At 40.7% G+C, this 72,089-nt stretch overlaps 1 protein-coding gene across 1 annotated transcript; it reads left to right on the top strand.

Annotated features, from left to right (window-relative positions):
- Nucleotides 1–45,345: 45,345 nt before the first annotated feature.
- LOC114553768 (uncharacterized) lies at nucleotides 45,346–47,748 on the top strand. Its single transcript, XM_028575106.1, has 4 exons — nucleotides 45,346–45,460; nucleotides 45,612–45,886; nucleotides 46,226–46,416; nucleotides 47,687–47,748. The coding sequence occupies exons 1-4, from the start codon at nucleotides 45,371–45,373 to the stop codon at nucleotides 47,746–47,748; spliced, it is 618 nt and encodes a 205-aa protein (XP_028430907.1). The 5' UTR covers nucleotides 45,346–45,370.
- The last annotated feature ends 24,341 nt before the right edge of the window (nucleotides 47,749–72,089 follow it).

Below are 72,089 nucleotides of genomic sequence, written 5' to 3'. Positions count from 1 at the left end.
GAAATGAGTCGGGGGGGAAATACAACGATACCACTCCACGGCTGAGCGGCGTGCGTCGCTGCGATGTGTAGTTATTGTATTTTTCGAGAGGTGAGGTCAGGCGTAGACGCAGAGGGGTCTGCAGGGGTACGCTGTCGATTCTACGTAGAAGAATTAAAAGGCCTTAATTCCTCCTCTGTTGTTGTAAGGGCTTTTACACAGAAAACTGGTGCAGGTGTTTAAATTCAGTCATACACAGATTTATGTCAAAAGTCAAGACATTTATATTTTTTCACACGTGCAAATATTAACTGCCACTCGCAAGATATAAGACTTCGCGCCCCAAAATAAGCAGACGCTATTATCTGAAGGAGCTTACAATAAATGCATTCAACCATGTGGATACAACCCAAAAATCATGCAAGTACTGTACATCAACTTCATCAAATATGCTGTTCAAGTGCTGCATTTTGAAACAACAAGATATGGAGAAAGAGTTTATCATTTTATGGCCCAAAGTCTAGTCCAAACAGATGTCAATGGGGAGGTTGTTGCTGTGAAGCCAGCAGAGCAGACACACACAAACAGCTGCTCAGCAGTAAGTTTGCATGCAAAGGTGTGTGTGTTTTTGTGAGTGTGTGTAAATGCTAGGGTCACAGCTGGAGCATGCCTCTTAGGGCTGCGAGTGAACATGAACAGGTGCCATTTCATATCGGAGTAGTTTCTTTCACAATTGCAGGAAATGTGACAGTGTACTCCGTCCTGAGACGTGACAATTCATATTGTCCTCTGTGAGAGATAAAACACTGAGGTCTTTATTTCAAACATCAAGCTGTCTATATAGTCCTAATGCCTAATGTGTGAAAAGCAGTCTAGTGAAGTTTAATATGCATACCTCTTCCCGATGAATAAAAGCATCACAACTGAACCACAACAGCCCTAAATCTCACAGTCCATGGACGTGCATTAAGGGCAGTAGCTACAGAAAGCTATTACCAACGCAGTACTGTCCGACTTGGTTATTTATTGCAACTTGCCCCCGTCTATTGTGGAAAACAATTCAATTCAATTCAATTCAATTTTATTTATAGTATCAAATCATAACAGAGTTATCTCGAGACACTTTACAGATAGAGTAGGTCTAGACCACACTCTATAATTTACAAAGCCCCAACAATTACAGTAAACAAGCATCCGGCACTTTCTGACACTAGTTGAGGGTAAGCCCAGCCAAGTGTGTCGCAGAACATTGGGCCTCATTCGCCAATATCTTCCCAAGTTTTTTATTAAATTTGTTCTTAATAAAATTCCTAAAAAAAGTCTACGTCTGATTCATGACTCGTTCTTAAACAGCAGAGTTGTTCACAGATGTGTTCTTAGAATGATGAATCCCAATATCTTCATAAATTGAGTGCCCATTGCTCCTATTTAGCGTAGGTAAACGCCTCCTGTAAAAGGGCGTGAGATGGCAGGGCCGTGTGCACACTTAGAAGAATGTCAAAAAGACGTGGTAAAGACGGTGGAACGGGATTATAGAGGAAGATTGACAGCTCAAAACTGCTTTAGGCTTCCCTGGCACAATTTATCCTCACCCGCGGCTCAGCTTACCCCTCACTGGGGGCAAATTGAGCCAAGAGACTTCATTTTCGAGATCCAAAGTAATGATTCCCAGGGAGGCACCACATGTAGATATTTTAGTTGTACAGATTACTGTCATGCCCTCAATTTTAAAGACGCCTTGAGTAAAAAAAAACAAAACACAACACCCCTCTCCCCTACTGTGCATACATATACATTTCTGGTCAAATTTGGCACTAGAAAAATATTCTATTGCTGAGAAACAGCAATATTTTACATATTATGATCATGTTTGTTAGTTTGCCATATTCTAATGTTGTGCAACACGCTTTCTTAAAACTTCAATTATTCATTAGTAGGCTTCATTAAAAGGTGCAGCCAGTGATTATTATCCAATACACCTTTGTCAAATTCAGTAAATATCTCCTCACGGTCCGCTAGCTGTCCTTTCTGTGGGTACTGACAAAAGAAATCTGGCGTCCATGCTCAGCCCTGGCTCTGTGCTCGTGCAGGGAAAGGCCATGGCTGTATTGAGAGGCAGTGGGAGCGAGAGGGATGGTAATGGATCACATGCTAACGTGTTGGACTCCACAGCGCATTGTCAAGAGGAGAGATGGCCGAGAAACAGCCAAAGAGAAGGTAAGGAAAAACAAAAATGGCTGTGATCAGGCAAGGGCGAAGACACATGTTACCATTGGTGAGGTGTTATTCTCTCTGTTCCACCTTTCCTTTTCTTCAGATGTAAGTGCAACTTGTCTTTAATCTTTTCGGTAGAGAAGCACGAAGACTGTTGCTATGGGCGTCGCTGTCAAGTCAACCAATCACGTCTCACAGATGGAGAAGTGTGGCTTGCAGCTATGGCCGGAGTGCATCAGCAGCACGCCTGATGAATGGATTCTGAGAGGTAGGTCAACTCATTCCTACTTGCTATATTATCGCTGGTCAAGTTGCCTGTTCACAGACAGTCAAAATTGCCCTCAGGCTACCAGGAAATGTCCCGTTGCTCCACAGTCTTTTAACAATGTAAAATGATAGCTGAATGCTTTAAAATTGGAAAAGCTTTTTTTTTTTTCTTGTAAAAAGCTTTTTTACTGGTCTGAAGCTATAAAGTGTTCAAGGCTTAAGTGCATTTGAGGTGTGGGGTGATCACAAATGACTCAAATGAATCCATTTAGTCCAAACAACAGTGGAAAATCTGTTAGACGTGCTCAGATTACATCATTAAATTTGCCAGAGAAAGTCTGTAACGCACATGGCTCGGCTGTAGGAGACCCAAAAACATAGAAGCCCGCGAAAGTCTAAAGCATATGTGTCCACTGAGCAACCTACATAGCAATGAATGGGGTTCCATCTTTTCCAGTTTGTCTTTTAACTAGTGCAGTGCACGTTCAAAACGTGCTTGTTTGGAACGGGCCGATTGCTTTCTTGGTATTGCTGCTTGTACCTTTCTCCAGAACCATTGTACCCCTAACTTACAGAAGGATCCCAAAGCACTGACTTTCAGATGGTTTGGTTCTGCTGCAGATTCAGGTTTTATTCACAAACTATTACAATTAAAATGTGCAGTAATCACAAACATTTGCCATCTGGCCCATTATGATAGCCAATCAGCAAAAATATGCTTGAATCAACCACCAGAACTGGACCAAGTCCAGGGACGGACTCATAGAGAAGGACTCGCATTGGACTCTAAAGCCCGAGACACACCAGAACCGAGGGCACGGATTCTGAATCTGTGCGCACAGTGTCTGCTAAAACCAGGGGGCTCTGTGTTAAGGACCTAAAAAACCTAGAGGCCTCTGGTGGGATGCACAACAACCACATAGAGAGACACTGCTCAATCAACGCATGGACAAAGAAGACAAAAGGATGAAAGCTGCAATTCTAGACACTCAAACTAAATAGAACCATGTGTGTATGTCACGTCTTAGTTATTTTGAACAACCCAGAGGTGTAGCTTTGTCCTGGTTCCAGCCCTTTGAATCAACACCATCAGTTATCTGTCTTGAGTTAAAGAACATGTCATTTTAGTGTCAACAGGGTAAAACACACCAGATGATACGTCAGGGAGTAATTGTAAATCCTACAATGTCACAGAATTATACTCTGTAACAGTAATACAGCATTTTCCTGACACGCAGCTTCATTTTTTCCTTAATTATATGCAATTTTGCAACACAGTAATCCAGTAGAGACCTAATCCAACGTGACATCATGACTTTGCATAAACATACATGCCACTTTCCTAAAGCCACGTGGCGTGTTATCTGGATGCATTTTGAGCTATCTGCATGTATGTGTATGTCTACGCTGTATACAGTGGACGGACGTCTGCAACGTCACAGCGTAAACATACACGCCACTTTCTAAAGCCACGTGGCGTGTTAACGCGAGGCTACAGTTGGGTTTAGGAAACGTGACACGCAGGACACGAAGGAAACGTGACACGCGGGACCAGACCCCCGGTCTCCTGGGTGAGAGTCCTGTGTTTGACCCATCCTCCCCCCCCGACCAACCTCCCTATGTGGATTTTCTCCCTTTCATACTACTCGCTACAGCGTCATTTCACACACAATCGCTAGGTAATGTAAGTCAATGGAGGCCAAACAGCGTTGATAAACACGCTAAAAAGCGAGTATGTGTCTTGATAACACGCCAATGACACACAAATAGGCGTAACCCTAACCCACATCACAGCATTATCTCTTAATTAGCCTTCTAAACTTCTTCTAAACTAGTCTTCTGATATGAGACATATTCAGAAAGATTAATATAGTATAGTTTTAGTAGTAGTGCGGTGCATTTGCACGGGATAAGCAAGGTCTATATTTAACTTGAATTTAATGACATCATCCCCCACATATGATGTCCAGGCTTTCATTTATAATTGCCAACACAGCCGATACGACCCCGAATAACAGAGATGCTGATTTGCACTGAACTAATATTATAACACAACCTGTGTTTGGCAAAGTATGTTTGGTAATTGAATTTTTACTTGACAAATTACAGACATGGCAGAATCGCACGGGATTAAAGGACAATTCTGGCGCAAAATGAACCTAGGGGTTAATAACACGTGTACCGAGTCGACCGTTCTCTGGGATAGGTTTTCATGCTAATCGGATGTGTCAGTCATGAGCAGTCGAACCACGAAAGCCGTGCAACCAGTAACCAGTTACATAGCTCAAGCACGGCGTTCGTGGTTCGACTGGTCATGACTGTTTTCCAAGATGGTGTCTGCCTGTATACCCGAAGGTAATGTCTTTATAATCTTTTTAATAAACTGTCTGTACACTTACAATACTTCGGTTTACATGTAGGGACCCTCATTATGCTGCCGTTGAAGTGTGGTGATATTTTGAGCCTTGTTAGTGGTGTAGAAATAGAGATTCACCTTCTGCCCCAAAAGCTAATATTAAGCTAATCAGCGGTTTGTGGTAGCTTGTTTCAAGCTAGAGACACATTTGATTAGTATGAAAACATATCCCAGAGAGCGGTCGACTTGCTACACATATGTTATTAACCCCTAGGGTCATTTTGCACCGGAATTGTCATTTAATGAATTTAATTCCCTCTGGTAAACTGTTATGCAGCCTATATGTTTAGGGCTTTTATTGTAAAAGGTAAGAACGGAAAGAGTGTGTCTGGTAATTGGTAATAATTGCGCAGGTTGTCTGTGATCTTAATCCCATGCGAATGTGCCATGTCTGTAATTTGTCAAGTAAAAATTGAATACAGCCTCCTGTTGTTGTCTTTATGATCCTTATAAGTAAACAACACAATGTGATTGGTTCACCTCTGCAACAGTTTGTGTGTTTGTGTAAAAGCTCAGAACCTTCCAGTACCTTCTTTTTCTTGCACATTGTGGAGTCTCCAGATTGACACAAAGTCAAATGATTTTTTACACACACGTCTCAGTGACAATTTTGCATTGCATAATGAACTCTAAGATGGCAGTTCAGTCTGCGTATAAGTCAAAATATTTCACAGCATGGTGTGACCATCAAGTTAAAAAGCCTTTTTAATAGGAATATATTTTCAGAAGAGATTTAAAAAGAAGATCAATAGATCACTTTGTAAGTCTGAGTTTGTCAAGCAGGTCGTTCCAGAGTTGTGGTGCTGTAGAAAACTTGGTTCCCTTTAGACTTACACCTTGATATGGTATTCACTTATAGGGCCCTTTCTTGCACAGCGCAAAGCCCGACACAAGTGTCTTTGCTACTTTAAGACCGACGCAGTTGTCCAGCGCCCGTGTCGTTTAAATAGCAAATGCAAGTGCATTCTGGGCGTACTGGTCTTACAGGGAGGTGTGTTCAGGTGCATTCTGGGCGTGCTGGTCTTACAGGGAGGTGTGTTCAGGTGAATTCTGGGCGTGCTGGTCTTACAGGGAGGTGTGTTCAGGTGCATTCTGGGCGTGCTGGTCTTACAGGGAGGTGTGTTCAGGTGCATTCTGGGCGTACTGGTCTTACAAGGAGGTGTGTTCAGGTGCATTCTGGGTGTGCTGGTCTTACAGGGAGATGTGTTCAGGTGCATTCCGGGCGTACTGGTCTTGCAGGGAGGTGTGTTCAGGTGCGTACTGGTCTTACAGGGAGGTGTGTTCAGGTGCGTACTGGTCTTACAGGGAGGTGTGTTCAGGTGCATTCTGGGCGTGCTGGTCTTACAGGGAGGTGTGTAAAGATATAAAATCCTGGATTAAAGATATAAAATCCTGGATGACCTATAATTTTCTGATGTTAATCCCTAACAAAACTGAAGTTATTGTGCTGGGACCTAAACACCTCAGAACCTCATTATCTAAAGATATAGCTACTCTGGATGGTGTTGTCCTGGCCTCCAGCACTACTGTCAGAAATTTAGGAGTTATTTTTGATCAGGATATATCCTTTAATGCCAATCTAAAACAAACCTCAAGAACAGCCTTTTTTCATCTTCGTAACATTGCTAAAATTAGGAATATCCTGTCTCAAAACGACGCTGAAAAACTAGTCCATGCATTTGTTACTTCTAGGCTGGACTATTGTAATTCCCTACTGTCAGGTTGCTCAAATAAGTCCCTTAAGACTCTCCAGCTGATCCAGAATGCTGCAGCGCATGTTCTCACAAGAACTAAGAAAAGAGATCATATTTCTCCTGTATTAGCTTCTCTGCACTGGCTTCCTGTTGAATCCAGGATTGAGTTTAAAATCCTTCTATTGACCTACAAAGCTCTAAATGGTCTAGCACCATCATATCTAGAAGAGCTCCTAATACCCTATTGTCCCACTAGAGCACTACGCTCCCAGAATGCAGAGTTACTGGTGGTACCTAGAGTCTCTAAAAGTAGAATGGGAGCAAGAGCCTTCAGCTACCAGGCTCCTCTCCTATGGAACCAGCTCCCGATCTGGGTTCGGGGGGCAGAAACTGTAATCGCTTTCAAGAATGAACTTAAAACTCTTCTATTTGATAAAGCTTATAGTTAGGGAGAGAGGAGTTGCAGTGTTCACCTAACTGGCCCACCTGCTTCTCTTCATAATTGTTAGATTAATAATACATAACAAAGTAGAGGGAGGCAGGCCAGCCAAGCCCGATCCGGCAGGGGGAGAGTTCCAAGCCCGAAAAAGCTACCTCTCCTTATGACCTGTCTCTCTTAGTTACGCTGTTATAGTTCTAGACTGCCGGGGGACTTCCTTCCTCTGACACACTGAGCTGCTCTCTCCTCTCCTTTTCTATTTTCTATTTACTTTTACTATCACTATTTGTGTGTATCCCGTCCCAGAAATGCTTGTTACTAATCCTAGCTTCTGGGGAGTTTACTCCCCGGAGTCCTTATGTTTTTTTCCCCCAGCGTATTTCCTTGGAGAACGTTGGCACCAAGATCCTGGTTCCAGCTGTCGCTGTGGTCCTGCTGCACTCCCTGCCGAGCTCAGCGGTGCCCTGCAATGTCATGCTGCTTCCTGCTGAACCCTGCTGCTTCCTGCTGAACCCTGCTGCTTCCTGCTGAACCCTGCAGCTCCCCGCTACATCCAGTCACTGTTCCACTATTAATGTGACTATTATCGCCACTGTTCATCACACCCCCAACCGGCCCGTCAGACACCGCCTACCAAGAGCCTGGGTCTGTCCGAGGTTTCTTCCCAAGAGGGAGTTTTTCCTCGCCACTGTCGCACTGCTTGCTCTTGAGGGAATTACTGTAATTGTTGGAATTGTTGGGGCTTTGTAAATTATAGAGTGTGGCCTAGACCTACTCTATCTGTAAAGTGTCTCGAGATAACTCTTGTTATGATTTGATACTATAAATAAAATTGAATTGAATTGAATTGAATTGGATTGTTCAGGTGCATTCTGGGCGTACTGGTCTTGCAGGGAGGTGTGTTCAGGTGCATTCTGGGCGTACTGGTCTTGCAGGGAGGTGTGTTCAGGTGCATTCTGGGCGTGCTGGTCTTACAGGGAGGTGTGTTCAGGTGCATTCTGGGCGTGCTGGTCTTACAAGGAGGTGTGTTCAGGTGCATTCTGGGCGTACTGGTCTTGCAGGGAGGTGTGTTCAGGTGCATTCTGGGCGTACTGGTCTTACAGGGAGGTGTGTTCAGGTGCATTCTGGGCGTGCTGGTCTTACAGGGAGGTGTGTTCAGGTGCATTCTGGGAGTACTGGTCTTACAAGGAGGTGTGTTCAGGTGCATTCTGGGTGTGCTGGTCTTACAGGGAGATGTGTTCAGGTGCATTCCGGGCATACTGGTCTTGCAGGGAGGTGTGTTCAGGTGCGTACTGGTCTTACAGGGAGGTGTGTTCAGGTGCGTACTGGTCTTACAGGGAGGTGTGTTCAGGTGCATTCTGGGCGTGCTGGTCTTACAGGGAGGTGTGTTCAGGTGCATTCTGGGCGTGCTGGTCTTACATTTCTGATCTGCTACTACACTATGACCCACCCAGACCTCTCAGGTGGTCTGGGACAGGTCTACTTGTTGTCCCCAGAGTCTAAACAGGGGGAAGCAGCGTTCAGTTTTTATGCTCAACATCTTTGGAACAAACTCCCAGAAACCTGTAGGTCTGCTGCAACTCTCAGTTCTTTTAAATCTAAGCTAAAGACCTATCTTTTTGATGTTGCTTTTCTTTAAATAATCTATTTTATTAACTTTAATTTCTTATACTGCACTGTAACTTTTATTCTTATACTGCACTATCAATTTTATTGTTGTCTTTTAATGTTTTTAATTTGTTTATTAATGTTTTTAAATAGTTTTTAATTGTCTTCTAACTGCTGTGTTCAGGTGCATTCTGGGAGTATTGCTATCTTGAGGCTGTGGGAAGTGATCACACCATTGACCAACAAAAACCTGGTCTAAAGTCAATAACGCAGCATTTCATTGTTATTTTAACAGAGCATTAGTAAAATGCTCCTGGGCTCGTGCACAGCGCACACACACTATTCTTGTTACACACACAGGGACACACAGCAAAACACACCTCTGATTAATGAAGACCACTAAGGACAACCCTTTAGAACCATGCGCTTCACGCCGTTCGCTTAGATCGTTCAAGTGGGGCCCATAGTATGTACACTTACAGTAAAATATGTACCTTATTCTCCGTTGACCTTAAACCAGAATTAAAACTTTCATCTTAACAATGACTCATTAGAATGCAAGTTTATGGCTCTGCAATGCTACCAGAGGGCATTATTAAAAGGAAACCTAAAAATAAAGAGAAATAATGGTGTGAGTGCATGCTTGAATGCAATTCTAAATCCATAATAACTTGGCACTCACATTCTTCCACACAATTCCAGAGGAAGTCTGCAACCCATGCTTGTAAAAAAATTCCGGTTTAAGCCCTTTTCCAGTAGATGTTTTTTGGGAGGATGGTGGTGAAGGGATCTTTTGTATGCAAACAGTGTTGACATGAATAAACCTGATAATTGCATCCTTGATGAGTCCCAGAGGTGTTACAGAACTTGGGAAGCAACAAACAATGTCTTATTTCTTCGAGAGAAAACAGATGAATCCATTAATCATTCCTGCAAAAATATTCATTCACAAAGGAAAAAAGTTCTTTTGAGTCCACCCTGTTCTTATACCTTTAACCTGACCCAGCTGAGACGGTACTGTTGCCAATTACCTCAATAAACCGTTTCACAAACTGTCCTTAGTTTCCACTGGTTTAAGGGATGAAGTTTGAGATGATTCAGAATCCAGATGTAAGAGTTGCAATAATGTAATAATGACGGATCAAAGTCAAACAGCCTGTAAACAAAGTTTTCTAGTGCTAAAAACATGAAAACACAGCAACAGCATCATATATTACTTTCCTCAGGGGTTGTGTTTTCTGCATTTAAAAATGCTGCAATAAAAACCAAAAATAAATATAGATGAATCCATCCTTAATAACATCGGAACAATTCCTCTACTGCCTTTCCAAAAGCCTTGACAACACTGGATGTTTAGTTAGGTTTAGGAAATCATCGTGGTTTGGGTTAAAATGACTTGGCGAAGGAGCATTGACATCATGGCAATAATACAAACTATGTGGTTATGGTTAGAGAATGATCATGGAAGTCCAATGCCGTCGATAATGTCATAATATTTCTTTGTCACTTGAACGTGAACATGTCGTTTTGGTGAAACAACTGACGCTGTCGTTTTAACAACAGTCTTAGCCCTATACAGTACATAGGGTACATTAAAACAAATAGTGAAAATGCTGAACAAAGAAATGGACAAATTATTTACTGTTGCAAAGTGAAAAAGTAAAAAGAAAAAGCTCTCTGCCTAAAAACATTAAAAGGGCCAACCCACAGTTGACAGGCAATGGTTTGTGTTGCTTTGTTGAACAGACCCGACCTCGGCTGCATCCCATAAAAATTATGAACATGCCCACAGCCTCAAATTTATTTAACCTTTATTTATACTTGAAGGGCATTGAGGTTTCCCTCATTTTCAATGACGACGAGTTTACGTCAAGAGTCATACACAAAAAACAGCTGCAATGACAAATAAACATAAGCAAAACTAAAAAACAGTTGCAATTTAAGGAGCGGAGATTAAACACCAAATGTTTAAAAACAGTAGCAGATGGGAGGACCTGTAACCTCAGAGTTTGTTGGAGAGCGTTCCATGTGCTAGAGGCATCGAAGAAAAAGGCCGTTTTACCAAGATCTGAGCGCTCAAGTAACCCTAAGAGTGAGCCAATTGCTGGATCTGGTTTGATAGAAGCCAATATTCCAATGTAATAGAGAGGAGATATAGAGAGGAAGTTTACCACTAATGGCCTTAACTCTTGTGTTGTCTTCCCAATCGACCATGATGCAACTTTTTGTTTTTCTGGTTCAAATGTAAAAAGAAATCCAATGTTTTTTTCACTTTTTTTCAAAGTTTCTGTCAATATTTTTCTGCACTTTTCTTTCTTTTTGTCACTTTTTTTTCAGTTTTTTTTCCTGCATTTTTCAATGTTCTATTATCGATTATTTTCTTTACATGCTATAAAATGAAACACCCAAATTCAATGATTAGTGAACTGATCATTTATTTAAAGGTCCCATGACATGGTGCTCTTTGGATGCTTTTATATATAAAAACAGAATGCAAGGTATCGTGAAGGTGTGCAGCACACTGTTAGATGGTCTACATGACCTATATAAGGTCAGATCCTTGAAGAAGGCGAGAGCCATCCTGGCTGATTTGAGTCATCCCTTGTGGGGTGAATTTATGCTGCTACCCTCCGGGCCTAGATATAGTCTGCCGCGATGCAGAACAAATAGATTTAAAAGGTCATTTATCCCGGCTGTTATCCCCATTCTTAATACTATCCTGTGAATTCAAATTTAAATTATGTTGTACTGTGGTTGTGTTTATTTGTTGCTGTTTGGTACATATATTTGTTACTGCTGGCTGTAATCCAAATTGCCCCTCGGGGATAATAAAGTCACCTTGAACCTTGAACCTCATAAGGAGAAGATTCCAGATCGGCCCATCTGAGCTTTCATTTTCTCAAAGGCAGAGCAGGATACCCAGGGCTCGGTTTACACCTATCACCATTTCTAGCCACTGGGGGGCCATAGGCAGGCTGGGGGAACTCAAATTAATGTTAAAAAACCTCATAAAGTGAAATCTTCATGCCATGGGACCTTTAACTTGTGAAGAGCGCTGTAGGGAACCATCCACATTATTTTGTTTTAAAATGTGGTTGAAAGAAACCCAAATTTCTGATATAACAACTTTTAGAAAATGGGTCAAATTTGACCCGAGGACAACAGGAGGTGCCAGTGGTAACTGCGCCTCAAGGAAAGAGAGGACCAGCCAACCTTACTATTGAGAATGCAGTGGTGTGTATTATCACCGGTCATAAATCTAAGGGTGGAGTGATAAACAGAGTCTAATTGTTCCAATGTAGATGTAGCTGCATGCCTATAGATTACATCACCATAGTATAATACTGATAAAAATACTGCTTCTACAACTCTTCCTACTAAGCAAAGGAAAGCTAGACCGGTTTCTGTATAGAAAGCCCACCTTCTGTCAGAGCTTGGAGGGGAGTCAGTCAATATGAGTCTTAAATAAGAGTTTCTCATCAAGCCACAGTCTAAGATATTTGTAATCAGTAACTCTCTCAATAGGAGAGCCATCAACAGTTAAAATATGAAGTTTCGTAAAATCAACATTTCTAGCTGTTGAAAATAACATAAATTTGGTTTTGGAGTTAAGGACTAGTTTAAGGTCAGAGAGTGTCCTGTAATAAGTTAAAGGAAAGCTGCAAGTTGTCAGTAGCAGCTTGTGGTTTTAGATAGAGAGAGAGAGAGAGAGAGAGAGAGAGAGAGAGAGAGAGAGAGAGAGAGAGAGATTTTTTAATGATCCCAAAAAAATAGGAAATTCCAGTTTATTTGCAGTACAGTAAAGAATAGTATCATCTGCATCATACAAGAGACTAGCTCATTAATATAGATGGTAAAGAGTACAGGACCCAATACAGAGCCTTTGTTATGGATAAAAAAATCAGAATTGCCAAGTGGTGACTTCACGCATTGACACCTGCAAGATAGGTAATTATGAAACCATGCACAGGCACCCATATCCATGCTGATATCAGACAACTTTTTTTAAATTAGATTGTGATCGTGTCAAAAGCGTTTGAGAGGTCGACAAAGAGGGCCGCACAGTGCTTCCTCATGTCCAAGGCCGAGACTATGTTATTGGTAACTAGAGTGATAGCAGTGATGGTACTATGGTTGGGTCTGAAACCGGATTGGTGTGGACTAAGAATAGAGTGGCTTGACAAGAAACTTTAATTGAGAGTTGACTAAGGTCTCAAGTACTTTAGCCAGGCAAGGAAGTGTCGAGATCGGATGATAGTTATCCAGATTGTTCCTATCACCCCCTTTGTACAGTGGATTGACAGCCCCCCAGAGTTGCAGCTGTGTAGCAGCCCCCCCAGATCCCCGGCTGGCTGGTAGCCTCCCTGAACCTTGGCTGGCTAGCAGCCTCCCTGAACCCCGGCTGGCTAACAGCCTCCCTGAACCCCGGCTGGCTAGCAGCCTCCCTGAACCCCGGCTGGCTAGCAGCCTCCCTGAACCTTGGCTGGCTAGCAACCTCCCTGAACCCCGGCTGGCTAGCAGCCTCCCTGAACCCCGGCTGGCTAGCAGCCTCTCTGAACCCCGGCTGGCTAGCAGCCTCTCTGAACCCCGGCTGGCTAGCAGCCTCCCTGGACCCCTGCTGGATAGCAGCCTCTCTGAACCCCGGCTGGCTAGCAGCCTCCCTGGACCCTGGCTGACGTCCGGCCGCCCTGAACTGGCTATGACCCTTCCCCCAGAGACTTTGCCCTTTCCATTCACCCCTGAGACCACCCCTTTGACTTTGCCGGTCTCCGGTGCCCCTGAGAACACCCCTGAGAACGCCTGCTCGGCCACCAGAAGGATCTTGCCGTCACCGCCGGTCGCCGGAGCGTTTTGCCCTCTACGTCCAGTTCAGCCGGTATCGCCTTCGTTGCTGGCTGCCTGAAGGATTCCGTCTCCGCTGCTGTCCCCAATTCCCTGATCCCCGAGTCCAGTTCCCTGATCCACGAGTCCAGTTCCCTAGTGTCCACTGTCCCCGGTTGTTTTCCCGCCTTTGTTGATTACTCTGCCACTCCTAATGTGTTTCACCTATTGTATCGCCTGTTCCTTGTTTGCTCATTACCTCTTGTATTTAGCCACTGTGTTCCCTTTGTCTTGTGTCAGATCGTTTTGTTTGTGTCTTGCATGGTCAGTTTGTTTCCTTTTTTTTTCTTTTTGGATCTCCTTCATTTTGCTCCCTGTTTGTGTTAAACCCTTGAGCTCAAACCTTCTCCTACCTGCCTGCCTGCCTGCCTGCCGTATCTCTGCATTTGGGTCCTCTAATTCCCTGCACCTCGTCACAGAATCAATAGATTAAAAATAACGTGACAATTTCACAAACTGCCGTGAGACTGTGTTGAAAGTTCTGAGGACCTCACAAGATGTAAATGGCTGAAAGGAAAAATATGAGACATAGTCCAGGGTGGGACTACAATCAGAGACCTTCGAGGGAGGGGGGCCAGGAAACAGCTTATCGAATAAATGACCAGCTTCAGAGAAGTGCTTATTAAAGGCAAGGCTAATACCGTCATACAGTCGTTTACTTTGATGCTGAAGGGCAGAGCACTGGAGACTGACTTTTAGTGATATTAATTGCACCCCAGAATTTGGTGGGATTAGAATAAGAGGTGGTGACTAGATTTAAAAAGTATTCAGATTTTGCATTTCTTACAGGTGAAGTACATTTATTTCTGAGTTGACTAAAGGACAGCCAGTGTTGGGGGTCACCAATGCGTCGGGCACGGGTCCAAGCACTATTCCTATTATTGAAGAGGGTAGATAACTCATGAGTAACCCATGGCACTACCCTATCTTTAATACTGGTCCTTTTATATGGGGTGAGTTTGTTTACAAAGTAATTAAATGCAGTTACAAAAGAGTCAAGCACGACCTCAACATCATCAAACTGGCCCATATAACTCCAGTCTAAATCTGTTGAATCCCCCAAAAAAACGCTCTGCATCAAACTTTCTAAGGTTCCTCTTGGAGACCACCTGAGACTTTGTCTTTTTTACCTACACATCCCTTACACAGACAATGGGGCAGTGATTGCTGACTCCTAGGTCAAAGAAAAGGCTAGTAGAATATTTGCTAGCCTTGTTGGTGAAAATTAGGTCTAAGAGTGTAGACTTGAAGTTATCTTTAGAATTTTAAAGCAATTAGGAAGAGAAACAGCATTTAAAATTGACACAGAGACAAGATTTGACATATATTCCAATCATAATTATAGAGAGCCACATCTGAATTATCTATATTCTTCCCAAGCCAGGTTTCACCCAACACAAGAATATCAGGAGTAGTCTGTTCAACTAGAATAGTGAGATGGTCAAAGTTCTTAAGTAAGCTTCTGATGTTCAGATGGATTATACCAAGACCCTTGCGCTTTTTAAAACTCAGTGGAGTAAAGAAAGGGATAGAGGTATTAGAAACACTATGCCCATTAGCGGGAGTTGGTTGAAGAAATATTTCAATTAATTAAGTTAAGGAATTACTACCACAAAGTTTATTAACAAAAGACGATCCTAGCCCAGAGGGGAGTCTATACGTGTGAGTGGAACCATTATCACAGGGACTGGGATCAGGAAAAATCTAAGTTTGAGAGACCGATCCGGCCTGGAAGAAGCATGGGCGGGGACTGTTTCAGTTTCAGCTTGGGTTCGTGGTGACACACAAGCAGCCACTTCGGTTTGAGTCTGTTGTGGCACACTGGTGGAACTACAGTGATGACGGATACAGTAGGAGATGTTGGAGGATAGGGCACAGGCACCTGCAGAGTTTAAATGAAGTCCATCTACAGCTAAAAAAATTGATGCGCTGCCAGAAAAGGTTAAAATTGCAGACTAAAGCCAAGCGTTCAGAGTTAGTAATCTTGAAAATGTTGGTCTTCCAAACATAGCAGGAAAACTTTTCCAACAGCTACTCTAAACAGAGCACCAAATGCTTGCTGCATAGGAAAACATTCCAGAGGCAACAATGCAGCAATGCAAATACACCATCATACAGTAGGCTATGCATCAAACTATATCAACACCCTACAAATATACAATTGAAACATCACACAACCAGACAACGTACAATGCATAATGTATGCTGAGTGTGCCCTCATGCATGGTTGGCCACAGCAGGAATAGACACCATTGTTTTAATTAGACATAAAGAAAAAAAATTCTGAAATTGTTATGTATGAATAAACATGTACGTTGACAAATGCTTTAGTATTAGTTATTTATTTCAGGAACCTAAATATTAGGGAAAATATAAATTGATACAGAAAAAAACAGTGGCATCAAAACTTATGATATAATAGCGCGTCCCCTAAATTTCTTAAATGAGGCTTTCTGGGGAGCTCATGTCTCTTTCAGGATTCACATGAACGGCAGTATGCCTGCAGGATAGAGGAGGGAGAATAAGTGAAAAACAGGAGCATCTGATGGACTGGGAACACCAGGCCCAGGTGTAACTAGGAGCCAATTATTAACATCCTGCCCAACAATAACATACAATGCATTAGAATACAAAGACACTGCTGAATAAAAAGAGCATGGGTCATGGCAGTAGACAGGCTGCCAGATGAACAACTGGACAAGATCAGTTTCTCTGCACTACAACTTTAATTGAGACTTGACGCATGACAAGTAAATTACTGGCTCACTAATAACCCAGGAATAGTTTACATGTGCGGAGTAAGTAAAACATGCTTAATCAGTCTGAGTTTAGCCATAATTGTTCACAGGTGTCTAATGCCTGGCCTACGCTAAAATATTTTTCAAATCTTAACAGATGTTGAAAATGGGAGAGTCCCCACACATCATGATACATGCAACAGTTAACAATTTAGCCAAAACAGCACACCGCACATAGATTACACTCACAAACAGAGTCCCGACTCTCAAAACCGGAAATCTCACGTGTTTAAACATGACTTTAGAGCATACAAACATTGCGGACAGCTGGCAGGAAGAACCATGCTGCCCGGGCTGGTCTTCTGGGGAGATCGGTGCTCATATGGAGGTTACCTGCTGATTATGCAGGCATCCAAGACTTCCAAACAGATAGGGGATGTAAAAAACACTCTTAAGGTACCTCACACAACAGAAAAATCTGGCAAAATAATCTTGAGAACCATCAAAAAATTTGGGCTTTGCTAAAGCATTGTCGCGAGGGGGGAATCAAGCACAAAATCAGCTTGAGTCTTGTGTGTTGTGTTAAACATGTTAAATTAAAGGGCCTGCTTTTACCAGTGCCACATTCCTCCCCTGCAAACTAAATGTTGTCCTCAACATTTACATTTATTTGCTGTAGCACATTGATTATGGAATATCAACACAACATTTCTCATCTTTGGATTAAACTTTGATTATCTTCGAAAGTTATAAACAAGTAAACTGTTTTAGGTGCATTTCCCATTACATGCCTTCTCATCACACTCCACTCTTAAGGTCGAGACACACCGACCAGACGGCCGCCCCTCGGCAGAAAGGTAGTCGGACTGATCAGTCTCCCCGAGGTGGTCAAAACAGTATCTCAGAACACACCGAAGAGACGAGACGTAATACGTCTCTATAACAGCAGGCGGCTCTAATCATTGTCCCCCAGAAATGAAAACCGCTGATTGGACGAACGAGTCACGTGGGTCTGGTTTCTCCGGAAATTCAAAGCCAGACTGTCATGGCGGCTCGTTCAGAATACGATCTCATATTGTACTAAAATAGTTCACCGAAACGTGTTTCTGAAAACATTTTAAGAGAGAAATAGGCTGTGCAGTTGCTGAAAACAACAAATATCACATGGTCATAAGTATTCAGACCCTTTGGTCAGTATTGAGTAGAAGCACCCTTTTGAGCTAGCACAACCAGGAGTCTTCTTCACACAAGTTTTTCACACCTGGATTTGGTGATCCTCTGCCATTCTTCCTTGCAGATCCTCTCCAGTTCCGTCAGGTTGGATGGTGAACGTTGGTGGACAGCCATTTTCAGGTCTCTCCAGAGATGCTCAATTGGGTTTAGGTCAGGGCTTAAGAATGGTCACAGAGTTGTTCCGAAGCCACTCCTTTGTTATTTTAGCTGGGTGCTTAGGGGTCATTGTCTTGTTGGAAGGTGAAACTTCGGCCCAGTCTGAGGTCCTGAGCACTCTGGATGAGGTTTTCTTCCAGGATATCTCTGTACTTGGCCGCATTCATCTTTCCTTCAATTGCAACCAGTCGTTCTGTCCCTGCAGCTGAAAAACACCCCCATAGCATGATGCTGCCACCACCATGTTTCACTGTTGGGATTGGATTGGGCAGGTGATGAGCAGTGCCTGGTTTTCTCCACACATACTGCTTAGAATTAAAGCCGAAAAGTTCAATCTTGGTCTCATCAGACGACCAGAGAATCTTATTTCTCATAGTCTGGGAGTCCTTCATGTTTTTTTTGGCAAACTCTATGCAGGCTTTCATATGTCTTGCACTGAAGAAAGGCTTCCGTCGGGCCATAAAGCCCCGACTGGTGGAGGGCTGCAGTGATAGTTAACTTTGTGGAACTTTCTCCCATCTCCCTACTGCATCTCTGGAGCTCAGCCACACTGATCTTTGGGTTCTTCTTTACCTCTCTCACCAAGGCTCTTCTCCCACAATTGCTCAGTTTGGCTGGATGTTTGGTCAGTTTGGTTGTCCCAAACTTCTTCCATTTAAGGATTATGGAGGCCACTGTGCTCTTAGGAACCTTGAGTGCTGCAGAAATTCTTTTGTAACCTTGTAACCAGATCTGTGCCTTGCCACAGTTCTGTCTCTGAGCTCCTTGGGCAGTTCCTTTGACCTCATAATTCTCATTTGCTCTGACATGCACTGTGAGCTGTAAGGTCTTATATAGACAGGTGTGTGCCTTTCCTAATCAAGTCCAATCAGTTTAATTAAATACAGCAGGACTCCAATGAAGGAGTAGAACCATCTCAAGGAGGATCAGAAGAAATGGACTGCCTGTGAGTTAAATATGAGTGTTACAGCAAAGGGTCTAAATACTTATGACCATGTGATATTTCAGTTTTTCTTTTTTAATAGATTTGCAAAAATGTCTACATTTCTGTTTTTTCTGTCAAGATGGGGTGCTGAGTGTACATTAATGAAAAAATAAAATGAACTTTTTTGATTTTAGCAAATGGCTGCAATGAAACAAAGAATGAAAAATGTAAAGGGGTCTGAATACTTTCCGTAAAAAAATGCAAAAATGGTTTTGTGTGGCAGGGCACCTTTTAAAGTAGGCTGATAAATCTCTATCAAGGGTTGCCATGAAAAGATACAGGCAACGCAATTTTCACGTGAACGGCACATGTTAAAATCCGTTGGCACCGGTGCACGGTATTTACCGGACAGAATAGCAACGCAGATTTCGGCGCCTCATTTCGGTGCTGTCTGATGCTCTGAAACCGACGTTAGAGGCAACAGAAGCATTGCTGCATGTCACACTAGTTAACAGTAACGTTACACTTGGCAGCAGGTTGTAACAAAATCTCAATTTCAATTCAACTTTATTTTATTTATTTTATTTATATTTATATTTATATTGTATAATCATAATCTCATAGCACTTTACAGATCAGCCTGGTCTGACAGAACTCCGTGAAATGATCACAAACTGTTAACAGCTCATTACGTGGTGGTGGCACGGAATGCGTAAAATTTCTGTGTGGCCACCATGGAAAACAATGCCAATGTAAAGTCACTGAGAAGATGAGGTAGCATTAAGAGTGACGAAGGTAGAGAGTAGTATGAAAGCCCGAAAATCTGCATAGTGGGTTGGTTGGGGGGGAGGTTGGGTCAAACAACAAAGGACTTTCACCCAGGAGACCGGGGATCATGTCCCATGTGTCACGTTTCCTAAACCCAACTGTCCCGTTCTTATTTACCTAAACCCAACAGTCCAACAGTTACCTAAACCCAACTGTCTCGTTCTGATTTACATAAACCCAACTGTCCCGTTCTTCTTTACCTAAACACAACTGTCCCGTTCTTCTTTACCTAAACCCAACTGTCTCGTTCTGATTTTTCCTAAACCCAACAGTCCCGTTCTTCTTTACCTAAACACAACTGTCCCGTTCTTCTTTACCTAAACCCAACTGTCTCGTTCTTCTTTACCTAAACCCAACTGTCCCGTTCTTCTTTACCTAAACACAACTGTCCCGTTCTTCTTTACCTAAACCCAACTGTCCTGTTCTTCTTTACCTAAACCCAACTGTCCCGTTCTTCTTTATCTAAACCCAACTGTCTCGTTCTGATTTTTCCTAAACCCAACAGTCCCGTTCTTCTTTACCTAAACCCAACTGTCTCGTTCTGATTTACCTAAACACAACTGTCCCGTTCTTCTTTACCTAAACCCAACTGTCCCGTTCTTCTTTACCTAAACACAACTGTCCCGTTCTTCTTTACCTAAACCCAACTGTCTCGTTCTGATTTACCTAAACACAACTGTCCCGTTCTTCTTTACCTAAACCCAACTGTCCCGTTCTTCTTTACCTAAACACAACTGTCCCGTTCTTCTTTACCTAAACCCAACTGTCTCGTTCTGATTTTTCCTAAACCCAACAGTCCCGTTCTTCTTTACCTAAACACAACTGTCCCGTTCTTCTTTACCTAAACCCAACTGTCCCGTTCTTCTTTACCTAAACCCAACTGTCCCGTTCTTATTTACCTAAACCCAACAGTCCCGTTCTGATTTACCTAAACCCAACAGTCCCGTTCTGATTTACCTAAACCCAACTGTCCCGTTCTTCTTTACCTAAACCCAACAGTCCCGTTCTGATTTACCTAAACCCAACTGTCTCGTTCTGATTTACCTAAACCCAACTGTCCCGTTCTTCTTTTCCTTAACCCAACTGTCCCGTTGTTGTCCCGCATGTCATGGAAACGTAAGCCCACCCATGAGCTTTTCCTTAACTTAAGGGGCCTTGTTCATTTCACAGAATTCTTCCGTGGGCCCATCATGAAATCTTTTGCGATTCCGTGAAACTGACAGATTTTGAGTTAAGGGGCCGTGGTCATTATGGTGGAAACCATATAGATACAAGGAGTTAATTAACAGATGTAGAGTATTTTATCAACTCCTACATTAGGCCAATACGGTGGGATCAGGGGAGAACTTACTTGGACGCGAGTTCTGCGTGCCAATAATCAATGTCCACAATTTATCTGTATTTCGGTGCTGTGACCCATTTATTTCCCATAACTGCCTGCTTACCGTCACACAAGCATACAGTCCATTTAATTTCATTTCTGGCTTGGTTCCATCCATTTTCCTTGTCAAAAAACATAAACACTGACACGACTGACACGACAAACACAGTGAAAAGCTGTCTGCTTTCCCCGTTTTCCACACACCTGTGTACCTGTGGCTGATTACCTTTATGCCTTCCCAAATGCAGTGCTCCACCCAGTGCTCAAACATAAAACTGCACATTAATATAATATATATATTGACATAACCAACATATACCTATACAAACAAAACAAAGTGGTGTAATGGCTCCAACAACAGATATGTTGGACGTGACCCGTACCTCATGAAGATGAGTGAGTTTTCTTAAAGATTTGCCGACAGTTGAGGCTTAGCAAATGGCTGCAATGAAACAAAGAATGAAAAATGTAAAGGGGTCTGAATACTTTCCGTACCCACTGTATTTAAAAAAATGCAAAAATGGTTTTGTGTGGCAGGGCACCTTTTAAAGTAGGCTGATAAATCTCTATCAAGGGTTGCCATGAAAAGATACAGGCAACGCAATTTTCACGTGAACGGCACATGTTAAAATCCGTTGGCACCGGTGCACGGTATTTACCGGACAGAATAGCAACGCAGATTTCGGCGCCTCATTTCGGTGCTGTCTGATGCTCTGAAACCGACGTTAGAGGCAACAGAAGCATTGCTGCATGTCACACTAGTTAACAGTAACGTTACACTTGGCAGCAGGTTGTAACAAAATCTCAATTTCAATTCAACTTTATTTTATTTATTTTATTTATATTTATATTTATATTGTATAATCATAATCTCATAGCACTTTACAGATCAGCCTGGTCTGACAGAACTCCGTGAAATGATCACAAACTGTTAACAGCTCATTACGTGGTGGTGGCACGGAATGCGTAAAATTTCTGTGTGGCCACCATGGAAAACAATGCCAATGTAAAGTCACTGAGAAGATGAGGTAGCATTAAGAGTGACGAAGGTAGAGAGTAGTATGAAAGCCCAAAAATCTGCATAGTGGGTTGGTTGGGGGGGAGGTTGGGTCAAACAACAAAGGACTTTCACCCAGGAGACCGGGGATCATGTCCCATGTGTCACGTTTCCTAAACCCAACTGTCCCGTTCTTATTTACCTAAACCCAACAGTCCCGTTCTTCTTTACCTAAACCCAACTGTCTCGTTCTGATTTACATAAACCCAACTGTCCCGTTCTTCTTTACCTAAACACAACTGTCCCGTTCTTCTTTACCTAAACCCAACTGTCTCGTTCTGATTTTTCCTAAACCCAACAGTCCCGTTCTTCTTTACCTAAACACAACTGTCCCGTTCTTCTTTACCTAAACACAACTGTCCCGTTCTTCTTTACCTAAACCCAACTGTCTCGTTCTTCTTTACCTAAACCCAACTGTCTCGTTCTTCTTTACCTAAACCCAACTGTCCCGTTCTTCTTTACCTAAACACAACTGTCCCGTTCTTCTTTACCTAAACCCAACTGTCCTGTTCTTCTTTACCTAAACCCAACTGTCCCGTTCTTCTTTATCTAAACCCAACTGTCCCGTTCTTCTTTACCTAAACACAACTGTCCCGTTCTTCTTTACCTAAACCCAACTGTCCCGTTCTTCTTTACCTAAACCCAACTGTCTCGTTCTGATTTTTCCTAAACCCAACAGTCCCGTTCTTCTTTACCTAAACACAACTGTCCCGTTCTTCTTTACCTAAACCCAACTGTCCCGTTCTTATTTACCTAAACCCAACAGTCCCGTTCTGATTTACCTAAACCCAACAGTCCCGTTCTGATTTACCTAAACCCAACTGTCCCGTTCTTCTTTACCTAAACCCAACAGTCCCGTTCTGATTTACCTAAACCCAACTGTCTCGTTCTGATTTACCTAAACCCAACTGTCCCGTTCTTCTTTTCCTTAACCCAACTGTCCCGTTGTTGTCCCGCATGTCATGGAAACGTAAGCCCACCCATGAGCTTTTCCTTAACTTAAGGGGCCTTGTTCATTTCACAGAATTCTTCCGTGGGCCCATCATGAAATCTTTTGCGATTCCGTGAAACTGACAGATTTTGAGTTAAGGGGCCGTGGTCATTATGGTGGAAACCATATAGATACAAGGAGTTAATTAACAGATGTAGAGTATTTTATCAACTCCTACATTAGGCCAATACGGTGGGATCAGGGGAGAACTTACTTGGACGCGAGTTCTGCGTGCCAATAATCAATGTCCACAATTTATCTGTATTTCGGTGCTGTGACCCATTTATTTCCCATAACTGCCTGCTTACCGTCACACAAGCATACAGTCCATTTAATTTCATTTCTGGCTTGGTTCCATCCATTTTCCTTGTCAAAAAACATAAACACTGACACGACTGACACGACAAACACAGTGAAAAGCTGTCTGCTTTCCCCGTTTTCCACACACCTGTGTACCTGTGGCTGATTACCTTTATGCCTTCCCAAATGCAGTGCTCCACCCAGTGCTCAAACATAAAACTGCACATTAATATAATATATATATATTGACATAACCAACATATACCTATACAAACAAAACAAAGTGGTGTAATGGCTCCAACAACAGATATGTTGGACGTGACCCGTACCTCATGAAGATGAGTGAGTTTTCTTAAAGATTTGCCGACAGTTGAGGCTGTTGACATCACCAACGATCTGGTCCTTCAGACATCGTACTACACCAGACAGCAAATGAAGGCCTATAAAAGTCTGGAGGCATACAACTTTTGTGGTTGGGCCCACAACGTCGGTACCAAACGGCTCCAAGATGATCATCGTTTGGTCTTCCCCAGGGTGAGTGTTTGTTCTTATATTGTTTTATGTGTTAAGATGCTAGCAGTAGCGGCTATAATGTCAACAAACATGCAACACAACGTAACAACAACGTTAGACGTTAGCCGTTAGACTGACAGTTGTTTATGTTTCAAGGAAAACCACTCTCAGAGATCAAGTGAAACACCTCTGAAGACCTGGATTATTGCGGAGGATGGAGAAGTCATTGCAACTCATTGCAATTACATGGCACGGTAAGTAAGGCATTAAAAAAATGTTTGGTTCCGGTTGGTTGTCAGTTGAGGTCATGGGTTGGTAGGGAATTTTTTTTATTTTTTTTTTTTTTTCCCAGTGGCAGCAAGGGATAGGTAGGATTTAAAATAAATAAATAAATAAATAAATAAATATATATATATATATATATATATATATATATATATATATATATATATATATATATATATATATATTAGGCCTTCGCCGCTGTCGGCGCTTGGGCCCTAATGAATGCAATTTGAGCTAGATTGTATGTTGCCATTAGCCTGACAAGCCAGACGGGATAAATGGTTGGCTTTCAAATTCTCTCTGCACGCAATAGGATAGCGCTACAACCAATCAGAACAATGCTAGCTGATAGATTAAACTTTAAACTCCCAACACATCTTCCTTTTTTAAGAAGGACTTCAGAGCTGTTCTTTGTTCTTTTCTCAAAGAAAAGCTGAACTCCAAGTCTTCCAGAAGACCTCTGTTCACCAGCAGCAGCCATAAGCCCCGCCCACCCACTCTATACACCATGTGATTGGCCCGACTAGAGTTTGGTTTTTCCAGCTCGCAAGCCAACGGAGAGTTGCTATGACGACCCTGGCTGCAAATTACATTTGCTGTCGCTAGGGGGCGTCTAGATTTCTAGGGTATGTTGCCAATGCTTTGTGCAATTTTGACAAACCCCGCAATCATACTGTAGCTCCTGCTCCTATTGTGTAACAAGGGCTCCTTTGAAACATTGAGAAACTGTGATACTCTCCTCTTCATCACCTTACCAGTAGCGCTTTTGGTGTCTCATCTGTCTGTCAATCAGACTCTACCAATTATTTGAACACACAAACCACTATCAAATTATAAAAAATCAAACTATTGATGCACTTTTTCATCCTCACTGCTCATTATTACATATCTTTTTTCATTCATTCAACCTTTATTTAATCTTGAGGAATCATTGAGGTCATGCCCTCATTTTAAATGATGTCGAGGGTACAAATAAAACAATAAATACACATAAAAAAATAATCACAGAGAAAACAAACAACAGGACATCAAAAGAGCAGTTAAAAGCAGTTACATTCAACAGTGGAGTAGTTTGCAATTGTGGTGGCAAATTTTATTTTAACCATTTGTTTAATGATATTAACCATTTGTTTAAAGATTGTTTTATAACGCCACAATATTTAGCTTCTTCATGTGTAGATTCAAAAGACTCCAAGTTAAATAGTTGGCAACCGTGAACTATAACCTAGAGAGTTATTTAGTTTTACTAGCTCCTCACATTGTTGACTTTTTGCTTAGATAGAAGTGGAGAAGGCCGATGACTGGCATTGACTGGCATGACTGTTTACAACAGTGAGAACTACGTAGCTTTCTGTCTCCTGAGATAAAAGTGTTGTTTAGGCTAATGTTAAGAACAGAGAGCAGAGGGGAAGGTGAGACAATGGTGGGACTGTTAATGATGTCCTCTCTTCAACTATGGCCATGCTAAAAGACACATTTAGAGGGGTGGCTTAACAGAGGTCTTCACTATATGATGTTTGGATGTTTAGACTTTAGGTTAGGAAGACATTGTCAGTTGTGCTGCATGTACCTTTGAAACTGTTTTCTCCATTTGCAAATGTAAATAAATACTCAAAGACCAAACTTTGGTTTAATTCTCAAACAGTCGTTATTTGTTTTGATTTTATCATGAATATCACTAACGCTGCTGCTTCAAGGAAAACTTCCACCACACAATCATGTGTGAACCACAGCAGTAAAGAAAAGTAAAAGCAGTTACCCCAAATTTAATTTTCGAGTCAAATAATGACTATGAGACCAATTTAATAAGGATGTGATATATGATGGCAAGTTGCTATTAATGGCTTTATAAATAAACAGAAACCAATGCCTATCACGTCTTATGGTTACCGTAGTGAAATGCCCACCCAACCTTTTCATACAACACAACAATGATGAGTAGAATAATATCACCGGTGATAAAACTAAATCTAGGGGTTTAAGAGTGAAGGCAGAGGCCCGTCTGTAGATAATATTAAATAATCCGAGACAGACAGACAAATTGACACCATTAAAATGGGTTTGCGTGTTTAACTGACAGCACTAAGAAAAACTATATAGCCGGGCTAGGATAAAGTTAAAGACAGCATTAAATATGGGCATTATAAGGGAATAAAGTGGACAACACATATCTATCTCAAGGCTGGTAACCACTGATAATGGAATGGGCATTATCAGTGTTATCAGTGATAACATTCCAAAAGTGTGGACTCTCCACTATTCACAAACACCTGACATTATTCAGTTTTCTGTTGAAGTTTTGAGATTAAAAAGTGTACTCACCCAGTATGTAAAGTACATGCTGGGTGAGTACACTTTTTAAATCAGCTCTAAAACGGATTCTTGAAGTGTTTTTCGCTGCATGGGACCGTTTTTTTCAGCAGGAGAGCCCATGACGTGGATTTATTATTTATGAGTCAGTTTTCTTTTTTTTTTCTTAATACAGATGTGTGTCGAAGCATTATGTGCATGCGCGTTATTCAAATACTTAATTCAGACAACTGTATTATACATGCGAACAAAGACATTTTCACATCGTGTTTGAAACCCCAAACATGATTGATAAAAAATCTTATTTACAACCATCACATATGTTTGGCTTGATGTTTATTTCCACATCAAACTGAAAACTTCAAACGCTGAAGAGCGAACTGGCAGCAGTAGATGCTGACTGAGAGTCAGAAGAGACAAAAACCCAGTTGGACAGACTCAGCAGGCAGCAGCCAAACACTCTTTCCCAAAAGCTTTGCGGAATAACTGACATCTTAATAGTTGTTTATGACTTCATTTTGAAGAGTTGCAGCACACCATAGAAATTAAACAACAGATGGTTTCCCCCCAAGCTGTGTGATCGATCAGACAGGATGTTTTTTGCTGCGATTTGTGGAAAAAAATGTTTTTTATCATGCACAGCAAAACAAAACATGCAAGAATTAAATCCAATACCATTTTAGTAATACTAGTTCTAAGCGGCTTAGCATTGCCCATTACAACCATTCCCTAGGAAACACATGTTCATTCCACCGGGGTGTTTTAATCCAAACCACGATCTTTTTCCTAAACTTAACGAGTCGTTTTGTTGCCTACATTTAACTGTCATCGCCGCATGACGCTCACTTTGGCTAAACTACACACCACGGCCCCTGAAAGCACCGTCCTCTGGCGATGCGTGTAGCCGGCTCACAGTCACCTATTGGCAGCTAAACACAGCTACCAACTGCCGCTTATGCGTCAGAGCTCTGTAGCGGCTTAACACAACTAGCACCTGCCGTTCGGATTTTATCGTTTTAACTCACTATAGACTGTTCACGTTACTTAGTTTGAAATACTTCTATTTTAGGTATATAATATATGGTTTATTGGTGAAGTAGCATTGATCACTTTGAGGGGGGGATACATTTTGTCCCCAATTCAGCAGAGTCAGGGACATGTAGACCAGAAAGGGGGAAATCCCACACTTCCCCCCCCAACTTGGAAAATCGCACACTGGTTCCTTGCTCCCCAGAAAACATATCGTATTGGTTTATTGGTTGTAATTAACATCGTAACTTTTCTTTTATGGAGTTGTCTGCATAATCTTTACCAGTAGGATAGTTTGACTAAAGGCAATAATTATATAAATGTGTTCAGTATCACATGAATATAAAAAGTATTCAAAATAAAATGCTATTAGAACACAAAACTTTATATAATTTGTTAATCATGATAGAACCAGATGCTGACCTTTCATACATACCACATGTGGAGATCATAAACATAATTGTGTTAGTTTTCAGAATTAGACCAAGGCCTTAAAAGCCTAAAGTCTAAGTGATCATGGTCAATTTGACAAAAATATGAAGGAAAACAAATCCATAGCCATGCTGACAGCTTTGTTAGGCTGTAATTAGTCACCGCTGTGCTTTGAGCTAAATGCTAACATCCGCACGCTCACATTGACAACACTTACAATACATGCTGAGCATAATATATAATATCTTAGTTTAAAATGTTATCACAGCCAAGATACATTGCATTTAGTATTCGGTAATACATGTTGACAAGATATTTAACTAAAAAGCAGAACTAATAATACATAATTGCTTCACTATAACTATTATCTACAAATGGAAACATATGAAGTCTGATGGGCCCCCAAACAAACACAAACACACGAGAACAAGAAACTAATTCCATGGACCGGGAACTATTTGGACAACTGCTGGAATATTGAGTTGGTTCTGCTGAATGATTATTTCTGTCAGTCAAGTCTAATTCATGAACAAATCACCAACAAACATACTATGCAAAAATGACCAAATGCTTAACTATCTTGGTCGGTTTACTCAGGGAATCAGAGGGTGTCCTGCTGTGTTTGTTCCCAACTTAACTAAATCATTTGGTGTCTTTATGTTCTGATCGATTAAACAAAACAATGTATTTCTAATTGTTTATTCAGCTCCTTTACTCACTCCTTAAGATATTTTGTGATATATACTAGGGGTGTGACGAGACGCTTACTCCACGAGACGAGACACATCACGAGACTGGGTTCACGAGAACGAGATTTCTCGTCGAGGTGAAAAGTTGTCTCGTGAGGCGATGTGATGTCAGCGTGATGGAACTATTGAAGATCCCCCTGCCACTTTTAAATCATTTGTGTGGCAACATTTTGGTTTTCCTGCGGAAATAATAAACGGCGAAAGAGTGACAGACCAGACGAAGACAATATGTAAACATTGTAAGAAAAAAATGCCGTATACCGCGGCTAACACGAGCACTATGCAAAAACACTTACAGCACCACCACAGCTCTCTACTAACTACTGCACCCGTGACTCGCGGGTGCAGTAGTTAGTAGTAGTTAGTTAGTTAGTTAGTTAGTTAGTTAGTAGTAGTTAGTAGTACGGCATTTTTTTCTTACAATGTTTACATATTGCGTTCGTCTTGTCTGTCACTCTTTTGCCGTTTATTATTTCCGCAGGAAAACCAAAATGTTGCCACACAAATGATTTAAAAGTGGCAGGGGGATCTTCAGTAATTTCACGCTCCATCACGCTGACATCACATCGCCTCACGAGACAACTTTTTACCTCGACGAGAAATCTCGTCACGTTTTAATCTCGCAACGATCGTCACACCCCTAATATATACAGTATATTTGCATTACATTACATGTTATTTAGCTGAGGCTTTTATCCAAAGCAACTTAGAATTAAGTGCTTGCAACCCTGAAGGTGCAAACTCCAGACAACAAGTAGTAAGTACACGTACATTAGCTTTAAATAAGCAAAACTACAAAGATGCATAAGAAAGGGCAGCTTCAAGAAATATATACTGTACACAACCGGTCAAAAGTTTTAGAACACCCCAATTTTTCCAGGTTTTTGCAACATGTCAGCTGTTTGGACATTCTTCAGCGTGTGTGCAGAAGATAACAAGTTTGCAATATGCAACACCTGCAAGGAGAAAGTAGGGCGTGGAGGGACGACACCAAAAACCCAAAACACATTTATTTAGTTGGATATTGGATGTGAAATTCTTTTTTTTTTTGAACATTTTTATTTAAGTAAATGCACATCTTAATTGACTTTTGTTTTTTACAAACATAGAAGAACAATGGCATACTCGGCAGTATCTTACACTAAAATAAAAAAAAAGAAATATATATATATATAGCATACATAATAAGTAAGTAATCGTGAAGTGTCAATCGGTATCTAAAGTAATAATTACATTTTTTCAGCAGTATTCTTTATCTACATATTGTTGCATTAAAAAAAAAAAAAAAAAAAAAAAGGGCAAGAGAATCCCTCTTCACTCACACCTTATTATGTCCAGCCAAAATAATGAATAGCCGGGTCCCAAAGATCCTTAAACTGATTGTAATTGTTTGAAGGATTTTAGGATTTCCCCATCAAACATCTGGTGTACAGTTATCAGTCCCCTCCCTGCCCAAATCAAGAAACCAGGATCTGTTTTACTTGGGGGAAAGTCATTCAATTTGGCTATTTGAAGTGCACGTGAAGTTGTTAGAGGGATACCCAATCTCTTCCTCAACATTGACCATATACGATGAGTACAGGTAATCCATTCATTTTGTATTTTAAGTTCTCTCCATTTCTTTTGTTCAAAAAATAATGCCGTCTCCAAGGGAACCGATGGGCTCGAGAAGTTCTCCAACCACAACCAATTTGTATCCACATCTTGAATCACCCACTCTACTATTGCTCGTAACTGTGCTGCCCCATAATACAGTTTAAAATTAGCTAGACTCAAGCCACCAACTCCCTTAGGGCTGCACAGTAATCTCTTCCGGATCCTGGGTTTTTTCCCCTGCCACACAAATGTAGAAATCATCTTATCCAGATTTTTAAAGACAGATGTCGGTATCCATATAGGCAAGGCTTGGAAAAGATACAAAAGACGGGGGAGAATGTTCATCTTTACCACTTCTATTCTGCCTATTAAAGACAAGGGGAGAATATCCCAACGCCCCACATCTGCTTTGATTTTGGACATTAGTTTACCATAATTTTCATTATACAATTGGGAAGCATGAGGCGTAATAACCACACCCAAATACTTGAAGCCCCGGGTGGGCCAGTTAAATGGAGCTATTTTGTCCAATTCCTTTGGTTTGTCCCCTACCAACCACAAAGCTTGTGACTTGGTTTCATTGACTTTATAGCCCGAAACTAATCCAAATTCTCTCAGGCACTCTAACAATGCAGGAACAGAAGTCAATGGGTTAGAAATATATAAAATAACGTCATCGGCATACAGTGACAGTTTGAACTCTGTGTCCCCGACAATTACTCCTTGTACTCTTTGATCTTCCCTAATCAACTCTGCCAATAGTTCTATACTAATTGCGAACAACAGGGGGCTGAGGGGACAACCCTGTCTGGTTCCTCTTTTAAGCCCAAATTCATCCGAGATATAGCCATTCACCCTAACTTTGGAGGTAGGGTTCAGATACATCACTCCAATCCAATTGATAAATTTAGAATGAAATCCCAATTTCTTTAAAGTATACTCTAAAAACAACCAGTCCACTCTGTCGAATGCTTTCTCAGCATCAAGGTGGATGTGAAATTCTATTAAAAAAAAGATAGAAAATAAATATTAGTGGGCTAAAATCGGTATCGGCTGGTCTAACTCAATGAAAATCGTAATCGGCCGAGAAAGTTGTAATCGGTGCATCTCTACTGGTTTGCCAGGAGTAGTTTCCTGTAGCTCTCACAGGTGTGTTGTGGGGTTTAGGTCCGGAGGAAGGAGAATTATTTGTGGTGATGAACAGGCAAAATGCTTTTGGAGGTAGACAGAGGAGTGATGTAAGATCCTGGCTGCCTACAATGAAGATGGGAAAATGCATTCAGTAGTTTTTTTTTAAGGATGGAGAAAAAAGGAATTCTGTGAGATGTGAAGACAATACAAATTGAGCAGAGGACTGAACATCAACTATGGGCAGGACTACCTATTACTAGTTCTAGGTCTAGTGAGTTGCAATGCCATAACCATTCAAGTTGATGACCTACAAAAAAAATTAAGATGAAAAAAAAGTTATAGTCATGGGATAAAATCTAAATAATGAGATAGCAATTTTAGTTTCACAAATAGAATGATCCTGTAATGTGAGGGGTTTACAGACATAATCTTAATGATACACCAACATTTTACTTTTCTTGTATAATGTATAAACATAATTGCATTGGCACCTACTGTCCAATGCAATAAAGGTAGCAAGGTAAACTGTCTGTGACACATTACTGCGTGCCATATAGAGTATTGGTTGTTGGGAGTCTGGTCTAGCATGGCACTGTTGGAATTGTGTGGAACTGTGGGAGTGGAAATTATGCTGTGCATGTGTTCCCGGTTCCACAATGAATCAGATTCAAACCAGAATCCGGATTAAGTGGAGGCTTTATAAATCTGAGAAAAATAATGCGTATGCATATTTCTGTCTTTGTGTGCACGCACAGTTTTACTTGTTGCATCTGGCACCTCGTGAATTACTACTTCAAGCTGCATTGATGGATTTTTTTGGCCACTGTGTGCATGTGTGTAGCCAAATATCAATTCAGCATATTTTAACAGTTCCATTTATGTTAAATTTAGAAACGTTTAGAGGAGTGTGGGGGTTCATCACTGTTTGCAGTGAATCTCAAGGAGCCACATGAGAGCAAGGATTAAGGATTTCAAAGTTTGGAAGACAACCTCACTACATCTGGAAGATATTACCTGAGAAGGACAGCACATCTCCTGCAGGTACACACACACACACACACACACACACACACACACACACATACAGAGAGAGAGAGGAGGGGTGCTGGGTCATCCCTTAATACATCTGTTAGTTTGGCTCTGGAGTCTGTCATTATCACAGTGAAACTGAGGCCTGTACTACAAAGCAAGATTTGGCGTTAACAAGGTAACTTCAGGTTCAACCCCGGGTTTTGTGTACCATGACGGTGGATCACTTGTTACCGTGTTCAATCACCGTGGTAACTTCTGCTGCACACCTAACCTGGTCAGGAGCAATATGGTATGTTGGAGATTAGAGATCAATCGGTGTTAAAGCACCACCTACTGACCAATCAGTACGGCGTCACCGTTCTTAGATCAGGTGGAGCACGGTGTGGAGAGAGAGAGAGAGAGAGAGAGAGAGAGAGAGAGAGAGAGGTGCGCTCATAAAAGTTAAAACATTTAGAGAACGAAAACCCCGTTAACATTCCCTGATGGGTATTTTTATGAAATATATATATTTTAATGGGAGGGAATTACATATCTGCTATTTGTCGACTTCTTGAGCCGTGTGTCGCCAATACGTACAGCGGTTTGAATTATGTTTTTATATCTTTTATTTGCTCTCATGATGGCTTACCACTGCCAAGGTTGCAACTGAAATAATAAGCTACAGCAACAACAGTTTATGGAAAGCACAAGTGTAATTATGGTCAGATCTTGGTCCTGACTGATGGGGAAGTGATATTAATAAGCATTGTGATTTACACATCTACGGCGTCGGCTATTTTTTTTGCCAGCTTTCCTTCCTGTTTTAGGAAGCAACGACTGTATTGTGTTTTGCCTGTAAAACCCTGTCGGTGTTCTTCATATTTATGTAGAATTATAGTTTTCTCTTCTTATATAAAATATGCGGCTCTGGTAGACAGAGATGGCAAAAGTACTCACTTCTCGTACTCAAGTAGAAGTACAGATACTTGTGTTAAAAAATACTCTGGTAAAAGTAGAAGTACTGATTTAACTTCTTTACTCAAGTAAAAGTAACAAAGTACAGGCTTGGAAATTTACTTAAAGTATAAAAGTAAAAGTAGCATTGCGAATGACAACCATTTCTTATGCAAAGCAACCTGGACCACACAAATGTTACTAGAGTGCAAGCTGAGAAACTTCAGTAGACATGGAAAAAAATTCTGTTTATATATATATATGCCATTGCCTACATTTTAAATGAAAGTCTGCCAAGGCCTAAAACATCACATATATGATTATTGTGACAGAGACTGGGACTGGGAGTAGCAAGATATGAATTCAATTGAGATTCTGTGAGAATTCACAGATCCATTTTCTCTTTTCTTAATCTTCCCCTTAACATTTAAATGAATCTACATGTATGTGTGTGTGCTCAAATATGGCTTCTGGAAAGAAAATAAAGGATACAATATTAATTACTAAACAGACATTAATTAAGAAGTTCCCCATACTTTATTCGCCAGAAGTCCTTCTTGATGCCTAAACATCTCTCTCAGATAAGGCCAAGGATGATTGGGAATGTCTTGCTGCGTGTCTGCTGAATCTCTGGGATCTCTCATGTCTCCATCCATACTACTAGTGCTAACGGTACCACCATCATGCTGCAAGGATTTGCCGAAAATTAATGCAGAGTCTGTCGAGTCGTCTTGTAGTGGTGCGTCAAGTATATTATCAATTAGATTGAATTCGGTATTGATGACACGAAAAATAACGGTAACTCCAGTGAAATGATTTGAAACTTGTTAGAGAGGACTAGATTAGGACTGGATTTAAAGCTGACCATTCTGGTTTCCAACTTCGCCCCCCCAGGTGTGTGTGTTAAAACACGGACGGAGACAACTTCTCTCTTTTGATGCTTTAATCAGATCAAGCAACGTGCAACCTAGCTAACAGGTGAAGAACACAAACAACTAAATCACTAGCTAACTTACTTTAGGTTTGCAAGAACTATAGACCAATACAACAACAGGCTTAAATTAACTGACAACAGAAGTTATACGACTTACAGATCTCAAGGACACACACACACACCATCTAACTGATTATCCTCCGGACAGAGTGGGTCTTTCTCTTTTCTCTCATTTGTTTCTCCGTGTGGCTCGCGGTGTGAGGCGCGTGTCCGCGCTATTTTCCGACATGCACTCACAATCACTCCTGATAGACGACCCTACAAAACTAAAGTAACGAACCAAGTAGAGTAGAAAGTACCGATATTCGTGTTAAAATGTAAGGAGTAAAAGTAAAAAGTCGCCACTAAAATAAATAGTAAAGTAAAAATATCTGAAAAATCTACTTAAGTACAGTAACAAAGTATTTGTACTTTGTTACTTCCCATCTCTGCTGGTAGTTGTGACTGGTCGTGATGTGCAAACACCGCCTCTTTTATGTGAATGCGCGAGCCGCTGGATTGGGAAACCCTGGGTTGTCTGTCTGCCTTCCTGTCTGTCTGTCTGTCTGTCTGTCTGTCTGTCTGTCTGTAAACTAACCCTAGGTTGTCTGTCTGCCTGTCTGTCTGTCTGTCTGTCTGTAAACTAACCCTGGGTTGACTGAACTATTTGTTAACCACCGTCGTGACACAGCTTATGCAGGACCGCGGTTGTTAGGGTTAGTGAAGCCGGATTACTGAAAGATATCCAGGGCATGTTGATCTGGATTGGTAGTACAGACCTCTGGAGAATGAGAACCACAACACACCTCATCCTAACAGTGAGTGTCAGCTTCTAAAATAGTTGTCTTATCATCATATGAGAGGAACAAATATCTAACATTTAAACAATTGTTTCTGTTTCTGTCTTTTGTTACGGTTGGATCATGAAACTCCATTTGGGAATGAAATGTGGTGTTTTGTCAAACTGCTTTTGTTGTTTAAGTTCATCACAAGTTGGCCATGGGTAACTGTCGTCACTATTTTGGTGAGAGCGCCGTCTTTGGGCCAAGTTGGACTACTACAGTTCTTCCTTCAGTCCATGAGGAGGAACCACAGAGAAGTGGAAATATAATGTGTCAGACTGTTGTGGAGATTTTTCACTGTGTGAGATCCTTACTTGTTTACCAGTGAGGTGCTCTTCCACTTTAGTAAATCTAATCTGTGTGTAGTCATGTGTTTTTTGCTAATATTTACTACTACTTTACAGCACAATCTCAGCATTTCTGGATAATCTAATAAATATTTTTGTTGTATCTCTTTTCGGTGTTGTAATTGTAGACGTCCCTAAGCATTCGTCTTACTGCTGGCAGCAGTAGAGAGCAGAAGCCAGCAGGCAAGTGTTATTTAAATAAACTTCTGGTGTACTTACAAAGTTTCCAATCCATTATTTTATAAGAACATAAACTATTTGTACTAGTGTAGAAGTTTGGTATCATTTCGGGGGTTATTAGTGTGGTAATGTACAAGACACACTCTTGATCCATTTGCGCCTGCACTAAGCTATTCAGCTGTTAACGCTAACTCTCCCAATGTTAGACCCAGGTGAAAAAGCTTCTGGGGGGGTGTTTGGCTCGAGGTCATGGTGCAAAGGACCCTAGGGAGAAATTACTCCGAACCATCACTTTAAGCACCGATACATATTTATCAATCGGTTATACAATTTGCAAAACAAGACAACATTTTGTCTTCAAGCAGTGAGGATGATTTTGTTGTCCTCTGTTTTCTTAAAGAGAAAAAGAATTAGGAGATTCTGGCCCAATCCCAAAGTGAGCCCTGAGGACTAAGGACTAAAGACTCACAGACTGAACTGATCTCAGGTGCTAAGTGAGTGAGTGTGAGGCCACATGGACTCAGATAGGTATAAATGGGATTGAGACAGCACTTCACGAGATCACATGCTACCTTGGCAACGTTTAATAACAAAGATGTTGCTGACACTTGCCGGTTTGGAAATTTTAATTTTAAGTTTGTTGCTTTCCACATGGCCGAGGCCCAGGGGACGGCTGCCTGATTCCAGGTCGGTCTGTTCCGTGGTCGTGTGTCATGCTGTTGTTTACCTTTTGTAATTTCTGGATTTCCCTACGGTCTCCGCAGTAAACGTCACAACGCTTTGAACTGTGGGTAATTCCCTTTGGTGAAGTCTGCATCGATGCAGACTCACGGAAAGGGCTCGGTAAGTGTGTACTCAAACCCTCGTGCCCTTTGAAATTCGACATTGGAACAACCCTAAGCCCTTATAAATTTTAAGAGAACGCGCACCCAAGTCTGTGAGTCTGTGAGTCCGGACTTTGGGATTGGGCCAATGGGTCCATCCAATCCTGAGATTGTTCAGAAAACAAGGAGAGTTCCACCTCCTTATCAAAGAGCTGCAGGATTATCCCGATCAATTACAAAGTTTACTTCAGGATGTCAGTGGCTCAGTTTGACCCTCTGCTAGCGATACTGGAGCCACGTATTAAAAAGATGCCATTCTTGATGTTGATGTTTGCCTGTACAGTGGCTCTGAAGTGTCAAAACACCTGATCCAAATGGATGCAGAAAAACAGAAAATGTAACCTGATCTTTTTTTTTTTAACGTGAGGTCATTTTTATTTCTTAACGTGCAAAGTTTTGGAATCTGTGTGCAAGGACCTTTAAAGGCTCAATTTTCAAACTAGTTAGTAACCCTGAAGTCTACATCTGTAAACACCCTATGGGGGTCGTCAGATACGGATGACTTTACATCTAACATAAATTTACTATAACATAACTTCTTCAAGGTTAAGGTTACTGATAAAATGGCCCAAAATAGAAAGAATTCTGGTTGATATTAGGCTATAAAGATGAAAATTAGCTGTACAATTATCCTACCACTTCAAACACCAGTTAAGACTTTCTGGAATGAATAAACTGTGTAAACACTGATTTTATCAAGATTTGTATTCCTTTTAAAATAAAATTGTAACTACATTTAGATTCTTCGTAAACTTTTCAAGTTCAGTGGACAGATTTTTTAAAAGTCTGCAAAAAGCACTACTTTTCGTGGCCGGGTTGGCTCAGTGGGTAGAGCAGGCACACGTGAACATGTCTTCCCCCTATCTCTCGCCTTTCTCACCTAGCTGTCCTATCAAAATAAATGCAGATAAATAAAGAAAAAGTAATCTGGGTTGTGGTTGTGCCGTGGCAGTATGACGTTGACAAAATATAGTAGAAACTGTAGCAGTGTAGGGTATTGATTGAAAGTGTGACAGCTAAAACAGACAAAGACCTTTCATGTACTTGAACCGTCTGTGGACGAAAGATGGACCAGCGCGTCCAAACAATGTTTGACAAAACTCCTGCTCAAAAAGTGATACTACAACATCTCATTTCAAACATTTTGTCATGGATCTGTCACGGAATTAGCGAGGCTTGGACCCAAATGCAGAGTTGAAGGAATTGAATAACCAAACTCACAACAAAAAGTGTCCAGATGTAGGCAGGCAGGCAAACATGAAAATAATCCAAAATAGGCAAGAAGGCAGAACATAAGGCACTGAACCCGAGACAAAACACACAAACGCGATCCGAATGATCCGACAGGAGACAAAGACAGCACGGAGACTAAATACAAGCAAACAAGGGACAGGTGACACTAGGGCTCAATAACAGGTGAAACACATCAGGGTGAGGCAGACAATCACAAAGGTACATTTTGATCCAGCCTTTCATTTCAATTCAGGTTCACAGCTAATTTTGGCCCGACTAGTTGTGCACCATACCAAAAAAGAATCAGGAAATTTTATTTCATACTGTAATTATGTGACACTACTGTGCAGAATTTGACCGACTTGCGGACTTTGAGACTCAGGATTCCCCGCACAAGCAGAGAGTTTTTTTAATATTCAGGCTGTGAAACAGGTTGCTGTGAGTCGGCTGGGTGGCAGCTGCTATTAAAAATGTAGTTTGTTTTTCATGACTTGCTAAATTCTACTAGCCTCATCCTGATCTCGCTAGCTCCAGTTTTCTACTCTCAGATCAGTCTGGCATCTTGAGATAGAGAACATTTGGGAATAAAAAGAATAAAAAACCCAGCCCAGAGTCACCAAAGTGGTAGGAGTCTAGTCCTCGTTCTGACATCCCCTTTTCTTGCCAACGGCTGCTGCGTTAAACGGGACGTATAAAATCACAGCACGGGTAAAACCAAAACATTCAATTAATTGAGGCAGAGTCAAGTTAGACAAGATAAGATAACATAAGATAGACTTTATTAATCCCACACTGGGGAAACTCCTGTGCTACAGCAACTCAAAAGGAAAAAATGTCAGAACATCAGAATAACACAAATACACATTAAGTAGACATAGGAGGAAATATATACATAACGTATAGAAAAAGGAAAAATAGAATAGAATTCATTATAATAATAATAATAATTAATAATAACAAACCGTATTTACACAAGAAACACTCTTATATAAACAGACATATATAAACACAGATATACAGACATATTGCACAGTTGTAGCAAAGAGTGATAAATAGATAAATGTGCATAGTGCAGAATATTGTCCAGTGATGGCTCATATTGCAGAAACAGCTGCAGTGCTACATTCTGATGTTGTATTAAAGAGTCTGCTGCTGGGATGAAGGACCTGCGGTAGTACTGAGGAGCTGCTCAGGGAACTCCTACATATTTCTGATTACTTAATTTTTTTATTTTAGATGAAAGACACAGATCTTGAATATGAGATGAGATGCATGCAAACATATACCAGACTTCTGAGAAATCAATCAAATTCAAAGTAAAGTATTTCTTAGTGGCCAGCTAAGCCCTGTCTGTTATCACACAACTCGAACACAACAGGCTTTGTGGGGACACTTTACACACAATGTAAAAGTTTTTGATGGGGACCTGTTTGGTCCAAAATGTTTCACACACAGTTTATATTCAGAAACTGACCAAACGTGTGCTGTGGGGACGTCGTCAGTGTCCAGAAAACACTGATGATTAACCATGAGCTGGGAGCACCGAGAGGGACAGGAAAAGGCTAAACAGACCGGTGAAGAGGGCTAGCTCTGTCCTGGTCTGCCCTCTGGACACCATAGAGGAGGCAGGGGAGCGGAGGATGTTAGCCAGGCTGGCATCAATCATGGGCAACACCTCTCAAAGCCATGCCTGACAAACGTGAATTGTTAGAATTCCTTATGACAAATTGATAATTTTCCACAATGTAACATTAAGTAATTCAGTTCATGTAACGTTAAGCCTACGTACACTTTTAAAAAAAAATACTACACAGATCCTAAACCCTTGAATATTAAAAAATAAAAACATAGTTTGAGAAATGATGACTTAACTGTGCTTTTTATCCAAAAACCCCACAGCTCCCCAGTTCACTAGTATTTGTTTACAGGCTAGTCTTGCCCATTCCAATCTGGGCTGTTGCAGTCAATACGGCGTCTATAAATGTATGTTTATGAGCTACACTATACTGATCTTCACACTCAGTTTACATTTTAACTACAGAGCAAAGGGCTCCTTCCAGATCTTCTATTTTATGATGCAAGAAATCACTGGTAAAGATTCAGACGTCAAACCCGGATAACATTCCTGTGTCTCAACCTTGCTCTCTTGTTAAGACAGTCCTGAGAACATCAGACCGAGGAATCTGGGGGACATTCTTTCAGTCAACGAGGTATCTTTAAAAGATGAGAGGCAGATTTGCGGGGACGGCTCCCGGAAAAAAAATCAGCCCGACAGTAGTTGTTTACATCTGTGTCTCGACTATCATCTGACATCTGGGGCTGCCTCACGCACATTTGATCTGTTTATGGTTCCACAAGTTGACATAAATTCTAATCAGCAAAATATTTGGAAAGGGGACTTTCATTCCATAATTAATCAGAAAAATTGACATTTTGGAAAAAGTAGAAATCTCTTAGAGTGCATTGTTGAAAATGTGTGCTGATTTCACAAGGAAACCTGCTGGGACTCCAAATAATCTCCTGCAAATAACACAAAAGTGAGTTTTTCTTTCATGCAAGCAAGGAAATCAAATTAGATGTCCCACTTTCCACATTGTTTGTATTTCATTTCCTACATTTCAAGATTTAAATCAATCCCCAGAGTCAATTTTTTTTTTAAATCAGCAATAAAAAACATCTGAAGGCCCCATGGGAGAATTCACGAGAGAGGAAATGAAAGCCTGCCAAAGATTTCAAGCCATACTGTTTCATTATATTACTACAAATTGATAAGCTTTTAGTGTCATGGTTAAATAAACAAAAAATGAAACCAATGTGTCTGAACGCACGGTGGGATTAATCACCATTGACCATTGATTTATGACCTAGAATAAATACAGAGATCAAGAGACGTCAGCCGAGTTGATTTGATTTCGAGTGTGATTTGCTGTTTTGTCTGAAAATATGTTTTTTGGGTTGGGTTCTTAGAGACTCCAGCTCAGAACAGGGTCAAATACAATTCATCTTCATACGCTCTAGTGTGGTTGGTGTTGACAGTACTTAACGCAGCTTTACCCCTTTTCTGTCCAAATTGGCTTATCATTACAAACGTCTAGATTTCAATCACCTTAGCTCTATGTTAATCCGGTCAGTCTGTGAACTAATAAGCCTTCGTGGAACCCGAGGGATCTGGAACACCAACAGGTTTTCTAAGGCTGATTCCAATTAGTGATCCATTCGTGCTGTAATTGACCTTTAAGCCTTTCATTTGTTCCTCAGCCAGAGATGATCTGAACCGCGTGTGTGTGTGTGTGTGTTGTTTTAGATCTACGGTAAGATAGAATACGATACAGTTACACAATTTCACTAGCCTGACAAGCCAGACCCATATCAAGATGTTGGGTCTGAGAACTCCCCATTGCTCAGGGCTCAATCCGAGGGGCGGGATAAACGGTTGTCTTTCAGATTCTCTCTGCACCAAAAGGATAGCGCTCCAACCAATCAGAGCAACGCTAGCTGATAGATTAAACTTTAAACTCCGAACACATCTTCCTTTTTTAAGAATGACTTTAGTGAACTGATCTACACTTCAGCACTCCACATCTGTCTTCCTGTAATCTCATTTTTACTTTTACATTATCTTTGTGGGAAGAATATCATATGTTTTTTTGTTTAGGAATAATGACTTTTTTGTATTTCACTTTTCATCACCCTGCATTTGACCAAGTGGGAACGTAAACTAAAATTAATAATTAATAACCAAAATTAAAATAGAAACTTTGAAACATGCACAGTGCAGCCTGGTCTCACAGAATTCCGTGAAATTATCACAAACTGTTAACAGCTCATTACGTGTTGGTGGCACGAAAAGTCAATGAGAAGATGACGTAGCAATAGGAGAGACTACGGTAGAGAGTAGTATGAAAGCCCGAAAATCTGCATAGGGAGGTTGGTTGGGGGGGTGGATGGGTCAAACACACAGGACTTTCACCCAGGAGACCGGGGATCATGTCACGTTTCCTAAACCCAACTGTCCCATTCTTCTTGTCCTAGGAAAAGAAGAATGGGACAGTTGGGTTTAGATAAAGAAGAACGGGACAGTTGGGTTTAGATAAAGAAGAACGGGACAGTTGGGTTTAGATAAAGAAGAACGGGACAGTTGGGTTTAGATAAAGAAGAACGGGACAGTTGGGTTTAGGTAAAGAAGAACGGGACAGTTGGGTTTAGATAAAGAAGAACGGGACAGTTGGGTTTAGATAAAGAAGAACGGGACAGTTGGGTTTAGATAAAGAAGAACGGGACAGTTGGGTTTAGGTAAAGAAGAACGGGACAGTTGGGTTTAGATAAAGAAGAACGGGACAGTTGGAATCGATACAGCATAGTATCGTGATGTTTTTCTTGGTAATACTGTATCAATCCACAGACGCCGAAGTATGGATCTATTATTATACATGTGTTGGTCAGTTTGTCTGCTTGACTATCCTATTTTGCAGCAATACAATTGAAGTTTTTTTAGATTAAACAGATGTTCATTGAAGTTTTCTTTTGGGGATATAATTTGAAATTGGGAAAGATTTGAAGTTGAAATAAAGGTAATACATTGCAATATGTCGCAGAATATTGCAATATGTTTAAAATCGCAATAATATCATATCGGGACATAAGTATTGTGATGATATCATATCCTCCCGTGATTCCCACTCCTAACCATGAGGTCCCACTCATTTAAGCAGCCGTTGCAGTTGAGTTCAGCCGGCAGAAGGTGATCTTCATGCGGCGACAGTTAAAGGTCCTATGACATGCTGCTTTTTGGATGCTTTTATATAGACCTTAGTGGTCCTCTAATACTGTATCTGAAGTCTCTTTATATAGGCCTTAGTGGTCCTCTAATACTGTATCTGAAGTCTCTTTATATAGGCCTTAGTGGTCCTCTAATACTGTATCTGAAGTCTCTTTATATAGGCCTTAGTGGTCCTCTAATACTGTATCTGAAGTCTCTTTTATATAGACCTTAGTGGTCCCCTAATACTGTATCTGAAGTCTCTTTTATATAGACCTTAGTGGTCCCCTAATACTGTATCTGAAGTCTCTTTTATATAGACCTTAGTGGTCCCCTAATACTGTATCTGAAGTCTCTTTTATATAGACCTTAGTGGTCCCCTAATACTGTATCTGAAGTCTCTTTTATATAGACCTTAGTGGTCCCCTAATACTGTATCTGAAGTCTCTTTCCCGAAATTCAGCCTTGGTGCAGAATTACAGCCACTAGAGCCAGTCCCACAATGAGCTTTCCTTAGGATGTGCTATTTCTGTGTCTGTAGCTATCGAGGAGGAGAGGGGGGGGGGCAAGCTGGAGGGTGGGGGTGTGGTTTTGACCAACTGCCACTTTGCTCGTTTGAAAGCCATGATATCTCTCTCTCTCATGGGTGGGCCAAATTCTCTGGGCGGGCAAAGCAGAGAAAGGGGAGGTAACCTTTCCCCTTATGACCTCATAAGGAGAAGATTCCTGATTGGTCCATCTGAGCTTTCATTTTCTCAAAGGCAGAGCAGGATACCCAGGGCTCGGTTTACACCTATCACCATTTCTAGCCACTGGGGGACCATAGGCAGGCTGGGGGAACTCATATTAATGTTAAAAAAAACTCATAAAGTGACATTTTCATGCCATGGGACCTTTAATCTTAGGCACCAAAACAACTATTTAGGATTAGAAAAAAAGATTGTGGTTCGGATTACCCCGACCACCTCCTTACTCGGACCACAGTGCTCTTATACTGCTGCAGTCAATGTAGCTCAGCAATAAATACAAGGAATTAAGGGCCATCCTTAAGAAGATGAACGATGACTCTACTGATAACTATAAATATATAGTTTAAAAAATCGTTCTAATTCAAGTGGATGATGGAGTCCACACCACAACTATAACGACAACGACAGTGGTGAACGATATGGTTGGGATCAGTTTCAGAGCGATTTGATGAACAATTGAAACACTGACAGCCAATCATAATCCATCATCTATACAACATGGCACGGTGGAGAGAGACACTGTTGTTCAGTGGCGTGCCGTGACTTTTTCACTCTACAATCCTTTAGGTAGCTCAACATTATTTTCAAAGTATTTCTAATGTCACAGAAACCTCTGAGAGTGAATATTGTGTTTTGGATGTTATCAGGGGCGGACTGGTGTGTAGTCACACCAGCCCATATTACCATACAGCCCCACCCACGGACTCGTGCACTCACTAATTACATTTGTGTACAGATGGTGAAATAATATAAGCAGTACCTTATATAACAGATTTTAAAACATTTAATTTACAGTAAGTAACTGGCAAATTACTTTTTAAAGAGCACACGTTTATAACAAATGTACACATACTGCCTGTTTGTTTATGCCGTTTGTATGCTGTTGCTGTCATTCTCTACAGTATGCTGTTCTTTGTTGGCACTGTCTGTCTGTTCAATTGTCTGTGTTTCTCTCTGTTGACACTGTACATATTGTCAGACAATTGTCTGGTTCTCCATCTTTTCATCTGTTTTAACTCGCTGACACTGCAATTTAAATATGTTTTCATGGCTGTGATTGAACTTCAGGGTTTTTCCTTGCTCAGAATTGGCCCTTTGCACTCTGATACATTTTTAGGCACCAAGTTATGATAAAAACGTTTATATTTATGGCAAGGAAATCACAAAATTCTAGTGGCAGGTAACAATTCAAAATACAAAATATAATGGAATATTATTATATTCAGTAGTCCAGTAAGGGGGCTTTCACATCTGGGACATGGGCCGGATATGACAACACTTGACCCCAAAGTCCAGTTGTTTAAAATAGCATGAACAGGGCTTTATGGTCATTCGCCCAAGGAGCACGTTTTGCTCCCAAGTTGAAAAATGTAGGATTGACTTACATAGGCTACTGCTTTTACTGCTAAATTGTACAATAACACAATCATGTTATGGATACAAAACGTTGTGAAGTGTAATGTTTTTCTACATTATAGTGATCAAAAATCATCAGTGATGTTGTAGCCTACAGTGTAAAGGACCACCACAGTTCATGCATACATGTGAACCGCGGATTAATTGCGGAGTTTAACCTACATAGTGTAAACTAAACACGGACACAAGACGGAGCAGAGCGACGCTGCTTGTTGAGGGTTGTCATGTGTCCTCCTATAGACCCACTTCACATCAGGCGTTAAAACCAACTGTACCAAAACACCGAATTAGACTACTATTTAACGCGAGACGTTTTTAAACTGTGGCATTTGCCAGAATTGCCAGATGGCCAATCCGCCCCTGGATATTATTATCACACTGTCGTTCCTTTTGGTCCGGTGCTCTGCAGCACAGATCTGACACTGCCCGCTGACTCCTCTCCCCTCCACCTTGACAAATTAAAAAATTGGATCTTTAAACTGTTTTTTTTCCAGTTTTCTGTTTTTCTGAGCTCCAGTTATTCATTATCGTTATTCAATTGGGAAACAGCAGATGTTGGATGCCCAGAATCCGTGTATCATTCGTTCTTTTCATATTCAATTGAGATTCCAAAATCGGAAAATGAAAAAATGGTTCGTTATTTCGTTATTCGTTTACGAATCTGATACCAAAAAACGAATAACGGGTCATTTTTCATACTGTCGATTTAATGCTCAGATCAAAAATAGGAAATGAAATAATGGGCCACACACCGATTTTGATTTTGATATTTAATTTGTCCGATTTGTGTGAACCGGAAGTTATTGTCTCGTTAGCTTGATTCATTTCTTCAGTTTAGAGTTTAACCAAACGTTAGCCTTCAAAACCATCATGGAGAGTTTCATCTTGTTCAGACGAAGTAAACGGGTGACTGTCAAGGAAAACGACATGAACACAGAAAGAATCGCCAGGATCTTCCAGGTAACTTATTGTAGTTTCATCTAATAAGTCTTATTTATTCTGTAAAATTCCACTGACGTAACGTTAACTGTTAGCTAACGTTACTTTATTTTATAACTAACGCTACTAATGTTGTACTGAACCCCTTCCTTCACTGTTTACATTTGCAAAGGTACATGGCCCCAGTCTCTACATTACTGATGACAGTAATGTAGCACTATTTCCTGGGCCTGATCACCATTTCAGCACTTTAGACCTCACAATAAGGGGGCATTACGAGGTGCACAGCGGGAGCAGCGTGGAGGACTCCTCTACCGGTGTCGGCAGTGTGCCAGTAACACACAACCCTACCCGCTTTTCTTTCCACCGCCCACCCAGCGCTGCTGCAGGTTTTGCTGCAAGGGCTTCATCAAATCCAAGAGCTACCCTGACAAAAACATTCCAAAGGTGACCAAATAAAACTTTCACCATCACACCAATGTTAAGAGTATGTTATACGATTACAGTTGTGTCCAAGGCTCTTTCTCTCTCTGCTTGTTATGCTAGCCATAACTACATACAGACTTACATAAGACTTATGTACATTTATTCACAAGTGTGACTTTAGCATATTTGACACTGATAATATATCTGCAGAAGAATGAGCTTTCAGTGAAATGGCTACATTATGTTATCAAGTCACTATATTAGCATGCATTTGATAGGCTGTATTATGAATATGTCTGTATTATACAAATAAGGCCTAAACAATGAGTAAAATAAATGTGTTCTATTATCAATATACAGGAACATCTTCATCGCTGAACTTGTGGATGGCAAGTTGGAGACTAGCACAACACTGACTGTGCGTTTCTTGGAATTTGAGGCTTCTGTTATGAGCATCCAAAACAAAGTCAATGATGCCCTTGAACAAGAGGATTCACGCATCCTCACTGACAGCCAGGGAAACAAAATCTTGGACTCGGAAGGAACCAGAGGTATAGCTGAACACTTTGTATTGTTTAAATTAAAGAAATATGAAATAGTACATATGAATCCAGCATACGTTTTATGTACAGTAGAGGTCAAAAGTTTGGACACACCTTCTCGTTCAATGTGTTTCTTTATTTTCATGACTATTTATATTGTAGATTATCACTGAAGGCATCAAAACTATGAATGAACACATATGGAATTATGTACTTAACAAAAAAGTGTGAAATAACTGAAAACATGTCTTATATTTTAGATTCTTCAAAGTAGCCACCCTTTGCTTTTTTTGATAACTCTGCAAACCCTTGGTGTTCTCTCAATGAGCTTCATGAGGTAGTCACCTGAAATGGTTTTACCTTCACAGGTGTGCTTTGTCAGGGTTCATTAGTGGAATTATTTACCTTATTAATTAAAAAACAAACGGTGGCTACTTTACAGAATCTAAAATATAAGACATGTTTTCAGTTATATCACATAACATTAAGTACATAATTCCATATGTGTTCATTCATAGTTTTGATGCCTTCAGTGAGAATCTACAATGTAAATAGTCATGAAAATAAAAAGGAAACTCATTGAATGAGAAGGTGTGTCCAAACTTTTGGCCTGTACTGTATGCTTCAAATTAACTTATTTCTAGTAGGAGTTATTGCCCATCTCCTGAGACATGTCATGCCATTTGCACAATTAATGGACTATTTTCTATACAGGATCAGCATTTTGGAAGCAAAATGCAAGGAAAGTATTTGCTGTGCAGGAAGAACACTTCTTGCAGTTACAAGCTACTAAAAAGAGGAGACTGAGGTACTTAATTTGGAAAATGCACATTATTATGGTCGCATATTTGTATGTTCTCGTAAATTCATAGGTGAGGAGTAACTGTAAGATGTTTTGCCATCATAGGCCCCATTACAAATAGTCACAACTTGTTCCAGGGAAAGACTTTATAGAGAATCTCATACACAACTATTTACTTTTGACTGATTTTGGTGTAGATGTTGCAATTCTTTTTCTGTCCAGTTTCTAGTACTGCATGAGATTTAGGGTTGATATTATTTATGGACTTTGACTTTAATTAATGTGTTCATCAAAAATAATTCTGAATAATGAATTAGAATCCCAGATTAATGGAAGTAACAGCAGGTAACATTGTGCATAAAACCATTTGGCTATTAAATACTAGGTCTATAATGACCATAGTAGCTATTGACAGGGTTAAAATTGTTGCATTTATTGGATATAATTTGCTTTTTGTATATTGTGCTTGTTTTTCAGCCGACGAGAAGATACAGGCCTCGATGGCGTTTTTGATAGAATTGAAGAGTTGGTCCTGGTAGCCCAGGGACTGCAAGAAGTGTCCACTACAATGAAGGAGCTGATGGAGTTTGCAAATTCCAACCGCAGAACAACACTGTCCCTGACTGAGGCCCAAGCATTAGCTGTTAGAGATGCCTTTGCCTGTATTGTCTGCAAAAGTAATTTTTGTATTTATATTGTTTTCTTTAAAAACCTGTATTACCCATAATTCAGAAGTTGTTAAAAAAACACACACTTTGCAATGTCTTATTTAGCAACGAATGACAATTGATAATTAGATAAGTAAGGAAAATCCCAGGTCAGGTGTTCCACAACCACAAATGTGGATACAGTAAATAAACAGATGATACCATAGACACATTTTAGTCTACTTAACACATATATAAGTGCAACTAATTAAGTCTTTCCATGAAGAACATAGACCTGTTCTTTGTGTTCAATTTCAATTCAGTTGAATAACATGTCAAGTCTACAGTTTAAGCAAACCCTTTTTTTGCACATATTTGAATACTGTGAAAGCAAAGGAACAATCTCAGATTTGCACTATTTTAAGTTGTATATATTCTTAAATTGGTTGCATTTGGAAACTTTTGAAATGATTGTATTGTACATTAAGTAGGCTATTCACAATAGCGTAGTTTTGTCGCTTGTGTTCTATTTCTCCTTGAATAACATGTTGAGTCTACAGTTAAAGCACTTTCATGCATGTACTTTTATAAGGTCATTTTAGTTTTCATACCCATATTTCAATGATGTGAAAGCTAAATTGCAATCTCAAATTTGCACTATTTATGTTTTATATTTTTCAGAATTTTGAAGTTATCAAAGTTTAAGCATAAAAAGTCTGCCCTTCTGGCAATACTGGTGCAATACTTTGTCATTGTATGCAAGATTTTATTTCAGCTCAAAAAGTTCAATACAACAGAGTTTAAAGCAAAGGTTTATTGTCAAATTATTCAACTGACAAGTTGTGGGTACAGTGGCGGCTACATAATATTTTTAAATAAATCTGTATGCCTAGGTTTTTTTTTTTAAGAGCAATTATTCCAGGGTGCTCTCATCAAACATATAGTAAAACGTGCAACAATTAAGAGGGTATCAATTGAGGCTCTATGCAGACTGATTAGTTTGATGAAGTAAAGAACAAAGCACACTGAGACCGATTCCAACAGTGTGGAGGCCAATTAAGATTTTATATAAAAACTATAACTGCATAAAGGGTTGATGAACTTTGAATCAGCACTGTAGCATAACACATTCTGTTTTCCTAGCCACTTAACAACAGCACAGCATTTCAGTTACTGTTTTCAGACATATCTTTGGGTGACATTTATGAGGTATAACAAGGCATCTTGGAAAGGTGTATAGTCATTGTTTACCACATGATTAAAAAGAAGAGAGATGTCAGGGTAGTTTTCTGCAAAGTCTTGTTCTGCATGACGTCTATCCTCCTCAGATGAAAATGGGTCAGTTCCAAAAACTGAGACCCAAGTCAGCGAGGATCCAAACTCTTGCTCATACATGTTTGCCACAACAGAGGCATTGGGCAGCAGCTCTTCAGAGATTTTAGCTGGACAGCCACCTGCTGCGAGTTCATTGGGTATCCCACGTCCTAAAACAAGGAAACAAATAAATGCAGAATTTAGTCATATTGTCCTCCATGTTGAGGACTTCTTGGTCCAGCAGGTGTACCAGGGCCTGTTGAACACAAAACACGATTTCAGATGGAATGAAAATGTAATAGATTATAGTTTGGGAAATTAATTCCCATTTTAAATGCTTTCACTCCTTATTTGTTAGAATAAAAAAAGCATTTGATTATATTAGTTGTACGGTTAGTCCATATTACAAAAACCTCACCCTTGTTGATGTTGTTTGAAGGTATGGTGGCCTGCTAGGGTTGTGTCTATGTCTTGACAGCATCTCTTGCATGTACAAGCACATGTAATACTCCCTGCCATGGTCGACCCTGAGTTGGTCCCACATCCCAAGGTTAACCACTGCAGATCTGAGATAAAACAATGTGTACATGTGCAAAGGGCTGCACTTAACATAACTGATCCAATAAGAAAATTAAATTCAATAAAAAGAGAATATACATTGCACAGAAAATATTACAAAAACATTGGTTCTAAATGTATTTACTGTACCTGTAAACTTCCTCATAAATCACAAGGTTGTTTTTCACTGGCATGGTGGCATTGGCAACAATTTTACCGCTGTAGCCATCAACTGCCACGGCGTGTGTCACTCCAAACATCACAAGCTTCTCGTTTTGGTCCATGTGAATTTTATGGCCCATATATTCCGCATGATACGGGATGGGATTTAGATTACGAGCACCCTGAAGACATGTTTTATATTTTGAGCCCAGAATATTCACGAACCATTTCTACATCAAAGAAATTCTTATATGCATGCAACATCATGTACTGTAGGCCTACTTCATTCTTAGCATATGACTTGCCTGACTTCGGAATTTGTGGTATGGCTGATGAATCTCTCTGAGGATTTTCCCAACTCGACATTCTCCTGCATGCACTCCCATTGAAGACAGATATCCAGTCATGAACTTGCGGCCTTAAGACGGGCCCGTCTGTTAAGAAAAATACAGTTATTCGCTACAACATTTGAAAGACGGGAGGATATAAAATGTGAAAACCTAAATAAAAAAACTTACTTCATATATTGATCCAACCACAGCCCTCTCCAGTTCTGTGTCCGATACATGTCTTTTTCACTTAAGGTTGTGCTGAACACAGAATCTTCTCACACTCATTTCAGAACATCGCTGGATACCCATTTGCTGCAGCGTTGTGGAAATCTCTACATGTGTCTTGCCAGTTTCAAATAAATCTTTAATTAAATCAGCATATGGTTCCAGTGCGGCCATGGTGTCAACACGAAATTACTTAAGAAATACTGATTCAATAACTTACAATCACTGCATGATTGAGGTTTTCCAGGCTTCTTCTAACTGTTTTCCAAATTGCGGGAAACTTCCATAGACAGTATATAAAAAAAACTTGGAAACTTCCAAGTGCAACACACGAAGAAGACCGTAACTTCCGGTTCACATCAAAATCAAAATCGGTCCCGTGGCCCGTTATTTCATTTCCTATTTTTGATCTGAGCATTGAATCGAAAGTACAAAAAATGACCCGTTATTCGTTTTTTGGTATCAGATTCGTAAACGAATAACGAAATAACGAACCATTTTTTCATTTTCCGATTTTGGAATCTCAATTGAATATGAAAAGAACGAATGATACACGGATTGCCCAGAATGGCATTCTGGGAAAAATAATCATAAACAGAACTATAAGTAACCAAGGCAGGTTGAGGGAAAGCGAATGGAAAAGAACAGTCACAAAATAACTGGACATCACGGACAGATCCAACAGGTGAAAGGAAGGATTTTCCTTAAAGGCCGATGTGGCCCTCTGATATGGGCTCCAGTGGTAATACCAACCAGAAACAAGACTTCACAGTAGGGTCTGGTTCACATTTATCAGTCCATCTTCTGCATATTTGACCTTTCCCATTCCCCAACCCACTGCAGTGCTGGTCCCGCCTCCAGTGCAAACCTCCCAGTATGTCTTCATTATCAACAGCAAGGCAAGGTACTGCTACTTAAGCAGAGTGAAAGAAAAAAGAGAAACAGAGGAGTGGGGAATAAAAGGAGGTTTGGAGAAAGAGAGAGAACCAGAGACAAGGGGAATAGAGACCACGAGAGAGAAGAAGTGAAACAAGGTACAAAAAAAAAAAAGAAGAAGAGAAAAAACACAAAATCAGAGGTGAAGTGGGGAAAAAGGGAGCGACGACAGGAAAAGAGAGTTGTGACTGGTGGACAAAAGAGGCAGAGAAATAAAGACGTGTGGCGAGAAAAGAAAAAGGTGGGCGAAAAGAGAACCACTCACTCTAGAAACGACAGAAAGCCAGAAACTGAGAGCGTGACAGACTGACACACAGCTGACCCCGAAACCACAGGTAAGGCGAAAAAGACATTTTGATCTATCTGGTCAAGTTCAAACGTTTGAGTGATGGAAATGCACGGCGAGGAAAGTGCATCACATAGACATCTGAGGGCTCAAGCACTTGTAGCATGTCCGGGGAATTTCACAACACCCTTATTTTACGGTCCTCATGCCTTAATCTCGGATGTCAGAGAACAAAATTGCTGAGTTAAGCGGAAATCGTCCTCTGTGAACTTTAAAAAATATCTCAACAATTTTCCCCTGTGTGCCAGCTGCTATGAAAGGATTTCCCCAGCTGTAGCCTGGAAAGTGCAGTGGGTTGCAATGCACATTACTGAAGATTCGAATAAAACAAAATCTTGGACGAATGAACAAATTAGACACCGATAAGCCAAAATGTAGCGTTTTTGTTCGATGTGTCCAATGTGGCTTTGAGCGTTTTTATGCTTAGTCGCTGAGAAGACGGCTGGAACGAGGACGATCCGGAGCGGTTTACACAAACTTAACCGCAGTAAATCCCAGTTGAAGTGAGTTCATTTATTTACGTCTTTACATCATGTGCAGAAAATATGAACATATTGTTCCTGATTCTGTCTGAAGCACAGCACCGACGCTGCAGGGCTCTGTCTATCCACTGCACGATCTCGGTCCGTTATCAGCAGGCTGAAGGATCCATGTGTCAGCAGCCTCGTCAAAATGAACCAATAAAAGTCTCTATAATTTAGAGGACTCAGTACTCCAGGACTCAGAGTTTTAGCAGCATCTTGTTATTCTAGATGTTGTATTTAGTCTTTAATATTGTACTCAAAGTGTACTTTTAATGCCATAAATATATTTATACTATTTTAAAACAGCAATCAAATGTTACGGTGCTTTTTATTCATCTCTGCAGCCAAAGGTTTTACGGAAACTCTGTATAAAAGGCAATAAAAATAGTGTGTTTCACTTTAACTATTTTATTCCGGATAAACACAGGTCTTATCTTATCTTATGTGCTTCAGATCCAATGAAAGTATTTCTGCTTTTGCTAAATAATGTGAAACTGCTCTTGAAAACCAGTCAGAATATTATTTAGATTTTAATGCGTTAAAGTGAACACTGCACACAAAAGATTTTCTGACATCTTGCTCATGAGATTAAAAATGAGATTAAAAATTTGTGACAATGAACTATAAATATGATTTAATCCTTCTGGTGTCCTTGGGTCTAATCCGACCCATTTTCAAAAAATTTCTATATCAAAGATTTGGGTTTCTTTCAAACAAATTGTCAAAAAAAAGTCAAGTGGATGGTTGCCTACAACACTCTTCACAAGTAAAATAAATGATCAGTTCACTACTTTCATTGAATTTGGTGTTTTATTTAATTTTATAGCATTTGAAAAAAAATATATAAAAGAACATTAAAAAAAGTGACAAAAATGTGAAAAAATGCTTCAAAAACGTGGGAAAAAAACTAAAAGTTCAAATAAAATACAGAAGAAATCAACAAAGACATCAAAAAAAGTGACAAAAACATAATAGCTTAAAAAAACGTAACAAGAACATCAGGAAAAACAACAAAAGTGTAAAAAAAATGAAGACTATAGTTACTATATATTATTATTATAGATACTATATATATTGCTATAGTTACGACCAAAAAAAAGTTTTAATTTAAAATTTTGACCCAGAAAAATTAAAAGTTGCAGGTCGACAGGAAGACAACACAAGGGTTAGAAAAAATAAATACTTTTTCACTTTCAAAAACATTGCGAGATAGGGCGTTTGTGCTGCATTCATGTGGTGTCGTAATAATAAAAAAAAGTGTTCCCCTGTAGCCGGGTTGGGTCAGTGGTAAAGCAGGCGCACATATACTGAGAGGTTTATGCCTCGACGCAGAGGTCTAGGGTTCGAGTCCAACCTGTGATAATTTCCTGCATCTCCTGCATTAGGCAGAAGGTTGTGGGTTTGAAACCAGGTCGTTCCGGGCCTTTCTCTGTGGAGTGTGCATGTTCTCTCCGTGCTTGCGTGGGTTTCCTCCGGGTGCTCTGCTCCCACCATTAAGACATGCATGCTAGGCAACTAGGACTACAGTTGAAAATTAGACATCTGGCTAACACTGGCGCATTTACAGAAATGTGCATTGTCCTAATCAAATAAATAAACAAACATGTCTTTCCCCCCCCTCCCTTTCTCACCTAGCTGTCCTGTCAAATTAAAGGCGGAAAAGCCCCCAAAAATAATCTAAAAAATGAGTTCCCCGACTGATTTAATTCACGTTACATTAACATTGTGAGATAGGGTATGCCTTAACATTCTAGTACATAAAGACCATGCATTCTTGTTGTTGTAACTCGTATAATCTTTGTCCATAATTATACAAAAATAACAATGTTAGAATAATTAAGGATTTAGCTTTAACACATTATAAAGCAGTAACTGTAAATATATATAGTTAAACTGTAATACATGACAGTATTAATAGGGCTTAGTGAAACATAACAAACCTGTATTTCATTGTGTTGTTGGTGCCTGCGGGGAAGCTATGGTAGAGAAATGCTGGGGAAACGGTAAACGAGGTCATTTCAATCAGCAACTTGATGGTTGATTAAAGACTAAAAAGGGAGGACTTCAATCAACCATCAAGCTGACTTCCATCCTCCGATCACTTATCTGTTATTATCCCTCCTGTTTCCTCGAGGCAAATGTGACCCATTTTCACCAAGTTTCTATATCAGAAATTTGGATTTCTTTTAACCAAATTGTCTTAATATGGTTCCATACAACGCTCTTCACAAGTAAAGTAAATAATAAGTTCACTACTTTTATCGAATTTGGGTATTTTATTTCATTTTATAGCATTTGAAAAAAAAAAATAAAGATAAAAGAACATTAAATTAGTGACAAAAATGTCAAAAAAGTGCCGAAAAAACTTGGAAAAAAGTGTCAAAAAAGACGACCTAAAAGTTTTTATTTAAAATTTGGACCCAGAAAAACTAAAAGTTGTCGACGGGAAGAAAACACAAGCATTATCACACTTGGATGACCAAACAAAATTGTTAAAAATTTCTGTTGTTAGTTGATTAGAAAATAGAAATAGAAAAGGCAACTTAAGCCTTGATTTCAAATTCGGCATCAAGCAAAGATGATTCAGAGCATCAGAGGAATATATGTAATCTTCCTCTGAACTTTCAACTATGTCCAGATGGGAAACACGTACTGCTGCTCACTTTCTGTTGTAGAAAGTACATTAAAGTCCATCTGTCCTGTACACTAAGGACACTTGGCATCCTTTGCTGTGATCATGAGCCGTAATGCTTGAGATTTTCTGTGTTTTTCTTTCTGTCTCTGGTGTTGAGCCCCCGTTGCTCCAGGAGTTTTGTACTGCTATAAGCATACGTGAAGCATGATCTTTTGAACAGTTGAGCGGTTTTCTGTCTGAGCAGTCTGAGTGTATCAGTCCGTTGACATGCACTGTAGAAGCCAAATTAATCTGAACAATCAGGTTATGCAGAAAATTGGATGTGTTTTTATGCACTGTAGTATCCTGCTTCCTGTGAAATCTGTTTTCATGCAGCAGCTTTTGTAATTATTTTATTTTATTTATGTTAGTGATACAAGACCCTGATCCCTGACTTTGTCTCTGTGTGTGTGTGTGACTGTGTGTGTGTGTGTCTGTCTGTTTGTCTGTGTGTGTCTGTCTGTGTGTGTCAGTGGTAGCCTTTTGTTTTGACTGGGGTATGCCCATGTGGGACATACTTAGGCATTGGTGGCATGTAGTACGTGCACACACACACAAACACAAACACACACACACACACACACACACACACACACACACACTACTACACTACTACTACTACTGCTGTACACAGGGAACATACTACTACTACTGCTGTACACAGAGAACATACATACACTATTTCAGCTAAAGCAGGGTTGTCAAACTCATTTCAGTTCATGGGCCACATCCCCCTTATTTGATCTCAAGTGGGCCAGACCAGTAAACCACTCCAGAAAGATCAGAAACTTGATCTGCCAGAGTTTCTTGTCAGCTGGATGTTGGCAAATGCAAGTTGCTTCTGTTACTGTTCTCAAGCCATTGTAGGAAAAATAATAATGCTACAGACCCGGGAGAGAGGGGTAATATTCAGAGAAAGAACTCAGAATTTCTAAGATTAAAGTTGTAAATTTACTTAAAAGAACTCGGATATTCTCTGAGATTAAAGTGGTAAATTTGTAATAGGAATTAATGACTTTTTTCACACTTTGCAAAGTCATCCAGTGGGCCTGATTGGACCCTTTGGCGTGCCGGTTCTGGCCCATGGGACGTATGCTTGACACCCCTGAGCTAAGGGGTCCTTGGCCTAAAAAAAGTTGTTTAAATTATAAGGCAATATCAGGAAATGTTCAATATACTTATTTTTGGAAAGCTGAAGGGATTACAGAAGGAAACGGCCTTTTCCCAAATACTTTGCGGTTTAGGATCATTTATGTCTTCCTGTGGAACCACTAACAGATGAAAGGCGAGCAGTTTGGAGTAGAGTTTAGATTCTCTGCCCGAGCCCGAGCCAAAACTATTTTCCCCAACTATCCTCGGGCCGGACCGGGCCCTTGATCAAACACCTGTATTTTTCTAATCATTACTTTATTAGCCTAATTGGGTGGGGAGAATGCTATGCCATAATCATAATCTCCTCCACTCGCACGCATCACACCGGGCCTGCTGGGCTGTATGGTGGAGCTTAAGTGCAGCATGGAGCTTGAAGATTAAATTAACTCTGAGAAAAGTTTGGAGGAAAGTCGGAGGTATGGAACTATTTTAAACAAGTCAAGGCCAGTGACAACATATGTGTTGGCGTTGTCGAGTGCATTAAGTGCGGCACGCTGCTCGCCTATGACGACAAAAACCACGGGGACGATGAACAGACACATGAAGCAGGCTCGCCATGGCAGGACAGATGATAGTCAGCCTTCAACGTCTCTCTTTTGGTACTCCTCTAAGCATAGCCCTTCTAAACGTCAGTTATAACGGCCCACATATTAAAAAATTGTCGGGTTTAAATAAGGGCTCGGGCTTAATGTGTTGGGCCGGGCCGGGCTCAGACATAATGTGCAGAGGCTCGGGTAGGATCGGGCTTGATTTTTTTGGGCCTGATCTAAGCTCTAGTGTGGAGCAGCCCCAGATGTAAGATGACAGACGTAAAAACTACTGTTGGGCTAAAATCTCACTGCAAACCTGCCAGAGCTTTACGATCTTTACTTTAAAGTTGCCTCGCTGACCAGATAACTGACGGATTTTTTACATGAAAAACAAGTTCCTTCCCGAGTCTTACTCCGAACTTGTAAAATACGGACGTTTGGACAGTGGCTGTCAGTGTCTGAAGCAGGCACGGCGTTATGGGGGGGCCTGACGGGCCTAGACCCACCCATTTTTCAACAGGCCCACCCAAAACATTTCCTCAAAAAACATTAATTAATTAATATATTATAATTTGGTGAAGAATTATTAAAAATCGGCAAATAATCTCATAATTTGTGCTAAAATTGTCTAAATGTTTAGTTTTCAAAAACAATTTAAAAAAACTGGTCATGTCTATTTTTATGTTTCTGCGCAAGTTCAGCAGACAGTGAGGTTCGGATTGGATGTAGCTTGTAGGTATGCTAGGCTAGGCTAGGCTAGGCTTGCTCCCAGTTATCTGAGAGTGTGAAAATCATTTCCAGTAAAGGACAAGGTTGCAACAGTCGTTGTTTAGGTACCTTAAACGTGCACGAGCGGTCTCAGAGTCATCGCTGCAACCAGGAGATGAAGGAGAGCTGAGATCCACAACGCCGAGCACGTCTTTGTCTCGGCCACCGCAGGATGCTAACGCGGCTAGCGCGGCCAGCGCAGCTAGGGCAGCCAGCGCGGTTAGCGCGACCAGCGCTGGTGCTAGTGCCTTTGCCTCTGCCTCGCGAGTGGATGATATAGCCCCTATGGATATAGCCCTGTGGATGTGGGTCGGTCTTCCGTGGATGAGCCCACAACTCAACCAGTGCTAAAGTATCCGGTCACTTCTTCTGCTGAGTTTAATTGTGTAAGACCCCCAGAGGATAACAGTAAGGTATGTGGCTACTCTGCCTGTATTGTATTATGTCTTTATATGAGATATATGGATTAAAATAATCAATTCATAACCCGCTACAGAAGCTGCAGGCGCAGTTCTATTTCTATAACAGCTTGTTACTGTTGTCAAGTTGTTGTTCCCTCATGGTTTTCTCTTGTTATGGCCAATAATGCTTCAGGGCTAGACGATTTATTTATTTTTGTTAAACATGTTTTTAACATGAATCATCACACTAAAGTAAGGAAATAACGTGAGTCTTGTTTTACATGACAGATGACGTTGTCAATGAACACGTTCTGTGGCCGAGTATTGATTTAAACTGTCAGGCAGTGTTGTTGATCTGTATATTGTTGAAAACATAAAACAGTTGAAAAGAATTGTGAAATATTCGGCCTCATGTTATACGAGCAGAATTAAACTATGTTTTGGGGAAATATTAGATTCCTGACCACTTTTACAGTCGATAGGCCTGAGGTTAGGAGAGATGTGCTATAGCCCAGCCAGGTATGGTGGTAATGGAGAGTCCAAAGCGCTCTTCTTTTGGGCAGAACCAAGGAGAGCGATCGCGGATAGGTCCGTCCTTTGCACCGAAACTTTTCACAATGCAACAACATATAAATAGCATCAAGCTATTACAATCTTTATTATGTAAGCACATATAATATATATAATATAACAGTATATTAGCCAGTCATTTTTATTAGGTTAAACAGGGATTTGATAACGTTTTTAATTTAAGGCCCACCCACAATTGGTCTGGCCCATCCAAAACTGGAATCCTGGCACCGTGCCTGGTCTGAAGTGTCCCGCGTGTCACTGAAACGTGAGCCCACCCACGACCTTCTCCTTAACATAACTGCGTCTAAAGGGACGCCAGTAGTCCCTACCAAGCTCGTTTAGATAAAGCGCGTTATATGACGCTAAAGGAGACTTTTAGCGTCATATAACAACGACAAAGGTCACCTGACCAAGCGTCCATATTTTACCACATGGGAGTGAGAATGTGTTGATACAGTAGCCTAATAAATACGTGGAATACATTCAAATTACAGTAAATTACTTTTCTTAGCTATACGTACGAGTGGTTCAGGAGAATCTGCCGTCCCTCCAGGACCTGATCTTCCATTCTCAAGATCAACTTCATTTCGACCTCTAGATGGGAAAATAGCCGGACAAAGAAAATCTGGACCGACTTGATTATGATCAACAGCCACTGTGCTTTAAGTAGGCCTATTAAAAAAGTCACCAGTCACCATGTGCAGTACAAACTAAAGACGCAGCAGTAACATGTAACATTCAACCCCCACAAAGAAACATACCTCTTAAAGGTGCCCTGCCACACATATTTCATGACTTTGTGGTAATGTCTGAAGGTCTACCATGGACTCTGTAACCTTGGTTACCTTTTTTCAAGCCATTCTAGCGTGGTAGAGAAAGCCTGCAGGAAGACTCAGCTCGATTTCTGCCAGTTCTCATTAATATTCAACGAGCTAAGCTGCTTGGCTCTGATTGGCTAACAGCAAGCCAATGAGAGCCTTGCTATCAACATCCTTTACCCAGCACAACTGGGCGAGCTCATGAATAGTAATGAGCTCAGGCAGTGTGATGTCAGAATGACCAGCTGTTGTGTTTGGTCTGATTTCTCTGCTTATTTCTGTTCAGTGTCTAGAGCTGACAGAGGAGGTAGCACTTCATTTTCACATTCACCACATAACACACACACACATATGGACCTAACACATTTAAAAAAATGCAAGTAAACACAGTTTTGTATGGCAGGGCACCTTTAATATTATTAACTCTTGAGTATAATAACCTACGGCAGAAGTCCAATGATGCAGGAATACAGTAGTCATATTTTTCACATGAAAAACAAGTTCCTTCCCTAGGCTATTTTGCAGAGGCACCGTGGCTCTGTGCGGCGAATAGCGCTGCCCATGACGATTGTGATTGGTCTAAAGACATGCCAATAAACCAGAGCACGTTTCTCTCTCATCCCAGAAAGCTGTGTGGACTAGCCACACCCTCCTCTGCAGTGCTGTGGATTGAAATGAGACTCGCTGGAGCTTTGTGCAATTCAAACTAATATTTTTTTTCAGATATCTAAGCTAGTAAGGGATCTTTTAATAGCTAGTTTCAACATTAGGAATAATGACGCCAAACAACTATTCTTTTAAGACTAGTTGTTTGGCGTTTGGCGTAGACTTTTTAAATTGTGAACTGTCCTTTTAAAGGGACGGTTTTACCCCCAAATCAAAAATACATATTTCACCTCTTGCCTGTAGTACTAGTTAATATCACATCTAAATCCAGATTGAGGAGAAACATTAGACACCATGAGGAAACCGAGGTACGGACCTTGGTATTAATCTCCCCCCACCCCCCAAAAAAAGAAGTAATTTAGCTGCCTAGAATAAACTTGTATAACGCCAAGACACGACTTGTTCCTCTGTCCGATCATCATCACCATGTTTGCTTGTTGAAAGTGGGTGACTGAGAGGGCGGGGAAGTGGATTATCTTGTCGTAACGACACGATCTTTGGTCAATGTGGTGGTTTTTGGGTAAAGTGTCAACTAGTCTCGCATTTGAAGCTACTTTTACGCAATAGTTGTTCTCCAAACGTCTCAAAATGCGCAAGATTTTAGATTTAGATTTATTTAGGGAAATAAAAAAGAAATGTGGACCTTGCTAAGTACTGGGTACGTGCCTGTTAGACGCTGATAAAATTGAGTCTAGACAAGATTTTGTTGACTCACATGTTGAACAGAGTTAGGATCTACTTCATACTGAAATATGTCATTTAAGTGCAGTTGAAATCTAAACTTAAACCTGCAAATCACCTGGGATTATCAAATCTTTCTACTGAGAAAATGCTGTGATCATTTGATATTTTCTTGTCCCTGCTCCGTTTTACAGTCTGCATCTCATATCTGGGCAGCAAAGCAACTAGACCAGTGTTTCTCAACAGAGGATGATGGGGGGTGCTGGAAGCAATATTGTGGAAAGGGGGCATTGAGGTACCTTTGGGGGGCATTTGTTTTAAGGCGAGTTTACACCAAAGGTTCACAACAATAAGAGTTTACATTTTAAACTGCTTGCAAAAAACAGTGGTCTGCAACATTAAAAGCTGCCAGTTTACACCACTGCAACTGGACGAGACGGTGCATCGTAACTCTTCTTCTCTTTAGTGTTTCTTTAGGCTTTGTGCCGTGCTGTCTTCATCGGAACGGGACGTCAGAGTGTCATCTTATATAAACTCCGTACTGCAGCGTTGTGAATCGGTCTTGTCGTGAACTTTATAATCTATATTAAAGGTCCCATGGCATGAAAATGTCACTTTATGAGTTTTTTTAACATTAATATGAGTTCCCCCAGCCTGCCTATGGTCCCCCAGTGGCTAGAAATGGTGATAGGTGTAAACCGAGCCCTGGGTATCCTGCTCTGCCTTTGAGAAAATGAAAGCTCTGATGGACCAATCAGGAATCTTCTCCTTATTAGGTCATAAGGGGAAAGGTTACCTCCCCTTTCTCTGCTTTGCCCGCCCAGAGAATTTGGCCCACCCATGAGAGAGAGAGACATCATGGCTTTCAAACGAGCAAAGTGGCTGTTGGTCAAAACCACACCCCCACCCTCCACCTTGCCCCCCCCTCTCTCCTCCTCAATAGCTACAGACTCAGAAATGGCACATCCTAAGGAAAGCTCATTGTGGGACTGGCTCTAGTGGCTGTAATTCTGCACCAAGGCTGAATTTCGGGAAAGAGACTTCAGATACAGTATTAGGGGACCACTAAGGTCTATATAAAAGAGACTTCAGATACAGTATTAGGTGACCACTAAGGTCTATATAAAAGAGACTTCAGATACAGTATTAGGGGACCACTAAGGTCTATATAAAAGAGACTTCAGATACAGTATTAGGTGACCACTAAGGTCTATATAAAAGAGACTTCAGATACAGTATTAGGGGACCACTAAGGTCTATATAAAAGAGACTTCAGATACAGTATTAGGGGACCACTAAGGTCTATATAAAAGAGACTTCAGATACAGTATTAGGGGACCACTAAGGTCTATATAAAAGAGACTTCAGATACAGTATTAGGGGACCACTAAGGTCTATATAAAAGAGACTTCAGATACAGTATTAGGGGACCACTAAGGTCTATATAAAAGAGACTTCAGATACAGTATTAGGGGACCACTAAGGTCTATATAAAAGAGACTTCAGATACAGTATTAGGGGACCACTAAGGTCTATATAAAAGAGACTTCAGATACAGTATTAGGGGACCACTAAGGTCTATATAAAAGAGACTTCAGATACAGTATTAGGGGACCACTAAGGTCTATATAAAAGAGACTTCAGATACAGTAGGGGACCACTAAGGTCTATATAAAAGAGACTTCAGATACAGTATTAGGGGACCACTAAGGTCTATATAAAAGAGACTTCAGATACAGTATTAGGGGACCACTAAGGTCTATATAAAAGAGACTTCAGATACAGTAGGGGACCACTAAGGTCTATATAAAAGAGACTTCAGATACAGTATTAGGGGACCACTAAGGTCTATATAAAAGAGACTTCAGATACAGTATTAGGGGACAACAATAATAATTAGCATTACAATAATAGGATCTAGTCATTAATATTCAGGGCAATTAGCCTACATCTTATTTCATAGGGGGGCGCTGGTCCCAAAAAGGTTGAGAACCACTGAACTAGACTGTACATTTCATATTTTCCCCCACATCTGCACATGTTTTTGTTGCTTGTCAACTTCCCCACTGAGCTTTCTGTCATTGTTTCACTTCTTTAAATGATCCCGCTTTGAAATGGATCGATGCATTACAGTGTGGTTTCCAAAACCTCATGAAAAACCACCACTCTGATCCATTGTTGACACTTTAAAGTTGAAACAGTTGCTGGGGGGAGATTTTTCAAGGTGGTTTAAAGTGCTATTTAACATATACAATGTGTTTGACATCCTTGCATGATGCTTCCACTGCTTTCAAAGTGACTGCTTAATGATATTCCACCAAAAATCTTTTTTTTGGAGTATCAAATACTTTCTTTTCTGTTTCACAAAGAACAGTGCTGTAATCAGCCGAGATTCATGCATGTTAACATTTCCAAAAGCTGTCATGGATTAAAAGTGGATCAACATGTTGCATCCCTTAATTGTATAAACACATGGGATTGTCCGCAGATTGTCCTCCACATGAGCGAGAAGAGACAAGTTGCGCTTTCAATATGCGTTCGTGGGAGGGTCGTGGGGAAAGTGGGAGTTCCACCCAAAAAGGTGGGAGGATAAGCGCAAAGTGCGCCTAATTATATATTCTGTGGTATTTACAAAGACTGTCAGTAAGAGCGCGTCTCTATTCTGCGGGGGAAATTCTCCGCCTCTTAAAAGCAGGTCTAAACCTGCGCTAGTGTTAGTAAATCTAGCCCATGGTTCACAATATGTCTCAGTTTTTGCCAATTATTTTGTTTTTTGCCAGATTTGTAATGATGTACGACACATTTGAACCCTGTTTTATCACAAGATGCAATTTGTGTACTTGTTTCAGTGCCAGGTTTAAAAAAAAAAAAAAGTGCATTCCTATCATTAACCATCACTGTCAAACGGCAAACATTTAAAACGGGTTATTATCAGTGTTGGGAGTAACAGCGTTACTAGCGTTAGTATAACGGCGTTACTAACGGTGTTATTTTTTCAGTAACGGAGTATCTAATTAATTACTTTTCGCCGTTATCGTTACTGAGAATGTAAAGTGGCACGGTACTACAATTTGGTTGAATTAAGCGCGAGGTGAAGGTGTCTGCACATCAGCTGCCTGGAGAGAGCAGTGTGTGTGTGTGTGTGGGGGGGGTATGATGACACCATTGCAAATGCGATGATGATTGGCTGGGTGGGCGGATGCCCTGCTCACGCTGTCTCACTGCACGCTCTGACTACCATTAAACACAAGACAGAGACAATGGCAATGAGCCAGGGACATTCAAAGGTAGCGTTCTGGAACTGGAAGTACCGGCACTACTTCTCGCTCATTGAAATTAAAGACGAGAATGTTTATGTAACATGCACGCTACGCCCAGGAAAAAAGACTATATCCACGTATGCCTCAAGCAACTCAATTCAATTCAATTTTATTTATAGTATCAAATCATAACAAGAGTGATCTCGAGACACTTTACAGATAGAGTAGGTCTAGACCACACTCTATAATTTACAAAGCCCCAACAATTCCAACAATTACAGTAATTCCCTCAAGAGCAAGCAGTGCGACAGTGGCGAGGAAAAACTCCCTCTTGGGAAGAAACCTCGGACAGACCCAGGCTCTTGGTAGGCGGTGTCTGACGGGCCGGTTGGGGGGGTGATGAACAGTGGCAATAATAGTCACATTAATAATGGAACAGTGACTTTGAAGCATCAGGGTTCGGCAGGAAGCAGCAGGGTTCAGCAGGAAGCAGCAGGGTTCAGCAGGAAGTTGCAGGGTTCAGCAGGAAGCAGCAGGGTTCAGCAGGAAGCTGCAGGGTTCAGCAGGAAGCAGCAGGGTTCAGCAGGAAGCTGCAGGGTTCAGCAGGAAGCAGCAGGGTTCAGCAGGAAGCAGCAGGGTTCAGCAGGAAGTAGCAGGGTTCAGCAGGAAGCAGCAGGGTTCAGCAGGAAGCAGCAGGGTTCAGCAGGAAGCTGACATTGCAGGGCACCGCTGAGCTCAGCAGGGAGTGCAGCAGGACCATGGAGACAGCTGGAACCAGGACCTTGGTGCCAACGTTCTCCAAGGAAATACGCTGGGGGAAAAAACATAAGGACTCCGGGGAGTAAACTCCCCAGAAGCTAGAATTAGTAACAAGCATTTCTGGGACGGGATACACACAAATGGTAGTAATAGTAATAGAAAGGGAGAGGAGAGAGCAGCTCAGTGTGTCAAAGGAAGGAAGTCCCCCGGCAGTCTAGAACTATAACAGCATAACTATAACAGCGTAACTAAGAGAGACAGGTCATAAGGAGAGGTAGCCTGTTCGGGCTTTGAACTCTCCCCTGCCGGATCGGGCTGTGCTGGCCTGCCTCCCTCTACTTTTGTTATATGTTATTAATCTAACAATTATGAAGAGAAGCAGGTTGGCCAGTTAGGTGAACACTGCAACTCCTCACTCCTTATCTATAAGCTTTATCAAATAACTCCAATCTTATGAAGCCCCTCACATCCCCACATGTTAACAGGACATTTGTTGCTGCTGCTAACCCAAGTTCAAGCCCAAATGCAGCTAGCGTGAGCTCCAGCAAGGAGACGGAGCCACTCTGTTAAAACAAGCAAGGCTCGATTTTTCGGGTCAGCAACAGGTGACCAAGGCCGAGCTGAACACATAAATTGCAAGGTATGTTGTTGAAAACATGCTACCCCTGTCCACTGTGGAGTCTGAGTAATTCAGACCTATCCTAAATACCAAATGTTCTAAAATACTGTATATAGTATTTTTATTCTTCAATCAGTTAATATAAACATCTTTGACGTTAAAGATGTTAAAGATGTTATAGAACGTAATAGCGTTATAGAACATAAAAAATAACGTCTCAGTTACTTTGCTGAGTAACTAATTACTTTTACAATGTTGTAACTGAGTTACTAACTGAATTACTTTTTGGGAGAAGTAATTTGTAACTGTAACTAATTACTTTTTTAAAGTAAGATGACCAACACTGGTAAACCGTCTCTCATTTAATATCTCTGATTGGTTAGTTGCAAATTGTGGACTGTGGAGTTTTTGTTGGTCTGGTTTTCATCATTGTCTCTTTTGAGAAATCGCACAATTTTGCAACTGCAGTTTCAGCTTTGCTTTGTTGTTGGGTGGTGATGGGGCTGAATCTTCAACCTGTTCTCACTCCGAACTCATAAAATACGGATGTTTGGACAGTGGCTGTCAGCTTCTGAGGCGACAAACAAATCGCCCTTCAGCGTGTTTGTAGAAGGTACCGGGGAGAACAGCAGCTCCATGAGGTTTGAAGATGACATAGCACTAAGAGATACTACGGTAGAGAGTAGTATGTAAGGGGGAAATTCTGCATAGGGAGGTTGGTTGAGGGGGTGGATGGGTCAAACACAGGACTTACACCCAGGAGACCGGGGATCATGACCCGTGTGTCATGTTTCCTAAAGTCAACCGTCACTTTCTTTTTTCTTTTCCTAAACCCAACCGTCCCGTTCTTCCAGCGTATCACAGAAACGTAAGCCCACCCACGACCTTTTCCTTAACATAACTGCATCAATAGTCCCGACGAAGCGCGATTAGATAAAGCGCGTTATATGACGCCAAAGGAGACTTTTAGCATCAATAACAACGACAAAGATCACCTGACCAAGAGTCCATATTTTATGCAATGGGAGTGAGAATCTGTTGGAACAACATACCCCAATAATAATTTTGCAGCTGCAGTTTGAGCTTTGCTTTGTTGTAGGGTAGGGAGGGGCTGAATCTTCACTTAACTAAAAAGACAGAGGTTAAATTGGAGCACAGCTCCGCCTCCTCAGGTCCACAACACGCCCTCCGTCTCCTTCAGCACCAAACATTTTAGGGGGTGGGGGCTTCAGCCCTGAATGATTTGAGTGTAACCCCAAATGTATTTTGAAAAGTTGACTGACAAATATGAAACCAGACGTCGCATAGTGTCCACTCTTGCTGTAAAAAGCTGGGGAGCTTCAGGTTTATGGATGCGCTCTGCTGTTGACATTCTGCGGCAGATGTGTCGCGTTGGAGCTACGAGTACTTCAGCCATAGTTTCGGGTTTCCACCTCCGATGTAGAGCAGCATACTGCCACTTCCCTAAATTTTAGCCGCTTTCCGACCAAGTAGTTATAGGAACGTAGTTATAGGAAAAGTCCACTTCTAAGCAGTTCTACTAACTACTCATCCAGAGACCAGAGTCTCAAACGGGGCTCTGAGTCTGTCAGGAGGTCTGAGATCTACCGTATCAGCAGAGCAATCACGTAATGCACAGCAGACTACGGTGCAGGTAGATTATTTTCTGAAATATAGTGACTTTATTTTTCCCAAAATATCACGACTCCTCCAAACCTCAGAGAACACAGATGGTATGAGTTATATTTTGTTTTGAACATGGGCAGAAATCTTGCTCAGACATCTGAAATATTACAGTCCAGGGGTTTATTAATAAATTAAATGAATAATGTATCATTGAGGTGAATAATTGTCATGTGCACATTTAAGGAGGTTACATCCTCATCAAAAGATGCAAAAGAGGAGGGAAGAATAAATGGTGCCTAAGCTACATGTGTGCTGACTCAGATATAATTAGAAAAGTCGATCTACAGGAGAATAAATAAATGAAAGCAATACAGAAAGCCTGAGAGCCTTACTGCAATATATTCTGTTATGTTTTTATATTTGGATTGTAATGTTTCCCTTTACGTAAAGATATTTCAGGCATATTGATTCAGAAAAAAGAAATATGTGCATAAAAATTCACCAAAATGCAGGAAATGAAGTGTTTATGAAATTAATGTATTTCATTTTGACATTATTTTGCATTGGATATTGGCATGGCTGACCAAGTGGCACTATATATGTATTGAAAGGAGGATTTAATTCTTGCATGTTTTGTTTTGTTGTGCATGCTCAAAACACCCCCCCACCCCGCTTTTTTTACAAATCCCACCCTGTCTACAAGATATACTGTATAAATAATATTATGTTACTATAAATAAAACAAGTTCACTGTAGTGTGGTGTTTAAAAGACCAAACACAGAGGTTACGTGACAATAGAGCAATACTTTTTTACAATAGCCTGCAAAACGCACATTATAAGTGAAATTTGAAAGTATATGGCAAAATGGTGAATTCCAACAACTCTTATTTTCAAATGAAGAGCTACTAATAAAATAAACCGATACTACTTCCACTGAATGAGCAACCCTGTCTCACGTGTAACAATGGACTGATTGCAACACCTTCAAGGTTTAAATCCCTTTACAGGAGGTGTTTATTTTATTTTGTGTAGAGGGCAAGGAACCAAGCTAAATAAACAACCGGCTGTGAGGACATTCTCTCTATACGATTAACAAAGTAGTTTTAGGGCGTTTTTACACCTATAGTTTGTTTGATTTGGTCCTAATCAGTTGGTGAGTTTGTGAACTTATGGTGATTTCCCCTGGGTTTGGTTTGGTTTGGTTTCACACGTACAAAAATCCAAATGTTCCAAAATGCGTCGTTACAAATCATGCGGGAACTTTCACTCGGCTTATTGGTCGGATGTGTCTGGGGGGCGGGAGCAAGAAAGTAAATACAAGAAGAAGGTCCTGTGTTCTGGACTAGTGACTATTTCTTGCATATCCGTGGTCAAACCAGCTCATTTCATTTAAATAATCAGACATTGTTTTGCAAGAGACGTTACTACATCTGATCTGGTCACCGAGACTTCACTCTGCTCTGCCAGCGTCTCCAACTTTAGCGCTGGCTGGTTTGACCACGGAGATACGAGTGATGGACGGCGAGCTTGACCGCAGTCTATTTCTGTGAAAGAAACACTGCAAGCTGCTACGGTTTGTATGTTCTGCCGCATCGCAGGTTGCAAAGCACACCTGACTACAGGAGACACTAGTTCAGACTGGAGGACACACCTGACTACAGGAGACACTAGTTCAGACTGGAGGACACACCTGACTACAGGAGACACTAGTTCAGACTGGAGGACACACCTGACTACAGGAGACACTAGTTCAGACTGGAGGACACACCTGACTACAGGAGACACTATCTCAGACTGGAGGACACACCTGACTACAGGAGACAGACAGAATACATATAGTTGGTGCGGTTCGAGGTCGATCACATTTTCACCACAAACAACCCGCTCCAGAGTTGGATTGAAAGGGTACCGAGAACACCTCATCAAGGTGGTCTTGGTACACTTGTTTGGTCCGATTGCTGCATTCTCACCTGCCCAAACGAACCACACCAAGAGGCAAACACACTCTAGTGCGATTCAACTGAACTACACGAGGCAGGTGTGAAAGCGCCTTAAGCTCTTGCTGATGCTAAGTTCCTGGCTCTCTGCTGGACGGTGCTCACAGCGGACCGCTGTGCGACATATGGCTAATCTAAGCATCCCTACAACTTAACTGGGAGAAAAATACAAGACTAAGATATTGGACAGACTATGGTGTGTTCCAACAGTCGGCAGTTCAAACTACAATTCTCACAATGCTGTTGTCCTGTGGTTCGCTTCATTCGACATGTTATTACTAATAATTAGCATTTGATCAGTGTGAGAAAGGCAGCAGAGTTGCTTTATGCAGAACTGAAGAGATTTCTGTATGATTTGGCATTAAAGGGATAACTGGATTAAACTGTGTTATATAACCACACAAATACAGTATAACTCAAATATTATTTCTGCAGAGTGGTTATATATCTATATATATATATATATATATCTTTATATTGCATTGAAATATAAAAAGTGAATGTTTGTCTAGTTCATCAGTTTTTAGGACAATGTACTGTGCACAGACAGACCGTAACAGCTACGTCATCAGACTGCGAATGACACGGAAAAGGAATACATTCTAGCAAGCATTGTGACCACATTGTTGTCTACAGCAAGAATTTAACAGCATTGTGTCTGATTTGCAAAAAAAGCAGCAGGGACTGGTTATTGTTTGAATGTGTTAAAAAACAACAGCTTGTATTTATCAAGTGGATTTTGCGGATGGCACATTGGAACAACTAAATACAGAAGAAGTCAGCTGTTAAACTGCTAACAAAATTCTAAGCCAACAAATGGTTGATGTAATGTTAACGGTTAGACCTTACCCTAAACTAATAACATGAAAAAGCTTAAAATAGGTGTGACATAATGATACAGACAAACAATATTTTCTACCAAGACAAAATGAGGAAGCTAAAAATATTCAATAGTTGTTTAGATATTTCAGTCCGGACCAAGAACCCAACCAACTGACCAACAGCTCATTACTTAAAATTACTGATACTAGATTTTGTGCTGACCTGCTCATAGTGTCACGCTTGTTGCAGCAACATCCGTACAGATGAATCTCATCGAAAACACAGGATAGCGCCAGAACCTTGATGACGTCAGATTTCATTTTATAAGTTTCATTCCATATATTCAAACTTGTATTTAAATTCAGACTTTCATTCAATATATTCAGAGTTTCATTCCATATTTTCAGACTTCCATTCCATATATTCAGACATTCCTTCCATATATTCAGATTTTTTATTCTATATATTCAGACTTTGTATTCCATATATTCAGACTTTCATTCAATATATTCAGACTTTCATTCCGTATATTCAGACTTTTTATTCAATATTTTCAGACTTCCATTCCATATATTCAAACTTTCATTCCAAATATTCAGATTCATTCAATATATTCAGACTTTCATTCAATATATTCTGAATTTTTATTCCATATATTCAGACTTTCATTCCATATATATATACATATATATATGTTCACTTTTGGCTCAAAACTCTGCTTGAAAACCAAAACGTAACAATGTAAAAGTAGCCTAAAATGATGATTGGAACTCACTTGCTGATTTAAAAAAAGTTAATATACTTTAAGTTTATGTTTTTGAATTCCTGCTGGGAAAATCAAGCTTCTTACTTACCAAAACAACATTATTTCTAAGTATCCATTGTTTTTACTTTTGTTCCAGAGAAAAATGAATACCTTACTGCTGCTGGGCTGCTTTGTCCTATCTGCGACAGACTACTTCCTCGCCTCTGCCCACATGCTCCCCGACGACAGACTCTCCACCAATAGGGTCGTGGAATATCACACTCTGTCGGCAAGCCTTGAGATAAACCCACCTCCTGTTGTTATTGTAGGTAAGTTTGCAAGTTTAAACTCACAGTCATAGTCCAGATTGAATGGTATTGTTTAACTGTCTCCAATTTTTATAATTCATGTTCATTAAACTATACTGGCGATACTGACAAGACACAAATATACGAGGCTGCAAGCCTGACCAGCTATTAGTCGTGGAATTTAGCCTTTTTGAAAGGCCAAGACTACTGGTATCAAACAAGGACTTTGTCCGATGGTAAATAATGTACACAAAATGCAAAGCTAGCAAGTGACCTGACTAGAAAAACTAAACTGTGGCAATGTACACTGTGGCTAACCTCCACCACAAATTTTTTGATACAATGTATTGATACACAGTCAATCCCGTAACAAGTGTCTTTGTGAGATTGGCTGCTGTGCCCTTTTTGCACTCTGGGACTGGTAGGCTAGGATGATATCAAAGAATCCTTCCTCATTGTCCGATTTTATAAGTGAACTATCACAATCAATTCAGTGCCAGTTATCATCCTGTATGCTGATGATGCATTTTTGTCTTGCCGATAAGTTCTAGACGCATATTTATTTTCTAATGTTCTGTTTCAGAGTTGCCGAAATCAGCGAAGAAGAACAAGAAAACAAAGAAACAAAAAAAGGTATTACTAGAAGAAAAAGAAGTTTTTGACAGTGTGTTATGAGCTTAACTCAAAAGGTCCACTTACTAGCTTTGGTCTTGATTCATTCATTTATTCAACCATTATTTATCCTTGAGAGATCACTATAGGGCAACCCTCATTTACAATGACATCAAGTCAGATTACAAACACAAAAACATAACAACACAGAAAGTACAATCATAAGAAATATAGAAAGACAGTAAAACATTCATTATTCAATATCACAATTGGATGCTTAGAAAAATGCTAATACAGTAAGTGGACATTTTTGAGCTGACGTTATTTTGTCATACACACCACTGCCAAAGCCAAGAATGAACTCCCATGCTCAAAACATATCTCTTATTCTCTCTCAGAATCTTGGCCATCGCAGCACTCAAAACACATTTCCATCTGTTTCTGTACTCATATGTTCTCCATTGTCACACACACTGCAGTTATTTTTTTAAGATCTTTATCTTATCTGCTTCATCTTAGTTTTGCTTGCTGTTCCAACAGTATGGTCAAATATTGCTCTCTCTCTCTTTCTCTCTCTCTCTCTCTCTCTCTCTCTCTCTCTCTCTCTCTCTCTCTCTCTCTCTCTCTCAGAACAAATTCAATGTAACGAAGCGCCCTCCTCCTCCTGCTGACTGCGTTCCCTTGAAGGGAAGCTGTAAATCTCCAAGCAATGTGTGCTGTGATTTCTGTGCTTTCTGCCAGTGTCGGCTCTTTAGAACTGTCTGTTTCTGTCGAATGGGCAACCCTCGCTGCTAAAGACCAGCTGCAGCCCGGCCCAGCTCCA

Source organism: Perca flavescens, chromosome 4 (genome assembly GCF_004354835.1).
Source record: "Perca flavescens isolate YP-PL-M2 chromosome 4, PFLA_1.0, whole genome shotgun sequence".
NCBI classification, from domain to species: Eukaryota; Metazoa; Chordata; class Actinopteri; order Perciformes; family Percidae; genus Perca; species Perca flavescens.
The sequence above is the reverse complement of the archived record's forward strand: the minus strand, read 5'-3'. Positions and strand labels throughout refer to the sequence as shown.

What these genes read in the sequence shown, in the direction of transcription:
- LOC114553768 (XM_028575106.1), top strand. Translation starts at nt 45,371, where the DNA reads ATGGAGAGTTTCATCTTGTTCAGACGAAGTAAACGGGTGACTGTCAAG. An exon ending in GAATCGCCAGGATCTTCCAG is followed by an intron (nt 45,461 to 45,611) that starts GTAACTTATTGT and finishes ACATTTGCAAAG; the next exon opens with GTACATGGCCCCAGTCTCTA. An exon ending in GGACTCGGAAGGAACCAGAG is followed by an intron (nt 46,417 to 47,686) that starts GTATAGCTGAAC and finishes CTTGTTTTTCAG; the next exon opens with CCGACGAGAAGATACAGGCC.